The sequence below is a fragment of the Podarcis gaigeae genome, assembly GCF_964106915.1.
Source record: "Podarcis gaigeae genome assembly, chromosome: 11".
Classification (NCBI taxonomy): Eukaryota; Metazoa; Chordata; class Lepidosauria; order Squamata; family Lacertidae; genus Podarcis; species Podarcis gaigeae.
Genome location: NC_139687.1, coordinates 14413339 through 14485427, shown reverse-complemented (window position 1 = coordinate 14485427; position 72089 = coordinate 14413339). Strand labels below are relative to the sequence as shown.

General features: G+C 43.2%; 2 protein-coding genes and 1 long non-coding RNA gene across 3 annotated transcripts; 2 read left to right on the top strand and 1 right to left on the bottom strand.

Moving 5' to 3' along the window:
- Window positions 1–33766: 33766 nt before the first annotated feature.
- Window positions 33767–39974, bottom strand: HINT1 (histidine triad nucleotide binding protein 1). The gene is made up of 3 exons (XM_083702500.1): window positions 39784–39974; window positions 36733–36837; window positions 33767–34099 (listed from the first exon to the last, which is right to left on the bottom strand). The coding sequence occupies exons 1-3, from the start codon at window positions 39892–39894 to the stop codon at window positions 33935–33937; spliced, it is 381 nt and encodes a 126-aa protein (XP_083558626.1). The 5' UTR covers window positions 39895–39974; the 3' UTR covers window positions 33767–33934.
- A 1117-nt stretch (window positions 39975–41091) lies between these two features.
- On the top strand, window positions 41092–55353 carry LYRM7 (LYR motif containing 7). The gene is made up of 5 exons (XM_083702502.1): window positions 41092–41229; window positions 44395–44467; window positions 46535–46605; window positions 49607–49688; window positions 55248–55353. Exons 1-5 carry the CDS (start codon window positions 41215–41217, stop codon window positions 55316–55318), a joined length of 312 nt encoding a protein of 103 aa, XP_083558628.1. The 5' UTR covers window positions 41092–41214; the 3' UTR covers window positions 55319–55353.
- Window positions 55354–65601: 10248 nt separating this feature from the next.
- Window positions 65602–71775, top strand: LOC310827032. Its single transcript, XR_014556152.1, has 2 exons — window positions 65602–67610; window positions 71540–71775. It is a non-coding gene; the product is annotated as an uncharacterized lncRNA (long non-coding RNA).
- The last annotated feature ends 314 nt before the right edge of the window (window positions 71776–72089 follow it).

Here is a 72089-nt window from a genome sequence, read left to right as displayed (position 1 = left end):
GTGCTGAATGTCACATCCACTGCCAGGTGTGTCCTGCTGGAAACAGAAAAGGTCTTTCCCCTTGGCCTGTCTTTATATCCCCTCAGTTGCCAAGCGCTTTTGTGACATCATAAGAAACCCACAGCCAATGGCAACAGCTGGGGAGGCATCATCTTCATTGCTTTGAGCCTCACAATGGCAAGATGATCTATCAGTGATTGTGTGCTTGTTTATTTGGGACATGGGTGGTGCTATGGTCTAAACCACTGAGCCTCTTGGGCTTGCCAGTCAGAAGGTCAGCAGTTCGAATCCCTGTGACGGGGTGAGCTCCTGTTGCTCTGTCCCAGCTCCTGCCAACCTAGCAGTTTGAAAGCACGCCAGTGCAAGTAGATAAATAGGTATTGCTGTGGTGGGAAGGTAAACAGCGTTTCCATGCGCTCTGGCTTCTGTCATGGTGTCCTGTTGTGCCAGAAGTGGTTTAGTCTTGCTGACCACATGACCTGGAAAGCTGCCTGTGGATAAACGCTGGCTCCCTTAGCCTGAAAGCAAGATGAGCGCCGCAACCCCATAATCCCCTTTGACTGAACTTAACCATCCATGGGTCCTTTTTACCTTTACCTATAAGTATAGTGGTACCTCGGATTAAGAACTTAATTCGTTCTAGAGGTCTGTTCTTAACCTGAAACTGTTCATAACCTGAAGCACCACTTTAGTGCTAATGGCGCCTCCCGCTGCCACCGTGCTGCTGCTGTGCGATTTCTGTTCTCATCCTGAAGCAAAGTTCTTATCCCAAGGTAATATTTATGGGTTAGCAGAGTCTGTAACTTGAAGTGCCTGTAACCCGAGGTACCACTGTAGCACTATGTGCCAGAAGATGGGTCCTGGGGATCAGAAATGTCCATTATTGCTGGGTGCTGCATGCATGTACGTTAGCACCAGAGTGAATGCAGTCTGCAGTCACATGCATGAATAAATTTCTATACAGTTTGAGGAATTCTGTCCCTATGATTCTCAAAAGGAAAACTAATGGGTTTTTTACAAACGTCATTTTAAACATCTTTTTCCCCCATTCATTATATATTATTTCTCGGTAAGCTTTAACCTTACTACAAGACCACCACTGCTGTCAGTGGTCTTGTGCTTGTGGTCTCCATGCTTATGGCTTTTTATCTTTAAAGGATTGCCCTCTGTAAAGTAGGACACATGGCATTATTATTATTATTATTATTATTATTATTATTATTATTTGAATTTATATACTGCCCTATACCCAAAGGTCTCATGGTGGTTCACAGAAAAGATCAAAATAAAAACCATATATATATATACATACATATCAGCCCAATAACTTCCCCCCTCAAAAAAGAGCCACATTTTAAAGGGGCATAGGATGCCAATCAGATTAACCAAAGGCCTGGTTAAAAAGGAACATTTTTGCCTGGTGCCTAAAGGTATAGAATGAAGGCACCACGCAGACTTCCCTGGGGAGAGCATTCCACAGACCAGTAGCCACTGCAGAGAAGGCCCCGTTCTCATGTTGCTACCTTCCTGACCTCTCAAGGAGGAGGCACACGAAGAAGAGTCTCAGAAGATGATCTCAGGGTCCAGGTAGGTTCATAAGGAAAGAGGCGGTTCTTGAGGTACTGCGGTCCTGAGCCATTTAAGGCTTTATAGGTCAAAACCAGCACTTTGAATCAGGCCCGGAAACTAATCGGTAGCCAGTGCAATTGGACCAGGATCTGTGTAATATGCTTAAACTGTCTTGCACCAGTGAGCAACCTGGCAGCTGAATTCTGCACTAGCTGAAGTTTCCGAACCATCTTCAGAGGCAGCCCTACGTATAGCGCAATACAGTAATCTGACCTACTCGGAAGAGGTGAGGCTTCCTTAAATAGCCAACCCCACCGCCTCTTGCCATGTGCTGTGACATACGAGGTCCAACGATGTCAACAAGCCCAAGTCCCCGGCAGGGATGCCAAGAAGATTTCCTGGGCTCAGTACACGACATATTCCACCTGCAGAAGCCTTACCATCAGCTAAGCAGCACTGCTGGATACAACCCAGGAATGATGTTTATTTGTGCTTATCAGACCCTGGGCTTTGCCTCTGTTGAGATTATTTTTAACCTTATTCCTTCAAAATTGCAGAGGTAACCTCTCAACACATTCAGTAAGCAGGAGAGTGATGAGCGAATCTAAAATCCTAGCACGGTTTGCCGGTCAGATATTACAGGCTCCCTATAGCCGCGGGAATGGAGAAAAGAAATTCAGCGTTAGGTGATATAACGGAAACATTTCCCCTTGCTTCCTATCTAGTATCGCCTGCACACAGAGATGCCCCAGTGTTTGGATACTGCTTTTAGCCATTTTCCAACTGAAGAGCAGAATATGCCTGACATGACAGGACTTTCTAATAGAAATAAGGTGATTTCAAGTCAGTCTGGGAGGCAGAGTGCCTTCCCAGACAAGGGATTCATATGTAGAGCTCCTGGCCTAGCTGGAGAAAATGACCTTCACTGTTGCAACAGGAGGTGGGCCCACTGCATTAGTTCTCGCAGTCTCCCCCAACCTGGTGCCCTCCAGGCTAGATTACAATTCCCATTAAAACTGGGTAAATGTGTAAAAAGTTACAAGGAAATGTGTAAAAGGTTACAGGGATTCCTTTCTTTCATTGTGTTATTATTTTTATTACAGTTGTACCTTGGATCCCAAACACATTGCTACTCGGACGTTTTGGCTCCCAAACGCCATAAACCCGTAAGTGAGTGCAGTGGCGTAGCGTGGGGGGTGCAGGGGGGGCCGGCCGCACCGGGCGCAACATCTGGGGGTTAGGGTTAGAGTGCGCAAATCCACGGGTTATGGGGCGCAAATCCATGGGTTAGGGGGCGCAAATTACTTGCCTTGCCCCGGGTGCTGACAACCCATGCTACGCCACTGAGTGAGTGTTTCAGTTTGTGTATGTTGTTTGGAATCCAAACGTCTGACAGGGCTTCCATGGCTTCCGATTGGCTGCAGGAGCTTCCTGCAGCCAATCGGAAGCCGTGCTTTGGTATCCGAACGTTTTGAAAGTCTAGTTTCCTTCTGGTTTGGTGTTCTGTGCATAGCATGCTTAGTGTTTTTGACTTATTATAAGTTATTGTAAGTTTAAGTTAAGTCTGCTGCAACTGGATTTCTTATGGACAGTGCCAATCTTGAATGTATGGGATTTGTGACTATTATGCTCATTTGCCTTCAGTAGCAGTAAAGCTCTGCTGGTTGAAATATAATTGCCTCTGGTCTATTTTTTGGGAACCCTGCAACATGTTTAAGTTTTTACTCTGCTAACCATACGCTGGAATCTGCTGTAGATCAATACTGAGTAGAATTTCAATGACACAAGCCCACCCAAGGCAGAATTCCTGAATTGCAGAAGGTTGGACTAGGTCAGGCGTAGGCAAACAGCCCTCCAGATGTTTTGGGACTACAGTTCCCATCATCCCTGACCACTGGTCCTGTTAGCTAGGGATCATGGGAGTTGTAGTCTCAAAACATCTGGAGGGCCAGGTTTTTGGTCCTGAGTTCTCACAGGAGCCAGCTGACTCATGCCAAAGCACTGGACCAAAAAACCCAGGATATTCCAGGATCCAATCAGATGCTGGGATGGCTTCTGTAATTCTGGAATGTTCTGCTTCAAGCAGAACTGTTGAGCGGTATATTTCAGCTACTTTTGATTCAGGCACCATTTCTGCTAAGTGCAGCTGTTACCAGTTAATCGAGACCAAAGCAGACCCGGCTTGCCTTTTCTGCGCAGCTGCAGCGAAATGGCATTTTGCTGCTCCTGACAAAACACCACTTTCATTGCCCACTTATATGCTATCATGCCGTAGCAAAAGTGCAAGTTCGAAAGCGCCAGATGGCTTCGCCGCTTCATATCAGGAGGTCACTAAAAAGTCATGCAGAGTCAGTCGTCATGAGCGACCGTTCTGTGCCAGACTGGAACTGTGCACTGGGGTATCTTCAGTATCGGTGTCGAAATAATGTCAGGTTTTCTTTTCTGGCTAGTGTGCAGTGTGAACCTAGGAAGCAAAAACAAAAGCCTCCTTCGCAGCGTAAAACTCATCCGTCATCTCAGAGGCATATACTCTTGACCACAACAATAAACACATATCCTGTCTGGGGTTTTTTAAGACTGTGCCTAAAAAACTACGGCCTTGTAACCCTTTTTGCAGCATAGCTGAATAGCAATGAAGCAGGAGTTTCCATGCAGCATCCGTGGGTGACAGCTGTAAGTCCACCCATTCTGGGTAATAGCCACACTTGTCTGACAGCCTGGCATCACTGCTCGGCTTGCCACCAAAATGGGTGGGTTTCAACAGGGGAGGGGGCTCTGAAAGTTATCTAGCATCCCAGTTTATTGGATCTTTCAAGCCCATCGGGCTGGAAAATCTCCCGCCAAAAGACAAAACGAGATCCTCCCCAATTTCGCAGATTAATGGCACTGTCAGTTCTAATTAGACCCCACACATGTTATTCAGTATCTATTGACTGCTTTCTTATGCAATATGAAATGAGGCAAAATTTACCACTGGTGGCAAACAGCAAGAAGAGAAGAACAGGTCTGGTCTCCTGCTACTGGCTAAAGTTGGAAGGAGTTGGTTGACAGGCTAATATACCTGATGGCAAGACTGCCCAGGAGAATCAGAAATCAAGAAGACCAAAATTTTAATAAAGAGTGGGATCAGGGCCGTCTTTACCCAGGGGTGCAAGGGATGCGGGGCACCCGGGTGCCAAATTCTGGAGGGAGCCAGGGGCTCACTGCTAAAGCCACCTAAGCTCTTAACTATATACCTGTTATGAAATAATAAAATTTTTTGATCAAGCTAGAAAAACAAAATGCATATATACCTAGGTATTACCGAAATGTATACCTACTGTTTCACTAAAGGTCTTTAGACTTTGTGCACTCATTTAACAAAGACGCGCCGCACCAGCAGCGGTGTTTGTCATTCTCAATGGCACCGTACACGCAAAATTAACTCTTACATCATAATAAAAGTTAATTTGGGGGCTAAACTAAATTTGGGGACGCTGGGCGGATCTTTGCACCGCGGCAGCACATATTCTAAAGACTGCACTGAGTGGGATAAATATACAGCGTATTTACAAGAACACTGTAAACGCTTGAACTCTTTGGCAGGCTTTCAATAACTCTCACAATGTTACAAAAACTTTTAAAACAATGGAGAACTGAAATTTGGATGAATTATAATATGCAGGTGAAATGGATTTTTAAAGAATCCATGGAGGGGAGTCTTAAGATTTGACAGAAGCTTGTTTTATTTGCAATGTTTTTTAAGAATGCAAATTGTGTGATTGATTTTGTAAAATTAAATAAAAATCACTTTAAAAAAAAAGTAATTTTGGCACCACCACCCATTTCTGCTGCAGAATTCATGTGTACAAGTGCAGCTTCTAGCACTTCTCAAACCTGCTATATTCCAGTGAGATTGCCGTACATGCAGCGGGACTGGGATTCCAAATCACACTTCATCATTTCATTTGAATGCGGGTCCGTGGAATAGCTTTCAGTTATGAAACCAAAATGTTATTTCCATTTGCAGAACAAGCAAATCCCTATCCCTGTCCTTTCAAAATCTCACAGCTCTATAAGGAGTGAAAGAACAAGGAGGTTTGAAGAGCCAAGTGCTGTCTGTATAGCATACTTGTAAAGCAAATTCCCTTTCCTCCTACTATTTATGAATCCTGGGAACCAGAGATTGTTAAGGGCACTGGGAATTATAGCTATAGTACCCAGGATGTGTTTTAAATGTATGGTGTACACAGCCATACCCACCTGCCAAGGTTGCGAGTAAATACAGTTCTCATAGATTTGGGTTGGGTAAGGAGGTGATCAGAGGGTGATCAGAGCACAGCATGTGTGCATTAAGCTAAGCCTTGTCCATCTTTACTGAAAATGAGGCTTAAAGCAAGGTCCAGTGTGGTCTGTTCAGTCTACATTACTCCTGGCAATGACACGGGTGGCGCTGTGGTCCAAACCACTGAGCCTCTTGGGCTTCCCAATCAGAAGGTCGGCGGTTCCAATCCCCACAACTAGGTGAGCTCCCGTTGCTCTGTCCCAGCTCCAGCCAACCTAGCAGTTCAAAAGCATACCAGTGCAAGTAGTTAAATAGGTACTGCTGTGGTGGGAAGGTAAATGGCGTTTCCGTGCGCTCTGGCACTCGTCACGGTGTCCCATTGAGACAGAAGCAGTTTAGTCCTGCTGGCCTGGAAAGCTGTCTGTGGACAAACACTAGCTTCTTTGGCCTGAAAGCAAGATGAGCGCTGCAACCCCATAGTCGCCTTTGACTGGAGTTAACCGTCCAGGGGTCCTTTAAAAGGTAAAGGGACCCCTGACCATTAGATCCAGTCACGAACGACTCTGGGGTTGCAGCGCTCATCTTGCTTTATTGGCCAAGGGAGGCGGCATACAGCTTCCAGGTCATGTGGCCAGCATGATTAAGCTGCTTCTGGCGAACCAGAGCAGCGCACAGAAACACCATTTACCTTCCTGCCAGAGTGGTACCTATTTATCTATTTGCACTGTGATATGCTTTCGAACTGCTAGGTTGGCAGGAGCAGGGATCAAGCAATGGGACCTCACCCCGTCGCGGGGATTCGAACCGCCGACCTTCTGATCAGCAAGTCCTAGGCTCTGTGGTTTAACCCACAGCACCACCTGCGTCCTTTACCTTTACCTTTTACTCCTGGCAAGGCTGGTCCATGGCATGTTAAACACTTCAAATTGCAACATTATCCAATGGGCCTCCACATTTTCAAACTGATGCGGGAGGTTAAGTAGAGCTTTATATACTTTTCAAAAGGAAAAAATTCTATCCTGTTGTTGTGAAATTCTAAACCAGTCTCCAAAACTACATTTGCTGGCTCATCAAAATATGCTGGAAAAGAGTCAGGGTATGAAAATCAAGGAGGAGGTTGGCCTGTCAAACTAATTGTCCACCCCATTGTTGGAAAGTCCACGTTACTCTTTCAGAAGCACCGCCCTAAGTTCGGAGATAATTTCACAGAAACAAACAACCTGAAGTCTGTGGAGGGAAAACTGGACGCTGAAGGTCAAGGATCCATCCTGTTTATATCTAGACACAGCGGTGATGTGCAAATTAGAGTGAATAATCAGGGGGGAGGTGTGTTTTTGTGTGTGGAAAGACAAGGAGAAGGGAAGGACGAAAGCTGTTTCACGATACAAACAAGCACCTGTTCAGTAGCATAACCTCTTGCTAATGATGGGGTGTCCAAGCTGGTTGTTTGCCAATAGTACCTGACCAAATTACATCCCATTCAGAGCTCATTAAAAACTTGATTAATGGCAGGTCTCTATGTGGCAAAGCAGTGGCGTATCCGCAGCAGCAAAAAGGGTAGCACATTAATCAGAGAAGGGAAACCCTTTTACCTGATAAATGATGCATCGTTGTGTGTATCCGCAAGACTGGGGTGATGTTTCTTTTGGCTCATGGAGCCCAAATTGACAAAGAAGGTGGTCAGTGGCTCATCTTCCCTCTCCATCATGTCAATGGCTAGGCTAAGTGCATTAAGAACAATTGGGCTCTTGTGGTACTTATGGCTTGTGGGATGGCAGAAACATAACATGTACTCAAGCTGTTGTCAAATTACAGACCCTCCAAGTGTCCCTGTTTTCCAGAGACGTCCCTGATTTAGAGACACCATCTTTGTTTCTGATTTGATCCCAGAATGTCCCACTTTTCCTTGGGATGGTCCCAATTTTCATTGGAGAAATGTTGGAGGGTATGGAGTTATCTGACCCCCATCTGAAGGCAATCCTGTATAGTGAAGGTTTTTTTTTTTAAAAAAAAAAGTTTTGTGTTTTTATATATGTTGGAAGATGCCCAAAGTGGCTGGGACAACCCAGCAAGATGTGTGTGGTATAAATAGTAAAAACATCCTATGCCCTTTTAAAAATGTGGCTCTCTCTTTTTTTCGAGGGGTGTGTTATTGGGTTGTTGTTTTTATTTTGATTATTTTATGTTGATCTTTTCTGTGAAACGCCCCGAGACCTCCGGGTATAGGGCGGTACAGTGGTACCTCGGGTTAAGAACTTTATTCATTCCATTTTTAACCTGAAACCGTTCTTAACCTGAGGTACCACTTTAGCTAATGGGGCCTCCCACGCGCGATTTCTGTTCTCATCCTGAAGTAAAGTTCTTAACCCAAGGTACTATTTCTGGGTTAGCGGAGTCTATAGCCTGAAGTGTCTGTAACCCAAAGTACCACTGTATATAAATTCAATAAATCATCATCATCATCATTATGGAATGGGACGTACCTAATTTCATCAGAATGCTGGAGGGTATGAAATTATAGGGAAGAAAGGCTATCTAACTAAACTCACAGTTGACAGGATGTCTGAAACAACTCTCAGCGCCCCTAACAAACTGCAGATCCCAGAATTCCTTGGGGGAAAGGCCTGGCTGATCAAAGTGATGTCATAGTGCTTTAAATGTATGGGGTGAACATGGCCTGAGTTGTGGTGCCTCATAGAGCTCCCCTCGGTTCTATTTGATGCAGCTCTGTGTGTCAAGCATTTATTTATTAGTTGTTTGGGCTCAGCATCTGGCATTTGTGCCTTTTAGTTATAATACCTATTGGATCCTACCACTATTTATAGCCTGCTGTCATTTTGCTGCTGATTTTTATTGTCCCGCACAGCCATTTAAAACAGAGCCTCCTGCTGCTCAGTGGGGAATGAAGTGTCAGGCATTTCAGTCTTGCAATTAATATAGTTTGAGATGATGGCAGCAGGGCAGTAATTCTGCTGGGGTTTGGGGAAATGGGCATATGTTTGTCTTTCTTTATTGAGGCAATGCTCTCATTATATGCTTTAGCTTGAATAATTGACTCACCTGAGAAAATAAAGACTTACAAACACCGGGAACTACTCTTCTGTGGAGTCAGACCACTGGTTTGTCTAGACCAGTGATGGCCAAACTCAGCCCTCCAGCTGTTTTGGAACTACAATTCCCATAAGCCCTGACCGCTGGTCCTGTTAGCTAGGGATGATGGGAGTTGCAGTCCCAAAAAAGCTGGAGGACCAAGTTTGGCCATCACTGGTTTAGACCAAGGTTTCCCAAACTTGGGTCTCCAGCTGACTACAATTCCCATCATCCCTGACCACTGGTCCTGCTAGCTAGGGATTATGGGACTTGTAGTCCAAAACAGCTGGAAGCCCAAGTTTGGGAAACACTGATTTAGACTATTGTTGCCTTCATTGACGGGCATTGGCTCTCTGGAGTATCCCATCCCCTTCTGGTGATGCCAGGGATTGGTTTGTTCAGCCAGCAGAACTTAACTCATTACTAGTAGCCCTTACTTAAAATTTCCCACCGTCAGTTTGACATGTGGAAGTCCAAGTACTGGAAAAAATCTGTCCATACTTGACAATATTCCTGCTGCAGGTTCCTTCACACAGTTGTTTTCATGAACTTTGGTTTATAGCTCTGTTCCAGGAGAATGGTTTGCCACCATAACTACCCATCTGGCGCCTATTGTGCTTGGACTAGCTATAACACTACAGTATATAGCTATAATGTTTAACAAGCATTGTTCCTTTAGATGTGTCTTTCTCCTGCTCCTTTGGAATCTCATGCAGTCTGAATGTCAGGGTAGGGAAATAAATGCCTAGTAAGCAGAGTTTAATTTCAAGCTGCACTTTTTTGCCATCTCATTGGAATAAGCGAGGATCCTATACGTTCTGACACAGTGCCAAAACACAACCAAAAATATTGGCACTGAAAAAGGTCAAATGTCCAAAACTGCATATACGTAGCTGTCTCAATATCAGATTCCATTTTGTTTGTTCTCTTGCCACAAACAACACATATGTAAGCCTGGAGGAGGAAGAGAGAGAGAGCCTGAAACAGGCAGCAAATACATGCAGAAAGAGTGGTGTCATTGCAAAATAGACATGGGCGCATGCTTGGAACAAACAGCGCAAGTCGACATGTGGGATAGACATTTATTTGTTCCAGCAAAGCAAGAGGACAGTGTGGTGGGTGGGTGTGCGTGTGTGTGTGTGATATTTATTAAATTTTCTGTTTTACAATTTAAAACTTTCATTTAAAAAGGTAAAGGTAAAGGGACCCCTGACCATTAGGTCCAGTTGTGATCAACTCTGGGGTTGCGGTGCCCATCTCGCTTTATTGGCCGAGGGAGCTGGCGTACAGCTTCCAGGTCATGTGGCCAGCATGACTAAGCCGCTTCTGGAGAACCAGAGCAGCGCACAGAAACGCCTTTACCTTCCTGCTGGAGCAGTACCTATTTATCTACTTGCACTTTGACGTGTGTTTGAACTGCTAGGTTGGCAGGAGCAGGGACTGAACAATGGGAGCTCACCCCGTCATGGGGATTTGAACCGCCGACCTTCTGATCGGCAAGTCCTAGGCTCTATTGTTTAACCCACAGCGCCACCCGCGGCTTTCATTTAAACAACCTTAAAATGTTGATGACTTCCCTTCTTTTCTTTCCATCTTTCATTTTACATATCATAAATCCCTGCATATTTTACATAAACTAAACCATTCAGTATTCGATTATTATTTCCATCAAAACTTGTTTACTCTGTTGAATTTATCTTAATGCTGCCAGCGTTTTCAGCTGTACACAATTATTTCCCATATATTCAATAAACAATCTTCTTTAAACAAATGTTCTTCTTATTCTCTTAATTCTGTATGTTAAGTCTACACGTTGTTCATATTCTGTCAACTTAAGTTGCCGTTCTTCTTTGGTTGGGACCTGGCTCGTTTTTCATTTTGGGGCTAACAAAACACAGCCGCAGTAATGGCATACAAAAATAATCTTTTTTGACACCTGGGAATTTCCATCTGAATTATCCCCAACAAAAATGACTCTGATTTTTTTGGGGGGAAAGTTCTTTTAAAACATTTTTTTTCAATTCATTATGAATTATTTCCCAATACTCTTTTTACTCTTTTACAGGTCCACCACATATGAAAGAACTTACCCTCAACTTCATTGCACCTGCAGCACTTACTGACCCAGTCTTGTACTTCTTAGCAAGCCTAACTGGAGTTAAATACCATCCATAAATCATTTTCAAGTAGTTCTCTATTAAGTAGTGGGTTGACAAAGCAGACGACACAGAGATTTCTCCAAGTGGTTCTTTATAGTAAGCTGGAACTGAACTGAAGAGCAAACAGCTCAGCTGGCCTGCTTTTATAGGCAGCCAGCTGTCAACATTATAACAACAACAACCCAGGGTTTCCCACCTAAAGTAACTGACATGGACCTGAGTGAAAACTACGGTATATACACAATACTCCTGGTGGCCAGGGTGAGAACTTCAATACATAACATTCTCCTTCAAAGAATAGCATGCTGTAAACTTCAGATCGCTCTTCCAAAGAGGAAGAGGACAGAATGATGGGGCTGGCTGAGCTGCCATCTGAAAGGACAATGGCAGCAGATCCATGACTGAATTGCATGGTAAGACATGCTTGCTAAGTTGCCTTGAAAATGAGGACACAACCCCATGCCCTCATAAGGCTTGGGAGGGGTGGGAGAAGTTATGCCAGTGGCTGTGGTTCTTGAGGCCACAAGACCGAGGCAGGAAAAGCAAGGGAGCCTGGCAGCTGCACTGAAGGGTTGGGAGACAACAGGCTAAGGAAGATCCCTTTGTGGCTTAGCAGAGCATCAGCAGCACCAGTTCCAGTATTATGGGTTAGTGGGGGAGCAGGGATCTCCCTGAGTGCCAGATTTCTTCCTCTAGATTCTTGGGTATTGGGGTTTAATCAGTGGGGGGGCCCAAAACACTAGAAATTAATAAATGGTAGGTTTTTGATTATTTGGGATGTGAAGGGAGAAATACAAGCTGCAGAGGAATTCCTGGGCTAGCCTGTGCAGAACAATCCGGCCGAACTAGGGCCATTAAGAAACAATACAAGGACATTGAGGGTCATTGGCAAGAGAGCTGTCTTTCCCCCTTGCTCTGAGGTGTGAACAGGGGTTTGGAAGGTTGCCAAAGTGTGAGGTGATAGGAAGAGTGTCCTAAGCAAGAGAGCCAGTGTGGTGTAGTGGTTAAGAGCAGTAGACTCGTAATCTGGTGAACCGGGTTCGCGTCTCCGCTCCTCCATATGCAGCTGCTGGGTTAGTCACACTTCTCTGAAGTCTCTCAGCCCCACTCACCTCAGAGAGTGTTTGTTGTAGGGGAGAAAGGGAAAAGGAGAATGTTAGCCGCTTTGAGACTCCTTCAGGTAGTAATAAAGCGGGATATTAAACCCAAACTCTTCTTCTTCATCGTCTTCTTCTTCTTCTTCTTCTTGCTGGGAAGAAGAAGCAAGAAGATGGACTGGGAGCCATCTTGGGTAGGCCGGCTGCTGCGGAGTACAAGCCCCTCTTGCTGTAAGATCTGGACTCCCTCCATGCAGGCTGAAGGTGCAAATAGGTAAATAAACCATATTTATTAAAGCTACGACAATCTCCACCGTGTGTCAGCTCTTAAAAGGACCACAGACCCTGGGTGAGTGTCTGGAACCCCCTGGGCTCTTGCCACTGCTCGGCAGGGAGAAGGGGAGGCACCCAACTTTTGTAACACTAACAGCCAGAGCTTATTTTTCTGCAGAGGAAGATGATGGGCCATCGCAAAAGCCAAAAACCCTACCGGTAACCCAGGGAGAGGTTGCCAGGGCAATGTGGGAGTGATATCACACGGGAAAAAAGGTTGTTGTCAGGGAACTGCCATTGGAGCCAGAGGCAGAGGGAAGGCTCCGGAGGAATGCCGGAGAGGGTCCCAGTAGGGAGAGAAGCAGCCCATCTGCTGGGGAAGGAAATCAGCGTAACACCAGTGGAGAAGGGGGGCAGATGGGGGAATCGGAGAGGAGGCTCCAGGACTCCTCGCCGGAGACCAGCGGGGAGAGCATGGGTACTCCGCTGTCCACACCCTACCTGCGCAGAAGACTTCCGCGCAGGGCGAGTAGGAGGAGACTTGGCGTCAAAGAACTTCTTTGCTGGAAGAAGTTCAAGAAACACCCACTGACGGATTCTGCCAGCGATTGAGACAGCCACGGGTGAAAGGCTGTCCAGACAGAAAGGGTTCAACCAGGCAACCTAGCCAGGAGTGGCGGCAACTTACGCACGAGCAACCCCTAGAACCATTACAGTTGTGTACAGAGGTTTTCTGTCAAGGTGTTCTGGGAAGAATGAGGAAATTAAGGCAGAACTGCATGGGGCGCTGGCTGGAGGAGGCTGCGTCGAGAGACCAGGGGCCATGACTGACAACTGCTTTAGGCCCAAGCTTGCCGAAGCTGTCAGGGGAGCAATGAGGGACACTCTTAAGGTGTAATGTTTCTAACAACAGTTAGGAAGAGTAGCACAGGAGTGACTGCTAAGCTGCCTTCTGCCTGAGGCCATTCCTGGTGACCCCTGGCCTTCAGTCAAATGACCCCTCTTGTGTGGTCCACGGAAGCGCGGCTACTGAAAGTTCGCCCTGCTGCCGATAACTTCTGCCAATTTATTTACGAGGGGTTATGCAAGGTTGTATACGCACTCTGGCAGGAAATTTGCTCAGCATTTGCCAATCAATGGGAAGGCATTGTTATTTTCAAACATCTGACATCTTGCACAACAGGAGGCTTCGAAAAGGCTCATCCCTAGCAGCGAGGGTAAAGTGTGAGCTGAAATCTAGCATCCTGTTTGCTTACACTGTCCCCCCCCCCCCCTTCTCTCTTTGTTTCCTTTGGCTAATTGCATATTCCTTTTACACAAAGGTTTGAGAATAATCGTGTGTACCCTTTTCGGCACAGATTTTGAGATTGTCACGCTTTCTTTACTGTTGCTATGGAGAACAAGGAAGAGTGAGAAAAAGAACTAAGTATAATTATCATTCATAGAGCCTCCTTGTGCTATTTAATAAGGAAAGCTGCAACACTTTGTTTGATAGGTGAACTGTTGTTGCATCTGTTTTCAGGTAAGGGGCTCTTCATCTCTTTCTCTTCCCTTCCCCTCCCTCTCTCCATTACACACTGTCATAGCCAGGATGAATCATGCAGTGATTCTTACGATGGGATATTGAAATCTAACTGAAGCAGAAAGCGATATTTGTTCAGTCCCCAATATTCTACGCCACGGAAGGGTGCAGATTTTATTCAGCCTGCATTTTTACATGAGAGTGTCTGATTCACGCTTTCCAAGCTGAAAGGATATAGATCAGAAGTGACCCTTCCATTTTTATAGGTTTCCACATTTTACAACCCAGCTCAAAAAAATACCAGAACGTGTGCATGTTTCAGGTTCTGCTGTGTACAAAAATGTGGATTTTAAGGTTCAATGTATACAAGAATGCACAAGGGAAAAGGTTATGAATACAGGTCTCTCTGACAATTATTGCCATCTATTTCTTACGGGTAAAGAGGTAGGTGAAAAACAAGTGTTTCCTCTCTAAGACAAGAATGCATCAATTGTGTTGCAGAAAAGGGAACTGACAGGAAATGACACCCGTGTTGAACAGTTAACCTAGGGTTTTTTAATCAAAACATACAGTTTGGGTTAAAAATGTCAAACTTACCATGGACATGAAGCCATCATTCATAAACATCTCCTGATATGGATCCATGATATGGAGCCATTGGATGGTTTTCTACACCATCCAATATTCTCTGCGTCGAGACAACATTCTCAACGGTGAAGTAGATTCAGATAACAAATAGAAAATGTATGTACGTAGGCAATAAACATAAAACAAATGGTGTGCATCCTGTAACATCACCTAAATGCATCAAAAATCGTTAACTATAAAATGGTAAGCAATGCAAAATAGTCTCTGGAAAATGTTACATTTATAAGCGGCCTAATATTAACATTGAGCATTCGTAGCCCGAAAATAAACTTGCAGATGTCTTGGTTGCATGTACACATTGATACTTTATTATCAAGGTATAAATATGATCTGACACGTACCTAATTTATTGATCAACTGGGACTCTAAAAAATTGTTCTATTCGTCACATATGTTTTGTGATTACCTTTTTTTTTTTGCTGTCTCATTCTCTTTTTTAAAAAAATATTTAGTAAAGATTTTCTTAATACAATAAAGAAGAAAAAACAAAAGAACAACAAAAAAGAAAAAAAGAAAAAGCACTTACACCTTATACAAAAAGCATACCACAACCGAATCAATTAGATAATAACCATATTTTCTTCGCTTTTTGGACTTCCTCACATCTCTCGTTCCTGCGTTCCTGGTTTATAAAACTTTAACCAGCAATTTATCACCTTGTTTCAATTCTTATTTTATAATTTTCCAATATTGTGTCCCTAACTTTAGATACTTTTATCCAAACCTTAAATACTTAATTTAGACATAATATTTGTCCAAAATTTATCTTTTCTTAAATTTCACTTGTCTTCATATTCTTTTCAACTAGCTTAGTGGTGCCATGTTATTTACAATCTTACATCTTTATTAACACTCATACAATTTGCAATGTTTTTGTAAATAGTCCTTAAATTTCTTCCAGTCCTCTTCCACTGCTTCCTCTCCCAGGTCTCGGATTCTGCCAGTCATTTCTGCTAGTTCCATATAGTCTATCAGTTGCATCTGCCATTCTTCCAGTGTGGGCAAATCTTGGGTTTTCCAATGTTTGGCGACAAGTATCCTTGCTGCTGTTGTTGCATACATAAAGAATGTTCGGTCCTTCTTTAACACCCTCTGGCCAACAATGCCTAAAAGAAAGGCCTCTGGTTTCTTAGGGAAGGTATACTTAAATACCTTTTTCAACTCATTATATATCATTTCCCAGAAAGCCTTAACTCTAGGGCAAGTCCACCAGAGGTGAAAGAACGTTCCTTCAGTTTCTTTACATTTCCAACATTTATTGTCAGACAGATGATATATTTTTGCAAGCTTGACTGGAGTCATGTACCACCTATATATCATTTTCATAATATTTTCTTTCAAGGCATTACATGCCGTGAACTTCATACCGGTGGTCCATAACCTTTCCCAGTCAGCAAACATGATATTATACCCAATGTCCTGTGCCCATTTTATCATAGCTGATTTAACCGTTTCATCTTGTGTATTCCATTTTAACAGCAAGTTGTACATTCTTGAGAGTACCTTAGTCTTAGGTTCTAACAATTCTGTTTCCAACTTCGATTTTTCCACCGGGAATCCTATCTTTTTATCCAAATTAAAAACCTCTTTAATCTGAGCATAATGTAGCCAATCTCGCACTTTATCTTTTAATTTCTCCAAACTCTGCAGCCTCCAATTATCTCCATCTTTTTCTAATATTTCCCAATATTTCGGCCATTTGGCCTCCATATTGAGTCTTTTCCGAGCCTTGGCTTCCATTGGTGATAACCACCTTGGGGTCTTGTTTTCCAATAAGTCTTTATATTTTGTCCAGACATTAAACACTGCTTTCCTAACAATATGGTTCTTGAAAGCCTTATGACTTTTAACCTTGTCATACCACAAATATCCATAAGCATTGTTAAAACCTTCCAGATCTAAAACATCAGTGTTTTCAAGAAGCAGCCAATCTTTCAACCAACAAAAAGCTGCTGATTCATAATACAACCTTAAGTCTGGCAGGGCAAAGCCCCCTCTTTCTTTAGCATCAGTTAATATCTTAAACTTAATTCTGGGCTTTTTGCCCTGCCAGACAAATTTGGAGATATCTCTTTGCCACCTCCCGAAACACTCCACTTTATCCACAATCTGTAAAGTCTGGAACAGAAACAGCATTTTTGGCAATACATTCATCTTTATAGCAGCAATTTGGCCCAACAAGGAAAGTTTCAATCTTGACCAACCTTCTAAATCCCTTTTAATTTCTGACCAACACTTTTCATAGTTATCCTTAAATAAGTTCAGATTCTTGGCTGTTATGTTTACCCCTAGGTATCTTACTTTTTTAACCACATTTAACTCTGTCTCTTTCTGAAACCTTTCTGATTCTGAAGATGTGATTACCATTTTCAAGTTGAATGATTTCCGAAAGCAATGTCCTTCAAGTTAGAGATGAGTGAAATCCAGTTTTCAACATTGCAATTTATCACCAGCTAAACATTGCAATATACTAATATATGTCTGAAATAAGGATTGAGCTATGTAGAGGCACTGGCTGGCTTCATGGTTTTCCCCACATTGTGATTTTTTTGCATAGCACACACAAACACACACACTTCATGATTCCTGATATATTGCCAGCTCAAAAATTATGAAACCGATATCATGATATGGACTTCAAACTGGCAAGGAGCAATGCAGTCAAGGCTGGCTTGATGAGAAGTCCCAGCAAAGGAAGAATGGATACAAAAACTTACAGAATATGCAGAAATTGTGAGATTTACCGGAAGAATAAAAAATCAAGGTAACAAACTTTTTTATAAGAGAGTGGAAATGGTTTATTGAATATTTACAGAAAAATTATAAATAGATAAAAACACTGGCAGGATTATTGTAATAACCTGCAGTTACACAAAAGTATATATTTAAAGAAGAAATAAATGAGTAAATTAAGTGAATTAAAAATAAATTTAAGGAACCGCTGAAAGAGGGGGAAGTCAAGCTTTAAAATGTCAAAATGATTGTAAAATCAGTGAAATGTACATATCTGAAAAGTATAAATACTTTTATTTTTATTTTAAAATAGGCTGACTTGTTGCACTTGCATAGACTTTTTATGTATATTTTCTTGCAGATACAGTGTGTCTGGTCATAAACCTTTTCATTAGCTTGGCGAAGAGCTGTTCCCTTTGGTTGTCCCCGATACCCAGTTTTCCTGTCCCAAAGCCATTCTGCAGGTCTTTGAAATCTCTTCCCCCATAAATGTCTTTCCTGATAGACACTGTGTACTCTTTGCAAGCCACCTGTGTTTTTGGAGCATTCTCCAAGGACCATGACTTTAAAAACAGATGTTGCCTTGCCTCACACGCTTTGCACAACTCACCAGTTCTATCATATAGAATACGAGAAACATTCCAAATAGCCTAATACTATTTCAAGAGATATGTGCTGGGTCTTCTGCCAGCGTCGCAAATGCATCTGTAACATCTGGAAATATGTTCCATGTGTCTCAGGTTGACGTCTTCCCCCTCCTAGCAAAGAACGAGGGTACATTGCACCCAGTGAATGCACATAGTTAACAATTGTGCTTTCCCTAAGTCCAAAATGACTGAAATTTCATGTCCTGTGCTATAGCTGTGGTGTTTGCCTACACCAAAGTATACCCAGGGTGGATCCACACACAAGGGGATGATGACGCTGTAAATGTCAGAAATTAAATTATTATTTTTTAAAAAAAACGCTATGGAAAATTGCAAAGATTTATTTTGCTCTCCAGCGCCATCTGCCATTGGATGCTTATAATGCATTCAAAATGCTGTTTTTGGACCAATGTAGCTGAGTCCATACGTCAGTCACTGGAATGTCTTGTGAGTTGGATGTAATGATAACAAGCACATGTGATTTTTCTGCTCCCCTCTACATGCTCCATTTGACTGATCAGACACATATCAACTTCCTTATTCAAGCACAGCTCAATGTACCTTTGTCCTCTGTGCCAGGTGAGCATAATAATTGGACTATGCTGTGCCATAGCTGTCAGCTGACAGATTTGAAAAGAAGGGACCAGCAGCCTCGAAAATAAGGGATCAGCAGCCCAAATAAGGGATTTCCCCAGCACAGGTATGTTCAACTTCTGAGCCCCTCTGAGCCAAAGGCAGAAAGCCCAGCCAGCAGCCAAACGAAGCCTCAAGCGGTGGTTCCCACAGCGTAGCAACCCGGCAAAGGGGATGCAGCAAGGAAAACCACCGTCACCTCTCCGCTGGGAAGCGCTGAGCAAAGGCGAGTCCCCAGGCAACGCGGCCAATTTGATCGGCACAAGGCATGCAAGCTCCCAGTCCTTCTTAGACTTCTTATTGGGTGAGCAACACAGCCCAGCAACACAGTTGGAGCCTCCCTCCTCCCTGGCCGGCAGGGAGGGAGGGAGGGAGGGAGGGAGAGGAACTGCTTCCTTTGAAACCCAGGAAATTTAAGGGACATCATCAATAAGGGACAGCGGAACACGGCGCTGGGATAAGGGAGTTTCCCGCCAAATAAGGGATGGCTGACAGCTATGTGCTGTGCTTGTTTTCCTTTTTCTTCTCAATGGAGACAACATGTTCCACCAGCACACTGAACAGATCAATTTTATTACATTGACTTGACGGAAGATGTGCCAGTTGCCTCCCAATATTGCTGGACTGCAACACCCATCTGCCTTGCTGGCTGGGACTGTTGAGAGTTGGCTTTCAACAGCATCTGGAGGGCCACCTCCCTGAGCTAAAGGGTTGCAGTTATTCATTCATTCATTTGTTTTTATTAAATTTGTATATTGCCCTATACCCATAGGTCTCAGGGCTGTTCACAACACCAAGTTACAACATACGAAGCACAAAATACAACCTAAAGACAATCAAAATGCAAAATACAGAATAAATTGAAAGATAATCAAAACAAGCAACAATACTAATGTATACACACAAATCAACAGTACACCCCAACAAAAGCCCCTAAACAACGCCCCAGCCCACAAGTACAAAAATCCAATTATCATCATCATCATTTATTCAGTTTATACACTGCCTTATACCCGGAGGTCTCAGGGCGGTTCACAAACAAGGCTGCAACATATAAAATCAAACCAAAAACAATAACCCAATTTTTAAAAACCCCAAAAGAACCACATTCTAAAAGGGTGTTGGGTGTCCATAAGGCCTGGTTAAAAGGTCCAAGTAGAAAGAAGACAGTCACGGAACCAAGAAATTACAGAAAACAAATGAAATACCATGAAAATCCCTGAAATGAGAAGGAATCGACTAGAAACATTATCTTATATAAATAAAATAAATAATAAAAATCAAAAAGTTTAAGGGAAAATATTAGAAAAACTTAGAACTGTACAAAGCCTTAAAAGGATGCCAGCTACAAACCTCGTTTCACTGAACTATTCAGTTTCCTCAGAAGGAAATAGAAAAATCATAAACCTGAAATGACCAAAATTCAAAAAAGGGGGTTAAAACTCCCCAAAATTCTGAAGTATTATAATTCTAGCTCAACCTAGGTGAAGCAAAGTGCAGTGATAAACGATTGAGAACTCAAAGGTACAGTTTATAATACTAAGTTTACAAAAAAGGTGTGAAAACCTATATGGCAAGTTTTAGATCCAGCCCAACCTAAAGAAAGCCAAACACAGTAATAAAGAGTTGAGGACTCAGCTGTGAAAGTTCTAGTATTGCCTTTACACAAAGGTTTAAAAAAACCTAGCTGGCACAAATTCAAAGAAAGGAATACAAGATAGGCTGTTTTAGATTTTAAACAAACTCAAGAGCAGGGCTGAACCGCTCTCATGGTCTAGATGTTACTGCTGATGTTAAAGGTTAAAAGAAGAAGAGTTTGGATTTGATATCCCGCCTTTCACTCCCCTTCAGGCATCTCAAAGCAGCTAACATTCTCCTTTCCCTTCCTCCCCCACAACAAACACTCTGTGAGGTGAGTGGGGCTGAGAGACTTCAGAGAAGTGTGACTGGCCCAAGGTCACCCAGCAGCTGCATGTGGAGGAGCGGGGAAGCGAACCCGGTTCACCAGATTACGTGACTACTGCTCTTAAGCACTACACCACACTGGCTCTCCAAAAGGTCCCAGCTCCTGCCAACCTAGCAGTTCGAAAGCACACCAGGGCAAGTAGATAAATAGATACCGCTGCAGCGGGAAGGTAAACACTGTTTCAGTGCACTCTGGTTTCCATCACGGTGTCCCATTGCGCCAGAAGCAGTTTAGTCCTGCTGGCCACATGACCCAGAAACCTGTCTGCGGACAAACGCTGGCTCCCTTGGTCTGAAAGCGAGATGAATGCCGCAATCCCATAGTTGCCTTTGACTGGACTTAATCATCCTTTACCTTTTACTGCAGGGCTGCATGTCCGGGAAGCTATCTGTAGCAGGAAAGCAGATACCTCTTTGTTATCCTCACAAAACAGCATTTTAGGACGTATCCACACTGTACATTTAAAGCAAGTGGTTTTCCCTAAAAAAAATCACGAGAGCTTCACAGAGCTACAGTTCCTAGCACCCTTAACAGATTACAGTTCCAAGGAGTCTTTGGGGGGAGCCATGCACTATTAATGTGTTGTGACCTTAAGTAAAGGATTGTGACATTATGTGAAGTCCTAAAAGACCAATGAAAAGCCTGCTGGGATTAGTCTTTAAATACTACACCTAACTTCACCCTTGGATTGCTTGAGCTTGCATTTGGCCTGGGCATTGCAGTGGTTCAGAAATCAATACAGCACAGTGCCAGCTTTTATTTGCTGGCACAGCAAGTCTTGGCATTGGCTGGTAAGCCAATAATTAAATACGAATAATTTCCTTTGGATGAAAATCCTTCACAGAAATTTCCCCCAGGATGCTGTTATTGTGTTTGATAGAGAATTTTAATTTTCCTTCCCATTCGAAAACTGGCTTGTTATACAGAAAATAAATCAATATTTTAGAAGTTCAGTCACTGAATGCTCTGAAAGCAATAATACAATGCCAATATTGCACCTGGGGCTTTCATTTTATGTCCCAGAAAGAGCAAGGAAAGAAATAGCATGACTCTGCTGAAACAAAGAAAAGGTCTAAGCAGACTGAGTGAGCAATAATAATAATAATAATAATAATAATAATAATAATAATAATGAGGTCTGAGTTTTTAAATCTATGATTATTGTACGATAAATGAAAATGTGATGCTTGTGATGGATAACCCACAATGATTTATTACCTTGGCAAGATGGAGCTCACTTGCCCTAATAAAAATGTGTTGCTTTTCACTATGTCAGACCACCAGCAACCTGCATTTTCTAAATATTGAGATCTTGGTAGCTCAGCGTTATTATGTTAGGTATACCATAGTACTTTTGCAAATTCTGAGGTGTCAGATATTTCCTTTTTAATAGCTGTGTTTTGAGAGGCATGTACAACTCCAACATTAATCTTCCCATAATCAATAGTAGCTCAGTACAGGAATCTGAATTTCTTAGCTACCCAAACTGCACAACTGATGTGGAGGCTTCTGATGCACCAGCACTGAAATTGATAGTTGTCTAAATATGTGTGTGTTGGGGTGGGGAGGCGAGGTCTCAAAAAACAAACCCTAACAAGATCCATCTAATTCCAAGTGCATGGAATAAAACCTGATGTGCCGTCTGATCCGTTGTGCTCTTGTTGTTGTTGTTTAGTCGTGTCCGACTCTTTGTGACCCCATGGACAAGAGCATGCCAAGTACTCCTGTCTTCCACTGCCTCCCACAGTTTTGTCAAATTCATGCTGGTAGCTTTGAGAACACTGTCCCACCATCTCGTCCTCTGTCGTCCCCTTCTCCTTCTGCCCTCAATCTTTCCCATCATCAGGGTCTTTTCCAGGGAGTCTTTTTTCCTCATGAGGTGGCCAAAGTATTGGAGCCTCAGCTTCAGGATCTGTCCTTCCAGTGAGCACTCAGGGCTGATTTCCTTCAGAATGGATAGGTGTGATCTTCTTGTAGTCCATGGGACTCTCATGAGTCTCCTCCAGCACCACAATGCAAAAGCATCAATTCTTCAGCGATCAGCCTTCTTTATGGTCTAGCTCTCACTTCCATACATCACTACTGGGAAAACCATTGCTTTAACTATAACGGACATTTGTTGGCAAGGTGATGTCTCTGCTTTTTAAGATGCTATCTAGGTTGTCATTGCTTTTCTCCCAAGAAGCAGGCATCTTTTAATTTTGTGACCGCTGTCACTATCTGCAGTGATCATGGAGCCCAAGAAGTAGAAATAATCCTCATATTTCAGTTGGGCTTACTTCCTCATGGGTGTACTACCAACCTTACTGTATGCTTGTGAAACGTGGACCACTTATAAATGCCATCTCCAACTCCTTAAAAGATTCCATCAATGGTGTCTCCGAAAAAATTTACACAGCACCTGGGAAGACAGGCAAACTAATGCCTGTGTACTGGAAGAAGCAAAAATCACCTGTGTCGAAGCGACAATTCTTCAACATTAACTTTGTTGGACTGGTCATGTTGTCCTCTATTCCAAACTTAAAAATGGAAAGCATAATGCTGGTGGTCAACAAAAGAGGTTCAAAGAGTCTCTAAAGGCAAATCTTTAAAAAATGTAGTATAAACACCGACAACTGGGAAACACTGGCCTGCGAGCGCTCCAGTTGAAGAACAGCCTTGACCAAAAGTGTCATGGACTTTGAAGACGCTCAAACTCAGGACGAAAGGGAGTAACATGCTAAGAGGAAGGCACGCTTGGCAAACCTTCCCCATGATCAACTCCCACCTGGACACCTATGTCCCCACTGTGGAAGGATGTGTGGATCCAGAACTGGCCTCCACAGTCACTTACAGACTCAGTGTTAAAACCATGTTCATGGAAAACAATCTTACTCGGCTAAGAGTGGCTGCAGAAGAAGAAGAAGAAGAAGAAGAAGAAGAAGAAGAAGAAGAAGAAGAAGAAGAAGAAGAAGCAAGCTGATCAAGTTAGAGCCCTATCTGCACATGTACCCTTCGCTGGATTGGGAAGAGCACTCATAACAGTGCTATAACTTTGTCTAAATAAAGAAAAATAATGAGAGAGAAAAATGAGAAACTTGTTCCAAAGATTTTTCCTGGTGTGATATTTTGCCCAGCATGCACAGAAGCTATAAACAAGCTGTTTCATTAACGCTCTGAGGCAAACATTTCTACTATTTACAGTATATGATAGCTCTGGTTTCGGAGGGGGGGGGTGTGTAAGAATCAATACAAGTTTTCAGTGTGGCCTTGATTTACTGATGTCCTGTAAATGGAATACTCTCTTAAACCATGCTTGGCCAAATCCAACTCGGATTCCGTTTTTCATCCAATTAGATTGCTCTTCTGTATCCTGAAGATTTAACTGTTCAGCCTCATCTGAATGCACTTGAGGAGAAGCTGTTTCTCAATATGGAAAAGGCTCCACCTTTCACTGTGCTTGTTGGAGAAACCGGCAAAGGAAGGTGAGTCCCTGTGCCTTTAATGTCGGCTATGTAGCAGAGGCAAGTTCAGCTTGTGTCACACAGGAAGGGAAAGGTAAAATAAGACAACATTAAAGCAGTATTTGTCAACTGTTTTTCAAAAGGGAGCAACGATAGGATAAGAGAAAAGAACTGACAGCGGTTCTTCAAAAAAGCATCTAGGGCTTTATTTATTTAGTTAGTTGCCAGGTGCTTTTTCAAAGGTGAAGGAGGCAGAACCCCAGACACAGGCATGTGAAGGAAGGAGAATTTCACACAGATGCCTTCCACACTAAAATCCCAACTATCCATCATTTTAAGGCATAATTATGGGTTCCCCAAAGAGCAGGTAGTCCTTCAGGATTAGCATCCTCGGTGCTCTTCTGAATTTAATCCACCTCTTGACTCTCCATTTCAGATTTCAGGGTTTATGGAGGAAGATTCCCGGCAACATTTCTACGTCTGCTCTTTGCTGTACTGAAGAGTAAATTGGGAGGGATGGAGGGAGGGAAATGGGTGTATTTTAAGAGCATTTGCTAGGCTTACTCTTTTTATATCACACAGTAACTATAGCAATGCGAGCAACACAAGTTAAATCATCACCTTTTCTTGAGGAAAGGGATTTGGCATGCAGGCCTAGCACAAATTCTCAGCGCACGGGCATATCGTTCAGAGCACAACCTTATACTCAAAATCTGTCAGCAGAAGCTCCACTGCAAAATTGTGTCTCAGTGGGGAGATTGTTTCCTGACTGACACAACGGCCATCCAATTAGTACCGTGCAATGCCCTGTTCCAAGAAATGGCAAGAGGTTCTTTATAACTGAGATAAGGGCCAGGTAATCGGTGCTATGCAAATCAAATCCGGTTGGAGAATATGTGCACACTGAAATTGCAGAGCGCACACTTCCAAAGTCAGATCACTTGTCTCCAACCCTGTTCAGCTTTTTGGAAGGAGGCTAACAGATTCCAGACTCCTCATTATGTTAGTAATGACTAGGGCAGGGCAATATATCGTCCCAGACTAGGTAGAAGTCTACATCATGATACCAGTTTCATAGTTTGTGACCTGGCAATGTATCATGAATCATGATGTGTGCTAAGGTTGTGCAATATATTGTTCAAAACTGGTTTCAAGTCCATATTGTGATATTGGTTTCATAATTTTTGATCTGGCAATGTATTGCAAATCATGGTGTGTGAGAGACAGCTATTCAAAAATAACAACGAGAGAAAAACCATGAAGCCAGCCAATGCCTCTACATAGCTCCATCTTTGGACCCAGCTACATTAGTAAAGAAACAGTGATTTGAATGCACTATAAACATGCAACACCAGATGGTGCCAAAGAGCAGGAAATTTTAAAACACAATTTTCCATAGAGATTTTTCCCCCTTTTGTTATAATGATCTAATTTCTGATTTATTAATAGCGGGGTTTTCCTGTGTCTAGATCCACACATTATTTCAGACCTTGTGATATATTAGTGTATCACAATGTTTAGCTGGTGTTGAAAACCGGACATCGCCCAGCCCTAGTAACGACCCAACTTTCCATGATGTCAGAGAAGATCACAGTGTGCAGAAAGTGGCAAAATCTCCAACTCCTTTCCTCACAAATTGTCCCGTTTACTGTAGCCTGACTACTACGGAGTACGCAGACTAAGGAATGTAGCCTTCATGTGTAAAACCCTCCGCTTTGCATCTGAACAAAAGAGACTCATTTGCAACATCAACCTGATATTTTCTTGGAATATGCAACAAAAACTGTAGAACTAAAAGTGATGGTAGCCTTTCAACAATGCTCTTTTCAGCAAGTGCTTTAACTCCTACTTTAGAAACAGTGCAGATACATCTAACTCCGAGATAATTACCTGTCTCCTTTCTGGATCTCAGAAGGTGTTTCTTTCTGTTCATTTCACTGTCAGGGAAAGAAGCACTGTCAGTAAAGTTCTAGTCAGTTCCACTTATTAAAAGGAGCTCTATTTTCTCACACCTGATCTTAAGCTGTGGAGTGCTTCAAATAATACTGACACCATCCATACATTCTTATTCGCTAGATTAGCGGTCTCTATGCACATCATACACAAAAACAATGCGAGTCAAGAACTGAACCCTGATGAAGATGTCAATGGCGCATCACATAAGATAACTGAATTCTCTTCCCGGTATCATTTAACCACCTTGAACCTGTACGCAAAAAAAGAAAAGCAAAAGAAGCTGGCAATCATTCCCCCCGCCCCGGATCTGTCTTTAAAACTCAGCAGTCTTTGCTTCTTTTGTACTAGAACAAAGGATGTAAACGTGACGAGAAAGAAGATAAAACCTGAATTGAGAAGAGTCAGAACGCATTGCTGCCGAATGATCCCAAAGATGAGTTCTTCGTCCTGTTCAGGCATTTCCTCACATGTTCACTGAACATGTTAGAGTTTGAGGCAGGGGGCAGGACTCCATTCCTGGCCACACCTCTGACCAACATGTTGTTGTTGTAGTTTAGTCGTCTAGTCGTGTCTGACTCTTCGTGACCCATGGACCAGAGCACACCAGGCACTCCTGTCTTCCACTGCCTCCTGCAGTTTGGTCAAACTCATGCTGGTAGCTTTGAGAACACTATCCAACCATCTCGTCCTCTGTCGTCCCCTTCTCCTTGTGCCAGTGAGAGCTGGACCATAAAGAAGGGTAATCGCCGAAGAATTGATGCTTTTGAATTCTGGTGCTGGAGGAGACTCTTGAGAGTCCCATGGACTGCAAGAAGATCAAACCTAGCCATTCTGAAGGAAATCAGCCCTGAGTGCTCACTGGAAGGACAGATCCTGAAGCTGAGGCTCCAATACTTTGGCCACCTCATGAGAAGAGAAGACTCCCTGGAAAAGACCCTGATATTGAGAAAGATGGAGGGTGCAAGGAGAAGGGGACGACAGAGGACGAGATGCTTGGACAGTGTTCTCGAAGCTACCAGCATGAGTTTGACCAAGCTGTGGGAGGCAGTGGAAGACAAGAGTGCCTGGCATGCTCTGGTCCATGGGGTCACGAAGAGTCGGACACAACTAAACGACTAAACAACAACAACAAAGTTCTGGCTGGGGTCATGTAGCATCCAGTTAACTCTCCCCCTTTACTACAGTCCTATTTAGCCCCCTATACTGATTCTACATGTATATGCCACGAAAGACACTAAATTGTGTACTGGCCTTCACCCAATATTATCAACATCAAACTGATGGTTGGTGGGAAAAGTCCTTCTGAATGATCCAATTAAATAAATGCATCTGGAAGGGTTTCGTGCCAGATCCCTCAAGGACAGGACAAGGTCCTCTAGAAAGCTACAACAGATCTTGAGATTACTGGGCACTAACTTGGAAAGTCCCAGCAAGCAAATTACGAAGCAGTCCACACAATGCATCTTAAACACAGGCAATCCCTGGTTGCATGCTAACAGGGGCAAATATCATGCTAGCCAGATGATATGGATATAGTAAACACCGATTCCCACAAGTGCATGCTTTTTGCAATGTCACAGAAACTGAGGAGGGAGGGTCCTGGACTGGCTGAGCCTTTGGAGGCTGGATTGTAAGGTCTGTTTCATACCATACGAGGAGAGGAAATGCCCATGGGCAGCAGGAAACAACAGAGCATGCCCTTCTTCATTGCCAGTATTTATATAGACATTCGAGCCAGGTTTATCAAGCCCATCCTATATAAATTTCCAGGGTGTTCAGAACAACACAACATCTCCCTATTACTACAGGACAACTGCCCAGAAGTTACATATTCAGTCGCCAGATTCTGAACTGCCATGACATATAGGCCCATATTGTTAGATCTGTATCAGTGAAGCCCCACCTCATATAGCTGTTTTAAGTGATCTTTTTAAATTCTTCTTATTAGTTTTTATTCACCCATTATTTATGCTTAATCAAGTATTCTATGTAAATGTTTTAATCTATGGTTGGTTTTTGCTCCCATTTATTTAATAATTATTCGCTTAGATTCATACTGTTATTTATGCTGGTCTGTGTCCGAATAAAGTAAATTCATTCATTCAAGGTCTCTTCCATTAGTTTTTCAGCCACGGCTCAGAAGCTGTTGTGAAAACCGCTGAAACAGTGGGGAAGAATTGATGCCCGTCGAAGTGGCATAACCAGAAACCTCACATAGATAATTATATTTGTTGGGATTTGTGTAACCAAGATCTGCTTGCTTTTCCGAAGAAGCAAACCAAGTGGTATAAATTGCTTTTAACTTGCCGTGCTTTTGACTTGATATTTTCTGTACCAGTGAGATCTTTGGGCTGCCCTTTACAGAGCTAGCACAAGCTCCTGTTCACATGTTTCATACTTTTGTCGGACATGAATTTGAGGTGACTGGGACTGTTCATATGGATCTCCTCCCAGAGAAGACACAGTGATCTGCCTTTTCGTGTAACGTGCCCTGTTTCCTTCAGTGAGAAGACTTATTCCTGCCCTACCTTTAGTTATAATCCCTTTTCAAGCCTCCCGCCAGTCAGGTGAATATTTCCATGCTGCTTTTGAGAGGCAAGGAAATCTAAACCATCCCAGAATTACTAGGAATAGTCTTGCTCTGCCCTCGTGTGGTCAATTCAACAAATGCAACAGTCACATAACAAGTCTGTAATAACATCCAAATAAATTAGGGCAAGCCAATGATAAGGCAAAACAATAAACTTTACCCTGTATAGAAATGAAATATAAGGGGCGCTTTCTAATACAGTGGTACCTTGGTTTACGAACTAAATCCGTTCCAGAAGTCCATTCTTAAACCAAAGCGTTCTTAAACAAAGGTGTGCTTTCCCATAGCAGCGGGGGACTCGATATACAAATGAAACACACTCAACAGGACGCAGAACATGTTCTGCTTCCAAGACAAAGTTCACAAACCAAAACACCTACTTCCTGGTTTGCAGTGTTCTTAATCCAAGTTGTTTATAAACTAAGCTGTTCTTAAACCAAGGTACAACTGTATACCATTTGTCACACTGTAGTAGTGTGGCGCTGTGGTCTAAACCCCTGAGCCTTGGGCTTGCTGATCAGAAGGTCGGCGGTTCAAATCCCCGCGAAGGGGTGAGCTCCCATTGCTTGGTCCCTGCTCCTGCCAACCTAGCAGTTCAAAAGCATACCAAAAAGTGCAAGTAGATAAATAGGCGGAAAGGTAAATCTGGCGGAAAGGTAAACAGCATTTCTGTGCGCTGCTCTGGTTCACCAGAAGCGGCTTAGTCATGCTGGCCAGATGACCCAGAAGCTGTCTGCGGACAAATGCTGGCTCCCTCAGCCAGTAAAGTGAGATGAGCGCCGCAACCCTCTAGTCATCCATGAGTGGACTTAACAGTCAGGGGTCTCTTTACCTTAGTTGCTGTTTGCCCTGATGTTTTCTGTCGCAAATCTTGGAGTGGGTCATCTATACTACAGTGGTACCTCAGGTTACATAAGCTTCAGGTTACATATGCTTCAGGTTACAGACTCCACTAACCCAGAAATAGTACCTCGGGTTAAGAACTTTACTTCAGGATGAGAACAGAAATTGTGCTCCGGCGGCGAGGCGGCAGCGGGAGGCCCCATTAGCTAAAGTGGTGCTTCAGGTTAAGAACAGTTTCAGGTTAAGAACGGACCTCCAGAACGAATTAAGTACCGGTACTTAACCTGAGGTACCACTGTACTGTATGTTTCTGTTCTTTAGAGTATCATTGCAGTTTCCTGTGTCCACAGCAATGATGGAATGTGTTCAGACTGAGAAAAGTTCTGTGGTTGTCATCATACTCGGTTCCAATCCCTGCTTCCTGCAACCAGCAAATGCCAGTGTTAAGAGCCTGTGCACTGGATACCAACAGTCCTTTCACAGGGTTGCTAGTTGCTCTTCTTGTTGTTTGGTATTTAACTAGCTGCTATCCCGAAATTCTGTCTGTGACAGAAATTAGAAAGCAGGACATTGACTCTTTTGACCAAAGCTATGACCAGCTCCCATTGTTCTAGGCACATTTTGTGACTGGGAATTTCATCAGCGAGAGCGGTTTCTGGGAGCAGTACTGTGCCTAAAATTTCAGATTAAAACTGCAGTGGAAGGAAAGTAAGAGCTTTTTCCGCCTCCCCACTTCCATCTACTCTCTGAAGGCAGAAGAGACCCTCTTAAGAATATTAGGGGGGTGCCTACTTATTGCCACGTACAGGAAGAACAAGGATATAGTTTGAGTGCCTCACTTGTAGTTCTATAAATCATTTAATGTGTCAACACAAATAGAAGTTATTAATATTGCAGTTGTTGTATAAGTGATTATTTTGACCAGAATGTAATTGAAATTAATAAGATTTTGGAACGCAGAAATAAAGAAAATAATCAAATCATCAATTCTAGCATGTGGGGGGGGGCACTTAAATTATATAATTCGGTATTTGAATGATTGGCATTAGTAACTGTATTAAAATTTGGTATTGTTATAATGAGGCTACTATTGGATGGTAATTGAAAATTAATAAGAAGTATTATCAAAGAATATTAGGGGAGTGGGCAATGGAAGGACAAGACCATGTGAAAAATGAACACAATATTTTAGCTGTAGTTCATTCATTTTTGGCTTTGTATTCTTGATATTAAAAAAAAGTGTGCCTTTCGTTGTTGCGCCCATAAGCTAGATTTAAGGTGTCATTTAGCTCCTAGCTTTCATGTCTCAGTTTCTAACACTGGCTATGACTAACCTCCTGTCAAAGAAAAGCTGGTGGAGGGGTGTCGTGAAATGGAAGTTACTCAAGGCCCACACTCTGAATACCACGCAAAATGCATAGTTTTGTGCAAAACACCTTTCATGCCTTGAAAATATCGCAGAACCAGTCCAGACCTTTCAAAAATGCGTGGTGGTTTCATGACTGTGATATCCAGGCATAGCAATGGAATGATAACAGCATCTTGTGGAAACATATAGAATAAGAAATAAATAAAAAAACACTGAAATAAGTGCTAAAAACAGTATGTCTGGCAAGGCCAAAAGTTAGGTAAGCGCTAAGGATTATCAGAGTTCGCCGGTACAACAGACTAGTAAGGGTGTTTGCATTAGTATTAAAAAGTCAAACTGCATTTAGAAACAACAACTATCAAGCAGTATATAAATTTTGTAGAATTGGCTACAGCTGAAACATTGCTCCACTATCTGGTGGTATCTTGCCAGGGGAATTTTGAGGGGGCCTAGCCCTTCTTGAAAATTCCCCACCACCATGGCAAGTCTTGATTTTAATGCATCTATGTGGTTTAGGTGTGTCTATTTGTTTGGCTGCAAGTTGCTTTGGGATGCCCTGGGCCAGATAAAACAACTGATAAATTTAATAAATAATAATTGATCTTTGCAGAAGCTATGTAGATTCTTATTCAACAAGTTTTGAAATGCTTAATAATTTCAACTTTATGATTTGTACTGAGGTAATTTACCTACCAAGTCGTATCTCTGGGTTCTTTTCCACATGCAGGCAAATTATTACACTGGCTGGTTTGCAGTTATCCAGTAAGCTATTTTTGTAAATGCATATTTTCATTAGAACATTAAGAACTCAGGTGTGTGATCTTAAGACACGAAGTGCATTTTTCATTTGTTAATTAACCCCAGAACTTCACCTCCTTCTGAAGAAAGCATTTCAGGCGTCATTATTGATCCAGCATTTTCTGCACTGGCGCAGAACATTCAATCAACTTCTGGACAATCTCCATACTCCCTTCCAACCCTTGTCATATAACGGATGGTCCAACTCCCACCCTACCCATGATGCCCATGAACACACTTTCTTTAAGGCTGTTAGCATCACGATCTTCAAACTCTTATTGGCTTCCCTGAATCTCCGTTTGGAGGAAAGGTGGCATATGAATGTTGTTAAGTCGTTTAGTCGTGTCCGACTCTTCGTGACCCCATGGGCCAGAGCACGCCAGGCACTCCTGTCTTCCACTGCCTCCCGCAGTTTGGTCAAACTCATGTTGGTAGCTTCGAGAACACTGTCCAACCATCTCGCCCTCTGCCGTCCCCTTCTCCTTGTGCCCTCAATCTTTCCCAACATCAGGGGCTTTTCCAGGGAGTCTTCTCTTCTCATGAGGTGGCCAAAGTATTGGAGCCTCAGCTTCAGGATCTGTCCTTCCAGTGAGCACTCAGGGCTGATTTCCTTCAGAATGGAGAGGTTTGATCTTCTTGCAGTCCATGGGACTCTCAAGAGTCTCCTCCAGCACCATGAGTCAAAAGCATCAATGAAGGGGGCATATAAATACATTATATAAAATACTTTCCCACCTGCTTGTTGGCAGATTACGCAAAGGCCTTTAGGTGATATGGGAGATATATATATGGGATATATATATATATATATATATATATATATATATATATGAACTCCACAACACTCCAACCATTAACAAAGTAATATTCAGTCGCTTTTTTTCTCTGGATGTGGGCAAGTAGAATTTTTTCCTTAATCAGGGAAAACAATAACCTTATACTCAATGAGTACCTAACTTGCACATGTTTTTTCTTCTTCTTAATGATACTCCAAAGGTTTCAGGAAAGCCTACAGCTTCAGTTCAGGGGCAGAGTTCAAATCCCTGACCACTGCATTTAGGGAATGACCGGGAGCAAGGCACAACCCCCCTGAGATTTCGTAACTCGTTTGTAAAATAGCAACAACTCATTACAGAAGGTTGCTGCGAGGAAAGACATTGTGGCACATGGTAAAGGTGGAAAGGCTAAGGGCTTCAGCTGCAGTAATGCTATACTAAAAGCATAGTCAGTACCTAGATGGGAGATGATCCAGGAATCTCCTTATGCCACCTTGACTTCAATAGGATATTAACGTATTGAAGGGATAGAACCATCAGAGCATCCTTCACAAAATGTCATGCCTTTCAGATGATGGTTTGGACTACAACTCCCATCAGCCTCAGTAAGCATGGCCAATGGTTCAAAACTGTTGGAGGGCACAAAGTTGGGGAAGCCTGTGTTAGACAATGTAGTACCGAGTTATAAACAGAAGAGGAATGTAAATGGGTAAAATTGATGGTAATTGCAGCCAGACATGTTATAGCGAGTACAGTGGTACCTCGGGTTAAGAACTTAATTCGTTCCGAGGTCCGTTCTTAACTTGAAACTGTTCTTAACCTGAGGTACCACTTTAGCTAATGGGGCCTCCCGCTGCTGCTGCGCCGTCGGAGCACAATTTCTGTACTCATCCTGAAGCAAAGGTCTTAACCCGAGGTACTATTTCTGGGTTAGCAGAGTCTATAACCTGAAACATATGTAACCTGAAGCGTATGTAACCCGAGGTACCACCGTAATTGGAAAAATGCAGAAGTGCTAGGGGTGAACCAATGGAGGGGGAAATTGAAAAATATTGGAATCTTAGAATATTTAACTGTGAAGATACATAAAATGAAAGGGTTTAAGGTCAGTGAGGAGGAGGATTGGTTTGAGAAGATATTGAATTATTTGGGCAGGTTTGAACAATTTGGGGCAATTAAAATGTTAAAAGTTAAATGAACCTTGTGGAGGGAGGAGTGTTAAGGTATATAGAATTGTACATATGGTTGATCTGAATATGTTATTATTGGTTATGTATACCCAATGTATCAGCCACCTGGGGGGGTTTCACTGTTTGTTTTCAATGTTTGTGTTTTGGTTGTTTGGGGGAAAAAATTAAAAAGACAATGTGGAAGAAGAACACAAAAAAGATGAGCCGACATGCTTGCAACTTTATTGAACAATGATTGCGCAAACTTTTACTGTACTTCACAGGAAAGGTTAAGCGGCTGAAGGTATTGATCACAGTTGGATTTTGAGAATATTTGTTGAGGGTGTTCAAGAGATAGTTTGGGGGCAAGATCCTTTCTTCCCATCTTCTTAACCCGGAGGCCAACCCATCTGGCGGCCACCGAGGACATGGAGATGCACATGGTAGACAGACTGACCGCCATCCGGCCCTTCATTCACCACCATTCGGTATCCCCTCGTCAAGCCTAATTCAGCTGCACATTTCTTGCCCACAATCATTAAGTGTCCGAGAAGCTGGGAAAAGAAAAAGAAAAACACACCAATAATGCAAACATTCAGATTTTATGGAACAGCTAAAAGTAAGAGTTCAGTTGGAAAAGTGCACACATACACTGCCACCAGAAGTTTCAGATATTCAACATCCCTCAGATGGACGTCAATTCACTCCTTCTCAAGCGCTGCCTAAAGTGGGACTCACAGATCTTGCCTCTAGCTAGAAACATAATCTTTAACGTTCACACACAGGTTGATCTAGCAGCCCCTAATGTTTTGTGTTTTTCCACACCCTTCTTGAGAAGTTCCTGAATCACTCCTGGGGTTCATTCATTGTTCAAAATAATGAAAAAAGAACTTGAGCCAAGACTTTATGTATACATATATCAATAAATACACATTCCAGGAGCAAATATTTCAGAGACATCTAGTTGAGTTTTCAAAGATTTAAGGGTAGCTATCTAACTGCCATGTGTCCTCCTAGTCAAGCTAATAATCTAAGATACTGTGGATGCAAAAGCAAAGTTACACCAACACTTATTTTCCTTTTTCAAGTATCACATTCTTTGCTGTTAGTTTATGATGCAAAGGAGCCAGAGAGGAGGATGTGCTTCAAAATGTTAACCTAAGCACTGAAGAAATGTGTAGTACCCGTTTCCCTATTTTATTATTCTTGCTGGAATGTTGGCATTAGTTGCCCAACCCTTTCTTGTCATTGCCAGGGAGATTTTAATATCAACCTATTCATTTCCCATCCCATGTTAACTTTGCAAAAGGGCAATAAAACATTGTGCATTCCACCATTCTGAGCCACATAATACAGTGGTGCCCCGCAAGACGAACGCCTCGCAAGACGAAAAACCCGCTAGACGAAAGGGTTTTTCGTTTTGGAGGTGCTTCACAAAACGAATTTCTCTATGGGCTTGCTTCGCAAGACGAAATGTCTTGCGAGTTTTTTCGACTTTCCCCCTTTTTTCTAAGCCGCTAAGCCGCTTATCTGCTTATCTGCTAAGCTGGTAAGCCGCTAAAAGCTGCTAATAGCGCTAATCCGCTAAGCCGTCAATGGGCTTGCTTCGCAAGACGAAAAAACCGCTAGACGAAGAGAATCGCGGAACGGATTCTTTTCGTCTTGCGAGGCACCACTGTACACATTTTAATACCATTTTGTTTTCTATTAACCATTTCAAATCAATTTCACAACTGCATCAATTCATGACTTGGGTTGCAGAGATGAGTTCTCACATTTCAGCATACAAAAGTGAGTTTTATTTAACTCTCCTCTTTCCTGGCATGCACTGAATAGTTGTATAGTGCCAACCAACTATACTTGGAAAACAGGAAAACTATTTACATTATAGTGCCTCATATCAGAACAATCGACATTTCATGTCTTCTGACTTTTGTTTATTAAAGTAGTGATGCAAGCTTGCCCAATATAAATGGATTGTACACTTTTAAGCTTGACCACGAGGACATAATCAGATTTTTTTAAAAAATCATAATTATATAACTCAAAACAGACAGTAAGATTTTATTTCTTGCATTTATTTTTGCATTTATATTCCATCTTTCCTTCATGAAGCTCAAGATGGCATACACATGCCTTCTTCCACCATAATAGCCTCACAACAGGCTGTGAAGTAGGTTAGGCCGAGAATTGGCGACTGGCCTAGTGAGCTTCATGTCTGAATGAAGATTTGAACCCAGACACCCCCAAGCACTACACTACACTTCCTCAGAATGGGTTCAAGGCAGAGAGAGGGAACTTCTTTCAGCATGAACAATTGTCAGGAATGATGGGAGGTGTAAGTCCAACATTTCAAGGGGCACAGGCTCCATATCTATCTATTCCTAATTTTCAGGAATTTCAAGATACATCCGAGGATAATTTCTGATGCAATCAAGTTGTCCCATGAGCAAACATACATGGTAATTCTGATGGTAACATCAGAAATTAATCCACTACCTAATTTCTGCAATGGAAGCATTGCAGGATAGAAATGCAAATATGATGGGATAATGAGCTGCTTGTGCTTAAAAGCTTGGTCCCTCAGAGTTTGCTCAGCGTAGCAAAGCTCTGCCTTGAACGGAGCCCTTTGGCATGGCTCCGTCAGTCGCTGGTAGAATCCGACAGTGGGCGTCTGCGGAAGCGTTTCCAACATAAAAGCTGCTTAACGGAAACGCGTCTCCTGGATTCTCTGCGTGACAGTTTCCGGCGAGGGGTGGGGGTCCCTAAAGGGAGCCTTGATACCTCCTCACTGTTCTCACTGGAAGTATCCCAGAGCCTCCCCTCCGACTCCCTTTCCCTTGGAGCTCCTGCTCCCCCCCTACTGGTTCCCTCTTCTGCTGCAGAGTCTCTCCTATTCTCCTGGAGCCTTTCCACCGCCTGTTCTTCCGATGGCATTTCCCTGACAGCAAGCAAATAAAAATATAGAGCAAACTATATTCCACAGAGCACCAGGAAGACGCAACCTCTGTTGTGGTTCTTATACGCAACACAAGAGCAAAAAAGGTTTGAGGCATGCAACAGAATGGTTTTAGGATTTGTTTGGAAAGCTTGTAATAGGAACCGAGATAAGAGCAGCATTTATTCTTAGCTTTACTGAAAAGTCAAAAAGCAGACCACCACTTAAAAGCCTTTGTGCAATACTTACAGCTTCATCAGAATCTTGCGCTTGAGATATCTGAGCAATAGGCTTCTTCGGAACTACTAGGAAATGGGTTGGAGCTTGTGGGGAAACATCATGGAATGCAAGGCACTGCAGGGGAGAGGGAAGAGAAAGAGAGAGAATCAATTTTTTTAGACACCATTCTTTTAAAAGCCAAGGTCAAGACACATGCAATAATTTTTTTCAAGCAATTTTAATTCTTCCCATAACTAGAAACTACTTTTTTTACTAGAACACAGTTTTACAGAGTCTCTAGAGCTCATTACAGTGGTACCTTGGTTTGCCTACGTCTTGGTTTGCATACGTTTTGGATTACAAACACGTCAAACCCGGAAGTGCATGTCCCTGTTTACAATCTTTTTTTGGATTGCAACCCATTTTTTTGGATTACGAACAAATTTTTTTTGGAGGCCCCATTGGCAAAAGCACGCCTTGGGTTACAACCTGTTTTGGTTTACAAACGGACCTCCAGAGCAGATTATGGTTGTAAACCAAGGTACCACTGTGTATGGGACTGGAGTCTCTTTGCAAGGCAGCAGAACAGACTTAGCATCTTAAATGATGACATAAGCAGTTGATCTCAAGAAATACTGTAGGCTAAATGCAGCTCTGGTTTCTAGTTTCACATCATTATTTATTACTATTACAGCTGGCAATGATGGACATCCTAACTCTCAGTGCTTTTTTCTGGGGGTACCCAAGGGTACTCAGAACTGGCACTTGTTAAAAGTGTGGCACTTTCTGTAATAACTTCATGGTGCGTATCAGCGAGGGCTGGGCAATATCTGCCCAAGACTGACACACATTTCTGGGACAGATTTTTTCAGACTCATCTAGCTGAGTTTTCAAAGATTTCTGGGTAGCTATCTAACTGTCATGTGTCCTCCTAGTCAAGCTAATAATATAAGATACTGTGGATTCAAAAACAGTTACACCAACACTTATTTTCCTTTTTCAAGTATCACATTCTTTGCTGTTAGTTTATGATGCAAAGGAGCCAGAGAGGAGGATGTGCTTCAAAATGTTAACCTAAGCACTGAAGAAATGTGTAGTACCCATTTCCCTATTTTATTATTGTTGCTGCAACGTTGGCATTAGTTGTCCAAACCTTTCATGCCATTGCCAGGGAGATTTTAATATCAACGTATTCATCTCCCATACCATGTTAACTTTGCACAAGGGTAATAAAACAACTGGGCTGCTCCAGCCACTCTGGGTCAACTCCATCAGTTTTAAGATTCACGACTCAGGTTACAGAGATTAGTTCTCACATTTCAGCAGATGAAGGTGAGTTTCATTTAATTCTCCTCTTTCCTTGTATGCAATTATTATTGTTGTTTAAAGTGAGTTTTATCTAACTCTCCTCTTTTCTGGCATGCAGTTATTATTGTTGCTGTGGTTTATTCAGTGCCGGATTTACATATAAGGTAAACAAGCTATAGCTTAGGGCCCCCCAAAAAAATTAAAGGGGAAAAACTCGCTGCACATTTTCAAAATATAAGATAAAAAACAAATAAAGCCTACATACAGCAACAGTGTTTTGTGTTGTGGAGGCTCCTATTTTGTTATGTGCAAATACATTTAGATACCTATTAGGTCCATAAATTACCACATTGCATATATTCAACACACAAAAAACAGCAACAACTTGTTGTTGACAAAGAACAGCTGGACATATAAAGGGCCCCATTACCTTCAGTAGCTTAGGGCCTCATCAAACCTAAAACTGTCCCAGGATTTATTTGTACCTTGCCCATCGGACTGCGTTGCTCCAGCCACTCTGGGCGGCTCCCAGCATATATAAAGGTAAATGTAAAGGGACCCCTGACCAGTAGGTCCAGTCCTGACCGACTCTGGGGTTGCAGCACTCATCTCGCTTTACTGGCCAAGGGAGCCGGAGTACTGCTTCCGGGTCATGTGGCCAGCATGACTAAGCCGCTTCAGGCGAACCAGAGCAGCGCACGAAAACGCCGTTTACCTTCTCGCCGGAACAGTACCTATTTATCTACTTGCACTTTGACGTGCTTTTGAACTGCTAGGTTGGCAGGAGCAGGGACCGAACAACGGGAACTAACCCAATCGCAGGGATTCGAACTGCCAACCTTCTGATCGGCAAGTCCACAGAGCCACCCGTGTCCCTCCCCAGCATATATAAAAACACAGTAAAGCACTTTTTTAAACTGCACATTTTACCAGCAAATATAAAAACATAAAGGGATATGGGTCGCGCTGTGGGTTAAACCACAGAGCCTAGGACTTGCTGATCAGAAGCTTGGCGGTTCAAATCCCTGTGACGGGGTGAGCTCCTGTTGCTCAGTCCCTGCTCCTGCCAACCTAGCAGTTCAAAAGCACGTCAAAGTGCAAGTAGATAAATAGGTATCGCTCCGGAGGAAGGTGAACGGCCTTTCCGTGTGCTGCTCTGGTTCGCCAGAAGCGGCTTAGTCATGTACGCCGGCTCCCTCGGCCAATAAAGCGAGATGAGCGCCGCAACCCCAGAGTCGGCCACGACTGGACCTAATGGTCAGGGGTCCCTTTACCTTTATAAAAACATAGAAAAACACTTTTTTAATTGCACATTTTAATACAGTGGTACCTCGGGTTAAGTACTTAATTCGTTCCGGAGGTCCGTTCTTAATCTGAAACTGTTCTTAACCTGAGGTACCACTTTAGCTAATGGGGCCTCCCGCTGCTGCCATGCACGATTTCTGTTCTCATCCTGAAGCAAAGTTCTTAACCCAAGGTACTATTTCTGGGTTAGTGGAGTCTGTAACCTGAAGCGTATGTAACCCAAGGTACCACTGTACCATCTCATTTTTCTGCTAGCCATTCCATTAAACCTGAGACCTTGGTTGAAGGAGCCTTTTGGCGCCCAGCTTATATAGTTGAGTTTCGAACACTGCGGCGGGAGCCGCCTTCCACCAGCTTCGAGGGCGGACTTTGGCCAGGCCCAGCGCAGGTCTCCCTCAGCCGCTGGCCGTTCGCGGTGGTGACAGGCCCCGCCGGGGTCAGTGCTCAGCCCGCCGCCCTCCTCCTCACCTTCTCGTCCTCGAAGATGATCTTCGCCGGGATCTCTTTGCGGATGATCTTCCCGAAGATGGTGTCCCCTCCCGGCTGCGCCACCTGCGCTTTGCTGATCTCCTCAGCCATCGCGAACCACCGCCTCACGCGACCCTCTCGCTCGCTCGCCCCGCCTTCCGCACCTCGGCCCCACCCCCTCCGGTTCCATCCAACCAATGATAGACCTTCACGAGGCTAGCCGACCAATCGCCAAGAGTGACGCCGGGACCTTATTGGCTCACCTTCCCGCCCGTCAACTTTCTCCCCGCCTTTCCCGCCGTTTTCTAACTATGCGTCAATCAGGACGCGCGCTCGCGGGGAAAGGTGCGGGGATAAGGGAGCAACGGGGTCCGCATTGGTCGCTCTAGCCCTTTTCTTCTCCGTGGTTCGTTCTCCCACCCTTCTAGCGCGCAGCTCTATGGCTTTAACCCTTCGCTGTCCAAGTAGGACTGTGGCTAAATACATGTCGCCACTTTGCAAAGGCGCCTCGGTCGAAACTGAGACGACAGCTAATGAGAGGCAAATGTACGTCGTGGTCCCCATGAAACATCAGATTTTGGGACTGGGGAAAGGGGCCTGGCTATTCCTCCAACAGGGAGTAATGCTTATCTAGAGAAAAGAGACCCCACTACTTTCTGCTTCATTCAAATCAGCTTCAAGGCAAGTTGAGAAAATAGAACGAGCTCCTCCTGGCTGCATTTTAAAGCTAATAATGTGCGCACAAGCCAGAAGCAGTTAGCTAAAAACCGGGTTTATCTTTGGTTGCAGGCTGCGTCTCCCTTGGGGTGAACATCGCAAAAAAGGAAGACAGTAAAGTCTGCATATGCTAGCACGTATGTAAGTGTAGAAATTATTATTTTTGAATGCAACCCATCTCCTTTGGGTGACTGTGTGACTCGCTCTCGGGCTGCTGTCCTGGTGCTGACCGGCAACTCCGAGCCCCCTGCTCTCCCTTCTGACGGTTCTTTAACTTTAGGCTACTGTGGGAGAGCTCTGCAAATAGAAGTCACCTTAAAACAGAGGACCGATGCCCTCTGGAAAGCAGGACCTAGAGCAATGCTGCTGTTTCCGGAGATCTGATCCTTCTAAGCACCACAAGGCAACAACCTCTACCTTATACAGTACATTAACCAAACGCGGTTTCAAAAAAAAAAAAAAAAAGCAAACCAACCCCACCCTAAGTCTCCAGGGATTACCGCATCCGAGGCAGCGCATGCCGGTCTATATTTCTAGCTCTATGGCTCGCGCGCAGCCGCTTGGAAGAGGATCGGAGGGTAGGGGCCGTCCTCAAGAGGAGGCGCTTCCTATTGGCTCGCGGGGAAGCGGCAGCGTGCGTGAGTGGGCGTGGCTTCGTCTCTGCCTTTAAAGCGTTGGCTGCTGCGCCTGTTTGCTGCTGCTGCTGCTCTTGCGATGAGAAGCCGGGAGGTAAATATGCCCCCTCTGCGATCACGTGACCTGTCACATGACCCCCCAACTTAGTACCCCACTCACCCAAATGAGGTGGGGGGCTGGTTTGAGAGCAGAGCTGGGCTTGCGAGTGGGGGTCCCATTGGGGAGCTGGGGGGCAAAGGTCTCTCCACCCTCTATATGTGTGTGTGTGTGTGTGTAGTTGTTGTTGTTGTTGTTGTTTAGTCGTGTCCGACTCTTCGTGACCCCATGGACCAGAGCATGCCAGGCACTCCTGTCTTCCACTGCCTCCCACAGTTTGGTCAAACTCATGCTGGTAGCTTTGAGAACACTATCCAACCACCTCGTCCTCTGTCGTCCCCTTCTCCTTGTGCCCTCCATCTTTCCCAACATCAGGGTCTTTTCCAGGGAATCTTCCCTTCTCATGAGGTGGCCAAAGTATTGGAGCCTCAGCTTCACGATCTGTCCTTCCAGTGAGCCCTCAGGGCTGATTTCCTTCAGAATTGATAGGTTTGATCTTCCTGCAGTCCATGGGACTCTCAAGAGTCTCCTCCAGCACCATAATTCAAAAGCATCAATTCTTCGGCGATCAGCCTTCTTTATGGTCCAGCTCTCACTTCCATACATCACTACTGGGAAAACCAAAGCTTTTACTATACAGACCTTTGTTGGCAAGGTGCTGTCTCTACATATATATATATATATATATATATATTTGAGGGGGCTACCCCCCCCAAAAAAGTTGATGGGAATTCCCAACTGTTGTGTTGTGTCATGTCATATGATTGATTATGTGGGGCGGGGCTTACCTCCCCCCCAAAAAAAAACCCAACCCATTTTATTCAAGTTGGCATCCCTAGCGGTGGACATGGGCGTAGCCAGGATTTCTGTTGGGGACCCCCACCTCTATCTGCCCATCTCCAGCAGATTCGGAATGAAATGTCTCAACAACCGGTGGTTTTAAATTACAGTCGTACCTCTGGTTACAGACCCTTCAGGTTGTGCGGTTACTTCCAGGTTTCGGTGCTCACGCATGTGCAGAAGCACTAAATCGCGACCCGCCCATGCACAAACACAGTGCTTTGGGTTGCGAATGTGCATCCCGCATGGATCGCGTTCGTAACCCAAACATCCACTGTACTTTCTTTTTATCATTGCAATAACCCACAGCTTCATAAGCGTATATATTTAAAGAAGATGAATGAACGAGTAAATAAAGTTAATTTGGATATGCAGAAGATATTAAAACCAAATTTAAGGAATCGCAGAAAGAGGGGGAAGGAATTCGAGCTTTGAAATGTCAGAATGATTGTAAAATTAGTGAAATGTATAAACTTGAAAGGTGTGTGTGTATATATATATATATATATATTACTTTCTTTTGACCCCAAGGCTTAGAAAAATCTGTCAAAATCTTTCCACAATTTCTACCATTAGTTAAGAATTTGTATTTGATTTGCTTGATGGGGGGGCACCTCACCCCATGGCCAGGGATGTCAGTTCCTGGGAATCGCAGGTAGGAAGAGTGTTTTTGCTGCACTCAGCATTTTGCTTGCAGGCTTCCTGCAGGTGCCTGGTTGGCCACCGTCGGAACAGAGTGCCGGGCTAGTAAGCGATCTTCATATCCTTTGGGGGAGGGGTGTTGTTGTTTGTGTTTGTGTCAACCAAGTACAGTGGTACCTCGGGTTACATACGCTTCAGGTTACATACGCTTCAGGTTACAAACCCCGCTAACCCAGAAATATTACCTCGGGTTAAGAACTTTGCTTCAGGATGAGAACAGAAATCGTGCTCCTGCGGTGCGGCGGCAGCGGGAGGCCCCATTAGCTAAACTGGTGCTTCCGGTTAAGAAAAGTTTCAGGTTAAGAACGGACGTTCGGAACAAATTAAGCACTTACCCCAAGATACCACTGTAACTAGGGTTGCTACCTGTCCTGTATAATACAGGATTGCCCAGTATTTCAATGTAAAATGTTACATCCTGTATTGATACAGGTTGTCCTATTTCAGATCTTCTCTCTCTCTCTTCTCTCTCTCTCTCTGCCAAGTTAGGGATCCCTCCAAACACATGTGTTTGAAAGGGTGTGTGAAAGGTCATGTATTTAAGCTCTGAGTAGCCAAGCACAGACAAATTTACATTTTCGTGGGTATGTGTGTGCATGCACATGCATGTGTGACAAGTTCAGGAGGGTTACGCTGCAATAGATTGTAATGGATTGCTTTTAAGTTACTTCAGCACCAGATTTGGGGGGGGGGGTGGAAATCGCCCCCAACCACCTCGCCCCATCCTGTCCTGTATTTTGCCAAAATAAAGGTGGCAACCCTACCAGTGAGAATCATGGATGGGAAGAGCAATACTGCACTCAGCTTTTTTGCTTGCGGGCTTCCTGCAGGTGTCTGGTTCGCTGCCATCAGAACAGAGTGCTAGGCCCTGCTTAGGCCCTTGATCTGATCCAAAAGGGCTCTTCATTTGTGTGGGGTTTTTTTATATTACTTATACTAATAATTTATTATTTATACCTCACCCTTCTGGCTGGGTTTCCCCAGCCACTCTGGGCAGCTTCCAACTGCATATTAAAAACAATACAGCATCAGACATTAAAAACTTCCCTAAACAGGGCCGCCTTCAGTTGTCTTTTAAAAGTAAAATAGTTGTTTATTGCCTTGACATCTCCTGGGAGGGCGTTCCACAGGGCAGGTGCCACTACCAAGAAGGCCCTCAGCCTGGTTCCCTGTAACCTCACTTCTCGCAGCGAGGGAACCGCCAGAAGGCCCTTGGTACTGGACCTCAGTGTCCGGGCTGAATGATGGGGGTGGAGACGCTCCTTCAGGTATACAGGACCAAGGCCGTTTAGGGCTTTAAAGGTCAGCACCAACACTTTGAATTGTGCTCTGAAACGTACTTTCTGCTGATGGCCTCTTAGATGGAAATGCATTTTTACTGTGCAGAAGTGGAGAGGTACACACTCTTGTGGTGCCTGTGGGCATTTATCAACCATGTAGCGCCTATTGTACTGCACTGTTAGGTGTCCGTGTTGTTACTGTGAGGAAGAGCGGCAAGAAACAGCACCATCACTGAGTTTGCATGTTTGAAAAAAGTGGAAGTTGTTAAAGTGAATAGTCTCCTGCTGATGACAATGCAAAAGCAAACAAAAAACCCACAATATTCTGTTGCATTTTCAGGTCTTGAAGCTTTTCAAAACTTTGCACAGAACGAGACAACACGTTTTCAAAAATGATACTAGAGCCCTAGAAGGTAAATAAAATCTTTGTTGTCTTGGCACTAAGAGCTGTCTTTGGGCACCTTATTGACTTCATTGTGTTATATGCTTTTGCAGGGTTTACTACATGACTACTCTCTAGAAGTTTCCTTTCTTGGGGTGTTTGCCAGACTAATAGATTTGTAAATAACCCTGCAAATGTCATTGGCCTGTCAAAATTTATAATAGCTTGTTAGAGGCTGGAGGAGGGGACTTCCATTCTCGGGCACCTTTCTTGATTAATAATAATAATAATAATAATAATAATAATAATAATAATAATAATAATTTATATATACCCCGCCCATCTGGCTGGGTTTCCACAGCCACTCTGGGCGGCTCCCAATATAATATTAAAAACACGATAAATACATCAATCTTTAAAAACTTCCCTAAACAGGGCTGCCTTCAGATGTATTCAAGTCAGATAGTTGCTTATTTCCTTGACATCTGATGGGAGGGCGTTCCACAGGTCGAGTGCCACTACCGAGAAGCCCTCTGCCTGCTTCCATGCTGGATTCAGGGTAGAGACTGAGTGCTGTGTCACTCTCCTCAACAACCCACTTGTCAACATGCAATTTATTGCCGCCATTGGCAAGTAAAAATACAAGATTGGTGTTAAGGCAATTTCTTCTGTGACAAACTGTCTGATGCAGCTTGAGGTAGCATCATACCATGTAGCTGATACATGGTGTGAATAACAGGAGGGAAGCTTATTTGAATGAAATACATTTAAATACACAGGAATGTAAGTTGCTACAGTATTAATGGAATAACTTAGGCCAGCTATACATACACCAAACTATTTACCTGGCTGATGAACTCAGGGCATGTGAGACACAAACTTTCTTACACTGGGCTAGAGCTCAGGGGTAGACCGTCTGCTTTGCATGCAGAAGGGTTCAAGTTCAATCCCTAACATATCCTGGTAGGACTGGAAATGTCCCTTCTGAAACCCTAGGGAGCCCCTTCCAGTTAATGAAGAAAACACTGAACTAGAATAACTGATGGTCAAGTTATTACTATAGCATGATTTTAATATAGCTTATAAAAAGGTAAAGGTAAAGGGACCCCTGACCATTAGGTCCCGTCGTGACCAACTCTGGGGTTGCTGCGCTCATCTCGCTTTATTGGCTGAGGGAGCCGGTGTACAGCTTTTGGGTCATGTGGCCAGCATGACTAAGCCGCTTCTGGTGAACCAGAGCAGCGCACGGAAACGCCGTTTACCTTCCCGCAGGAGTGGTACCTATTTATCTACTTGCACTTTGACGTGCTTTCAAACTGCTAGGTCGGCAGGAGGGCGAGCTCACCCCGTTACGGGGATTCGAACCGCCAACCTTCTGATCAGCAAGTCCTAGGCTCTGTGGTTTAACCCACAGCGCCACCCACGTCCATATAATATAGCTTATACTGGTATGTAATGAAGCAATGTGAGTGACTCTTCCATATATGCAGAACTGTCTTCTTCTGAAGCCTTGCCTACCAAAAGCATCTTGCGGTATTGTTGCAAAACATTCTTTTTTTTTCAGCTGACGACAATACCATAAGAGATAGTGGTACGTTAGCATACTGCTGTATATTTGCATGATGATGTCTGACTGACAATTAATACACAGTTCTTGTCACTAGCAATTTTATTACACATTTAAAATGATGCAAGATAGAACCAAAATAGCATATTCTTCTTAAACCGGTGCATTCTATAAAGGGTGATTAAATCTGGTTGGTTATAGTTGTGTGAATTGCGTCATGTAGTGGGATTTGTAGCTAGATTTAAACCTGTACACTGAAGAGCAGCATTTGAGTTTCTTGAAACACATCATGGTATCCCGTATTATCATTAGCCTGTCGGGGAAATGAACTAGATTTTTACCCCAGTCCTACTGCATGCAAATATGACTCTGGTAACAGAATTATGGATTTTTGCATGAGGTTTTTATGGAATCAAGTCTGCAACTGCAATGGTATATTACAGGTTTGCATATTGTTAGCATATAAAAGTAGAATCCGTAAAAGACAAAATGTCGTGAAATTAACATTTCCCTTTTTTCCCCTTTATCCAGCTGCAAGACTTAAGATAAATGAAGAATTCAAAAATAATAAAGATGAGACTTCTTCTGAAAAAATAGCTGAGGTACTGTAATAGAAATCCTTAACTGTCACAGGTACCACCTCTCCATTTCCAAGCTCTTTAATGCACAAATTATAATTTGGGGGATTTCTAGCAGATAATTCTCAGCGACTTCATAAAACTTTATTTTTGCCACCACTAGGGGGTACACTAGTATGTTGGAACTCTTCCTCCCCTCCCCCTCGCCACTGTTGATGCCTGTGTGTCTTGCTCCTTGCTACGGGAGCAAGGGACAGCTGAACCAAAAAACAGAGCTAAATCACTTACAAACTCTCCTTTGGGTCACAAAACACATTTCTATATAACTTACTACTTCAATTATGAGCTGAATTATATTGAAACATCAACCATAGGCAGTGGCGTAGCGTGGGTTGTCAGCACCCGGGGCAAGGCCAGTAATTTGCGCACCCTAACCCGTGGATTTTAGCAGGGGGCAGAGAGCTGCGAGTGTGAGCGCCCCCCCCCCCAGATGTTGCGCCCGGTGCGGCTGCCCCCCCTGCACCTCCCACGCTACACCACTGACCATAGGTGTTCTGTTTTGCCACCTGCAGAGGGCGAGTGAATAAGTCTTTGTGGTTCCCTTTCAGGAAAGTTTTTCCATTCACTGAATTATTTATTTACAAAGGCTTCCATTTATACCGTATTTTTCGTCCCATAGGACGCTCCGTCCCATAGGATGCACCTAGTTTTTTGAGGGGGATATAAAGGAAATTCCCCCCCCTTTATTTCCCCCCCAAAACCAGGTCAGGGAAACTGAACCCGGTCGAGAAACAGCGGGATGGCGGCGCTGCACCTCCCTGCTGTCCCCTGAGCTTGTGGGGCTGGCCGATGTCTACCTGGCGCGAGGGGCGCTCTGCTTCAGGGTGCCTTGTGTGCCGGGCGGCAGGCTGCTATCTGCAGCATGGGGAGCCCTGCGGGGAACTCCTGCAGGGCTCCCCACGCTGCGGATGTCTGTCCGACACGCGGGGCGTTCTGCTTCAGGGCGCCCCACACGCCGAGTGGCAGGCTGCTATCCGCAGCGTGGGGAGCCCTGCGGTGAACTCCTACAGGGCTCCCCACGCTGCGGATGTCTGCCCGGCGCGAGGGGCGCTCTGCTTCAGGGCGACCCTCGCGCCGGGAGGCAGGCTGCTATCCGCAGCCTAGACAGCCCTGTGGGACCTCCCACAGGGCTGCCTAGGCTGCGGATGTCTTCCTGAAGCCTAGAGAGCGAGAGGGGTCGGTGCGCACCGACCCCTCTCGCTCTCCAGGCTTCAGCGAATGCCTGCATTCGCCCCATAGGACGCACCCAGATTTCCCCTTCATTTTTGGAGGGGAAAAAGTGCGTCCTTTAGGGCGAAAAATACGGTAAATGTACACCAATTATGGGAATTCAGAAAGAAGAGCTCTTAAGAGTGGCATTCCTGAAGGTTCTTTTTTTCGGGGGTGGTAAAATAAACCTAAATCAGCCTCTATAGTAATTTGCATTCAAAACTAGGACAGGTACTCATACAAACACAAGATGGGTAAAATGATACCTTGCACTGAACAAATGTTCATGAGTCCACTTGCAGAATCTGGAGCAATGGAAGAGATCACTTTTTGTAAGTTCCCCTCCCCACCCAGTAACAGCTGTGTTTGAACCAATTCCTAACCAGAGGTGACCAAGGCAGCTCAAAACCAGCCCTTGAGGATGCATTTGTTAGTCTTTAAATCCCAGGATTTTGTATTTTTTAATCTGATAACATTGAGACCATATCAGGGGTGGTTTTTTTGGCAGGGGGGGGGATGTGATCACTAAAATGTTAAGGTTGGGATTAGAAGAGCAAGGAGAACCCTTGCTTGGATTTTCTAGCGCAATTCTTTCAGTCAATATATAAAGGTGCTTTTAGGGATCCACTTAATTTTCTTTCTTTTCTTTTTAATAAAATTATCTGTTTGATTTTTCAAATTAGAGTTTTACAGAGGTATATCAAACGTAAATCATAAAAACAAGATTCCAAGGAATCTCCTGGACTTCCGTCCTCCCCTTTGTGGGTCTTATGATTAATCAATTCCACCCGCATCTTTTATGATGATCCAAATCTTGATTTTCATCTTGCTCTGCAACCTCCCACCCCAGCTCCGTATTTGCAGGTAGCTCTTTGGATTTGAAGCACAACATGTCTACCACTCCAGTATAATTTTCATGAGCTTGATAAAATTACAATTCTGGCTGCTTGGAAGTAAAGTAAGCTAATTTTTGTGCCCAGATATTAAACAGTATAATTCACCTGCAGGCGTCAGAGTTGATCATGTTGCCCACAAATGTATGATAGGGGTTTTTTTGCCTAGCAGTAGGGGGGACTGCTTTGTAACTGCATCTTACACACATTGTGAGGTGGTTGGCTTGTTTTTCTATTAGTAAGTGAGGGCTGTACAGTTGTAATGCGCACGACAAACCCGGAAGTATTTTACCGGTTATCGCCGTGCACGCATGCGCAGAAGCGGTCCTCAGGTTTCAGAAACTTTGGGATCTGACCAGACCTCCAGAACGGATCCCCTCCACAATCAGAGGTACCACTGTACTGCTTTACAAGTTCCTGTACATGGATAACTTGATAAAATTTAAGTTATATGCACTCTTTAAAAAATATGCCTCTGTGTGTATTATATATTGCATGACCGTTACAGAGAGCTGCTATTATTATTATTTTTAATGTGGAAATCCTAGCAGATTATGAAGGGCATTAATTGGAAGTGGGCCTTTTTGTCTAATCTGAAATGGATGTTATGATTTATTGTTCCCAAATATGGAGCTGCCTGAAAGTCTGTTGCCAATTCTGGAAAATCAGTATTCCTTTTATTGACATTTGAAATCTAACAATAGTCCTTTCGTTAGTCCTCTTTTGAAAGTTTAAGAGATGAAAGGTGCTGTAGAATTGTAAGTGATTTGGTACTTTGTTCTCAACAAGCATAGCTGATGTCTTCCAAAAAGAATGCTGAGGTATTCAAACAATTCTCTTTTTCCCTCCCCTTTTATGAACAGCTTGTGAAAATAGGTTCAGATGTAGAATTTATACTCAGAACATCTGTCCTTCAAGGTGTTCATGTGGATTCCAACCAAGTATGTAAGTAAATAATCTTTGAAGTTAGAAAGTTGTAAATGCTTCATGTCTGCTTTAACACCGAACATTGCTGCTTCCTTAAGGGTACATAGCATTAAATGCATTCAGAATTTTGCTAACCTTTCAAATGATGAAACCAGGTTTCAGGTTTAACTGTTGTTTACTTCCGTTATAAGATTATCTTCAGCATTTGTGCCAGGTTTGTTTGGAATGAGCATGCGGTACCATTAATTGCTCAGAAAAACAATGCTGGTTATGAAATTTAGTGAGTTTCTGAATAATGTTTAAAAGAAGCAGTAGATCTTGGGAGAACTACCAAAATTACTTTGAAATTATCTTCTACTTCCACAGGAAGAGTGCTTGGGTTTTCTTGGTTCTGTCTGTAATTGCTCTTCTTTACGTAGTTTGTACAGTGGTATCTTGGTTCTCAAACTTAATCCGTTTTGGAAGTCCGTTCCAAAACCAAAGTGTTCTAAAATCAAGGCGCACTTTCCCATAGAAAGTAATGCAAAATGGATTAATCTGTTCCAGACTTTTAAAAACAACCCTAAAACAGCAATTTAGCATGAATTTTATTATCTAACTAGACCATTGATCCATAAAATTAAAGCAGTAAATAATGTACTACATTCAATCAGTCAATCAATCAATCAATCAGTCAGTCAGTCAGTAGCTGAACTGGGTTCCACACAGTCATAAAACAAAAACAATGAACCGCAAAAACAAAAACAGATCTCAAAATAAATAGCAAAAACAGACAGATCTCAGCGTAATGCTCAAAACAGAAGTGTGGCACTCAAAACGAAGCACTTTCGACTTCTGAAAAAAGTTCACAAACTGGAACACTTACTTCTGGGTTGGCAGTGTTTGGGTTCCAAGTTGTTTGAGTACCAAGGCATTTGAGAACCAAGGTACCACTGTATATATGTATTTTTCAATTTATCTATTTTGTTTTCTGGGTTAGTTAGGGCATTGCTGCTTTTCTTGATATTGACAGCTGTTATACTTTCCCCACTATTATCTTAATCTAACAGTGGATCAGATCCTTGGTAGCTCAAGAAGGTGTTCACTCACACAACAAGGTTTGTCCTCCTTGCCCTATTTTACTCCAAAATCTGCTCTAGAGGATTGGGAGACCCTCTGGAACAGATCTGAGGAGTGTGCAGGGCACTCGGGGATGAAGAAAAGCTGGTGTTCCGATTGCACAAGTGGGTGGACATCATGGGATGTTACCTAATATGTTGCATTCATTTGAAAGACATATCAAAAACTGGTATATGAAAGAAGAATGCATGTATTTGCTGTAGATTTCCAGCCTCTGCTTTACAGGGAACGTGAGATATATAAATACACAATGCATTTTAAAACAGAAATTATCATGTTTACAAGGAAACAGCCCTATCAAATTAAAGCCAAATCGAAACAAATTCGGTTTGTAGTTCTTTACCTGCAGACTTTCAACAACACCTTTGCACCAGCAGGTAATAGCGTTTCAAACTAATAGAGACCAAGAGAGCAAAACTGAGCCTCTCATCATGCTTCAAATTCCCACTTTGTAATTGCAAGTCTTACTGAGTAGATGCCAGTCAGCTTATTGTCGCACCAGTATAAAGATAAAAGGGAAAGGACCCCTGGATGGTTAAGTCCAGTCAACAGCAACTATGAGGTTGCAGCACTCATCTCGCTTCAGGCCGAGGGAGTCGGCATTTGTCCACAGACAGCTTTCTGGGTCATGTGGACAGCATGACTAAACCGCTTCTGGAGCAATGGGACACCGTGACGTAAACCAGGGTGCAAGGAAACATTGTTTACCTTCCCGCCGCAGTGGTGCCTATTTATCTACTTGCACTGGCGTGCTTTCGAACTGCTAGGTTGGCAGGAGGTGGGACAGAGCGACGGGAGCTCACCCCGTCGCGGGGATTCGAACCGCCTACCTTCTGGTCAGCAAGCCCAAGAGGCTCAGTGGTTTAGACTGCAGTGCCCTGGTTTGGGAGAGAGAAAGAGAAATTATATATTATCAATTTGTGTTGCCCTAGGGCATGCTGCTATCCAGATTAACTCAAAATTAGTCATACTTTTCTGTATTTGGGGAAATGTGCTAGTTTCAAGCCTCTCAGCTTTGACCATCATCCCTATCCTTTTAGAACCAGAATGATAGTGAAGAAGAGTTTCCCACCAGGCACTTTTAAGCTAAATATTGGACATACTGTAAATACAGTGGTACCTTGGTTCTCAAATGCCTTGGTACTCAAACAACTTGGAACCCAAACATGGCAAACCCAGAAGTAAGTGTTCCAGTTGCAAACCTTTTTTGGAAACCTAACGTGCTCCATTTCGAGTGTTAAGCTTCCAATTTGAGTGCCACACTACCATTTTGAGTGCCACACTTCTTTTTTGAGTGTTACACTTCCGTTTTGAGTGTTATGCTGAGGTCTGTCTTTTTGCTGTTTTGCTGTCTGTTTTTGCTATTTTGTGTTTTTGTTTTTGCGGCTCTTTTTTTTTTTGTTTTTGTTACTGTGTGGAACCCAGCTCAGCTACTGATTGATTGATTGTGTGACTGCAGTACATTATTTATTGCTTTCATTTTATGGATCTGTGGTCTCGTTAGATAGTAAAATTCATGTTAAATTCCTGCTTTAGGGGTTGTTTTTAAAAATCTGGAACGGATTAATCCATTTTGCATTACTTTCTATGGGAAAGCGTTTTGGAATGCTTTGGTTTTGGAATGCTTTGTTTTTGGAACAGACTTCTGGAACGGATTAAGATTGAGAACCAAGGTACCACTGTACGGAGAAACATAAGTCCAGATCTCTGTTCAGTCCTGAAACTCCCTGAAAGGTTTTAGAAGCCTCTGCTGCTGAGCATAACCTGGGTTTAACTCACTGGGCAGTGGCAAGGATAAAACAGTGTTCTGAGATCCTGGAAGAGAGAGTGGGATTCAGATCAACAAACGCCCTAAAAAATTTAAAAAAAAAAAAGTATGCAAACTGGCCTTTTCTCAAAAACAGGAATAGGATTTCCTTAGCTGAAAATGGGATCAGAGTATTTTGGATCAGCAAGGGGGTGAAGAAAAGAGCCCTGTATAACAAGAGTAAGCAAAAATCACTCGCGTAATAGTTCCCATTTCTCCAAACCTCTCATTGCTTCCCACCCGCCTTTCATAGCTCCCTGCTCTGACATTTTTCCCTCTTCCCTGCCTTCTCTCCCATCTCCTTGGCAACCGGCGACGTTCGCTTCATTTCTACACCCCTCCCAACTGCCTACTCCCATATAAGGCTCGCTACGACCCATTATTCCTCTTGTCCATCTTGGGCTTCCCCCACATCCCTTTAAAAAGCAAGACAAAAACCTGGACTGAAGATGCAGGGAGGCTGCAACTCAGCTTGGCAAACAGGTCATGCCACGCTGCACGAACGCAAAGAGTCTTCCATATAGAACCAGAATCTTTAATATCAGAGCATAGCCACATATGGGATACATTGGTTTGTTGTGTAAAAAAGCAATGCTGCACCTCTAGGCCCACAACCATAGCAAATCTTCCTTCTCGTATCGTGACATCTATACCTTTAAAAGTGTTCTTGCCGATGGCCCTATTTGGGCGACCGAATATACAGTGGTGGTGCTGGATTACAATGCTGAAACGATTAAGTATCCTGAAATCCATCTGATTCACCATTTGGCTGCATGCAGTTTCCTTTCTGAACATGTTCTCTCCTCCATGTAAGCTGGACTTCAGAAAGGGCTCTTGCATTCCTACAAAAGCGGGAATCCATTGTGACCAGTCCAGCTATGGATGTTTGTCTGTCATGGCCCACAAAATTTCAGAAACTGTCCTCTGCAGAGTCACGTCCACGTAGCCTCATAGTGTCTGCTCCAGGAGCTACTAGGATGCAGGTGGCGCTGTGGTCTAAACCATGGAGCCTCTTGGGCTCGTCGATCAGAAGGTGGGATTGAATCCCTGCAACGGGGTGAGCTCCCTTTGCTCGGTCTCTGCTCCTGCCGACCTAGCAGTTTGAAAGCATACCAACGCAAGTAGATAAATAGGTGCTGCTGTGGCGGGAAGGTAAACCATGTGTCTGTGTGCTCTGGTTTCCATCATGGTGTCCCGTTGCACCAGAAGTGGTATAGTCATGCTAGACACATGACCCAGAAAGCTGTCTGTGGACAAACGCTGGCTCCCTCAGCCTGAAAGCACTGCAACCCCATAGTTGCCTTTGACTGGACTTAACTGTCCAGGGGTCTTTTACCTTTTTTAACTCCAGGAGCTATCAGCATGGACCACATAGGACCACATGCACCCACATAGGCCTTTCCTGGCACTCAGATCCCCTCCCTATGTTGAAATTAGGTTTGAAAGAAGCACTATACTGTACTGCAGTTAACGTAATAGACTATGTTGTGTGCTTGGTTGCAGGGTGTGTGGGCATCTACAGTGGCGTAGCGTGGGGGGTGCAGGGGGGCCGGCCGCAACATCTGGGGGTTAGGGTCGGGGCGCAAATCCACGGGTTAGGGGGCGCAAATTACTTGCCTTGCCCCGGGTGCTGACAACCCACGCTATGCCACTGGGCATCTAGAACAGTTTCTTCAGTTTGCAAGTGTGCCCACAGGTTCAAAAAAGTTGGCAACCCCTAGAGTAGACAATACTGATCAAGGTGGATCAGTGGACTGACAGACAGCAGCTCACCAGGATTTCAGGCAGGCTTCTCCCATCACCTGATAACAGACCCTTTTCTTTTGCTGGTGATTCCAAAAAACAAAGCTGGGATCTTGTGTGTGCCAGTGGTGGACTTTGCTACTGAACTGTAGCCCCTTCCCTATTCCCTTGGTCCTAACAGAGATATCTGGGCCTTTTGATTTGGGCATGCTACCCTTAGACTAAATTCTGGTACAAAAGAGATGTATGTTAGGGTAGCAGCCTTTGTCAGATTAGGTTAAATTGCCTAGAGACCAGCTCTTGAGCGGGTGCTTAAGGTGCCAGATGGTCAGAACTACAGTAGAGACAAGGGCAGATAAAGGACAAGGCAGTCAAGCAAAGTAAACTGGCTGCCTTTCTCTCTTGCCCTCCTCCTACCCTCCCACCTTTAATAAAACTGCAGATAAGTTGGCAGCAAACCTCCCTATATAATAGAGCACTTGATTTAAATAAGGCATAGGCAAATTCCGGCCCTCCAGATGTTTGGGACTACAATTCCTATCATCCCTGACTGCTGGTCTTGTTAGCTAGGGATGATGGGAATTGTCATCCCCAACACCTGGAGGGCCGGAGTTTGCCTATGCCTGATTTAAATGCAAGGTACTTGTTCAGTAACGCTAAAATTTGTTTTTCTTTGGGCACAGTTAATTGGCACGCTACCAGAGTAACAAGTTGGTCAAGTCCTTACTAATTACTAATTATTACTAATTCTTGCTGTGGCACAAACGTACGGATGCTTCTAATGCTTCTAGGTATATATCCACTCTGCAAAATGCCATTAAGAAAAAGAAAGTTGCTGTAGTTCGACAAACAGTTCGAATTTTGTAAAGAACATATGAACTCTTACAGGTAGCCCTTTTCTCTTCTAGTGCTTGTACCAAGAAAAGAACTGCTGCTGGACAACGTGCCTTTTAGCGACACACCGAAGCAAAAGTCATGAATTGGGGAGAATAAAGTTTTTTTGGTCATCATTAACTGCAGTGTGACTTCTTTCCTTGCATATAGGTTACAAATTTATTGTAATGTATGATGGTGGTTTTTGCTTTTGTTTTGCTTTGGTTACTGTTTGTCTTTTGTAAGTTTTGGCGATTTTAAATTTGGAGGTTTAAGTATAATATGTTGGTATGGGAAACTGTCATGTAACGGGCCAATGGCCGTAATAAAGATCAATCCAATCCTTGCATATTGAGATTTCTTTCCTGGGGAACCTTCAGCCCATGGGCCTAATCAGGTCCAGCCTGTGTCCCCATAGGTGACATCATCTGTGACATTAGGTGAGAGGCAGAGGTGACAAAACTGGCAGGAGAGGCTTGCTCTCTCGTGATTAGCTGTGAGAACAAGCCAGCTAAGATTCTCTATGCAGGGGAACTGCGCAGCCAGCCAATCACTGAAGAAAGGGGCTTACAAAGAACTCTCCCTAACTCTGTACCCCCTCCAAATGACATTTCAATTTAATTTTTAGTATTTGTGTGAACAGATGGTTGAGAAAGACTTGTTCTAAAATCTTCTCAGTGTCTACAGCAGGTGGTGCTCTTCCATATTTATATTCAGGGAATGAATTGTGAAATGAATTCAGAACTGTTTCCTCTGCATATTTACACCTGGTAGTAAGCAGCTGCCTTTAATTCAAAAGGTGAGTTTGGAAATATTTTATTAAACAAGCTGGTCCATCTGTGTTCACGGAAGCTTACTTCCAAGAAAGGGTAAATAAGATTGCAGGCTTAAATTTCATTTCATTTCACTTTTAATTTGTAGACACGAGGCAGTTTGCAAGTTGAAGAAACAACAAAATAAACAGGTCAAACACATAACAACAATCTGATCCAATGCAAAAAAGTTGCAGTAACTTTAAAATAAACAACTTATATGAAATAAAGCAATATAATAGTAAAAAGTAAAATCAACTATCAGCAAAAAATAATTGAACTGTTTACAGTTATCAGTTACAATAAAGAGTTACTAAACTGTCATCAGTAAAAACAACGGCACAAAATATCACAGAACATACAAAACCATGTGAAAGGATCAAATTGAGAAACAAGGACACACAATTTATCAAATTGCTTTTAAGCCCTCTTCATTCCTTTGCAGGCACATTGTGCCCTTTTTGTTTTTAGCTCTTTAATCTCTCTCTATACTTAACAGCGTAACTGAAGCCCCATAGACTATTATTTTTGTTGCTTGTGTCTTTGAGCGTTGAGAGGTATTTTCTTGGAAAGTGATAGAGGATTCTGTCCCCATGAATGGGGGTTGGTGTAGTGGTTAAGAGTGGTAGACTCGTAATCTGGGGAACCGGGTTCGCGTCTCCGCTCCTCCACCTGCAGCTGCTGGGTGACCTTGGGCCAGTCACACTTCTCTGAAGTCTCTCAGCCTCATTCACCTCACAGAGTGTTTGTTGTGGGGGAGGAAGGGAAAGGAGAATGTTAGCCGCTTTGAGACTCCTTCGGGTAGTGATAAAGAGGGATATCAAATCCAAATCTGTGGCTCTCCAGAGGTTGCAGTCCCAGGCATCCTGACCAATGGCCAGGAATGGTGGGAGTTCTAGTCCAGCAACATCCCAGAGGGCCACAGGTTCTCCATGCTTAATTTTGAAGGATCCCAGCAACATACACTCTTTTTTCCTCAACCCTATATAGAATATATAACGTGGGTTGACTTGCTCAGCCTTTTTGCCCAGTGCTTCCCAGATGCCCAACAACTAGCTGATTGTTGGCCATTTGAGAAGATGTGTGCAATAGGTTTTGCAGTCCCTACGCAACTCCTTTGAGCCAAGCCCCACTTTTCCGTGGCCCAGAGGTGGTCATGGCTCCCCCAAAACAACTTATGGGCACAATGGGGAGGCCTGGGAAGCCAAATTTGGCCCTTGGGCTGGAGGTTCCTCACCCCTAGCCTAACTCTTGTTTGCAAAAGAAGCTTGGGCATGATACCTTAATTTGAAAGATACTTTGTGGCAATAAGAAGAGAAAATATCCCAAAGAAGCTTCAGCATATAAGTTCATTATGTTCCATATTTTTCATATGTCAAGGCCTGAATTTCCGTAAGTATCTTTTATATCTGGGTTTCTTGCGTGGGTTTTTTGTACTGACACCTGTCAGCAATTCAGTTTGCTGAAATATGTGCTATAGGAGAAGAGCTCTGTGCAGTAGCTTGCAGTGGACTAATCGAAAATAAGATTAAGATATTTTAGCCTGTGGCTTTGTTACTGCATTTAACTATTCTGTCATCACCTCATCTTAAAAACGGTGTATAATTTAATAGCCCTGTGGAGGCAAAAGAGAAAAAAAGGCTGATATGTCGATATGTGCTTGCTACACACACAAACACACACTCACTTGTGGTTAATGTGATTTGCCTTGAAGAATGTGCATAAAACCAACCATTGTGCTGAATCATTGGACTGGAGAATGTGCACAAAAGAACAGCATAAATTTTGATCTCCCATATTAGCCAAGCTTAAAATGTTGGGCATTTCATGTGGGGCATTTCATACATTGCTTGATCTTTCAGTCAATTATTTTCTTGGGCAATGTATACCTTTACTTACTGAGGTGTGAAACTCTCCCGTCTTTCAATATTAATTGGAAGTTATGCGTGTGGATGTGTCCAGTTCCCTATTTTTGCTTCTTATACATGCTCATTATTCTTCCTTTCTGGTGAATGTGCACAATAATAGGGCATCGTGCACATTCTTCAGTCAACTTGTATTAACCCCAACCATTGTTTTTAGCTTTGTACTGGGGCAACGGGGACAGCCACTGTTGCATATGCTTATAAACCTGATCCCCAGACTTTAAAGATACCATATCTGGAAAAAAGAACAATCTGGGACGCAAGTAAGGCAGTCATGAGAGGGTTTCTAATACAACAAAACACGATTAAGAAAAGGCTCTGGAATGAAAAGAAGGAGAAGATATTGGAGAGAATAAGAGAAGGAGAGAAAAAATTAAGATCTAGGCCTAAGTCGAAGGACGTGTTAAGAGAAGTGAAATTCTTCCAGGCGCAATATTCAAAACTGATAAACCAAGAGGTGGAATGGAAAATTAAACAAATGAAACAAAGATCCTTCGAATCGGCGAATAAGTGTGGGAAACTGCTAGCTTGGCAGTTGAAAAAGAGACAAAAGCTTAATACGGTTACAAATCTAGAGATCGAAGGGAGAATGGTTCAGAAACCCGAGGAAATCAGAAAGTGCTTCCAGAGGTGATTCAAAGAACTTTATACACAAGGGCCGCAAAAAGCCTCAGAGGTGGATCAATTTCTAAAAACTAATGGATTACAAAAAATACCCCTGGAAATGAGAACAAACCTGAACTGTAATATTACACAGCAAGAAATTGAAAGTGCCATTCAAAATCTTCAACTTGGCAAGTCCCCAGGCCCGGACGGCCTAACCTCCAAATATTATAAAGTTTTAAAGGACTATTTGATACAACCTTTGATGGAGGTTTGCAACCAGATAATGGAGGGAGGGAGGGCACCGGAAACGTGGAAAGAAGCTTTCATCACATTGGTACCTAAATCAGAGACTGAAAAGACCCAACTTAAGAACTACCGCCCCATCTCACTCCTAAATGTGGATTATAAAATTTTTGCAGATATTTTGGCAAATAGACTTAAAAAAGTACTAAATGAAGTGATTCACAAAGACCAGGCTGGCTTTCTCCCTGGTAGGCATTTGTTTGACAACACAAGAAACATTATTGACATTTTGGAACTTCTACAAACAAATCTGAATACCAGAGCGGTTTTGATTTTTGTTGATGCAGAGAAGGCCTTTGATAATATTTCTTGGATGTTTATGAAGAAAAATTTGGAAGGGATGGGAGTGGGGCGGGGGTTCGAAAATGGTATAGAAGCAATCTACACAGAACAAAAAGCTAAATTGATAGTAAACAATGTGGTGACAGAGGAGTTTAAAATTGAAAAAGGGACACGCCAGGGGTGCCCTCTATCCCCCCTATTGTTTATTTCAGTCCTGGAGGTGTTGCTAAATATGATTAGAAAGGACCGGTTGGTCCAGGGAATTGAGGTCGGAGTGAAACAATATAAATTGAAAGCATTTGCAGATGACTTGGTATTAACACTTCAGGAACCAGTCTCCAGCACTAAAAGAGTGTTAGAATTAATTTCTGATTTTGGTCGGGTGGCGGGGTTTAAGTTAAATAAGCAAAAAACCAAGGTTTTAGCAAAAAATTTGACAGCTACAGAAACAGATGAGTTCTCCAAAGAAACGGAGCTGAATGTGGTTAAAAAAGTAAAATACCTAGGGGTGTACTTGACCTCCAAAAATTTGAATTTGTTTAAAGATAATTATGAGAAATGCTGGTCAGAAATCAAAAGAGACTTGGTTATATGGTCAAGACTGAAACTTTCCTTGTTAGGCCGAATAGCTGCTGTAAAGATGAATGTATTGCCGAAAATGTTATTTTTGTTTCAGGCCCTACAGATCGTGGACAAGGTGGAATGTTTTGGAAAGTGGCAGAAGGATATTTCTAAGTTTGTTTGGCAGGGCAAAAAGCCCCGAATAAAGTTTAAAATATTAACTGATGCGAAAGAAAGAGGGGGATTTGCCCTGCCAGACTTGAGGCTATATTATGAATCTGCAGCCTTCTGCTGGTTGAAAGATTGGATTTTATTGGAGAACACTGATGTCCTAGATCTGGAAGGGTTTGACAATGCGTTTGGGTGGCATGCATATCTGTGGTATGACAAGGCCAAAGTGCACAAATTGTTTAAAAACCATATTGTCAGAAGAGCAATTTGGAGGGTCTGGATAAAATACAAAGACTTATTGGAGAGTAAAACTCCGAGGTGGCTCTCACCGGTGGAGGCCAAGGCACGTAAGAGACCCAACATGGAGGCCCACTGGCCTAAATATTGGGAAATAATTGAAAAAACTGGAGACAATTGGAGGTTGCTAAGTTTGGAGAAATTGAAAACTAAGGTACGAGATTGGTTGCACTATGCGCAAATTCAAGAGGTATTTAAAATAGATAAAAAAGTTGGATTCCAGGTGGAAAAATCGAAACTAGAGACTGAATTGTTAGAGCCAAAAAGTAAACTACTTTCGAGAATGTATAACTTGCTGCTTAAGTGGAATACACAGGATGAGACAGTCAAATCCGCTATGATAAAATGGGCTCAGGATGTGGGGCATAACATTATGTTTGCAGACTGGGAAAGGTTATGGAACACCGGTTTGAAATTCACGGCATGTACTGCCTTGAAGGAAAATATTATGAAAATGGTATACCGGTGGTACATGACCCCAGTCAAGTTAGCCAAGATATATCATCTGTCTGACAACAAATGTTGGAAATGTGGAGAGGCGGAAGGGACATTCTTTCATCTCTGGTGGACCTGCCCGAAAGTGAAGGCCTTCTGGGAAATGATCCATAATGAACTAAAAAAGGTATTGAGATTTACCTTACCTAAAAAACCAGAGGCCTTCCTTCTGGGCATGGTGGACCAGAGAGTGCTTAAGAAGGACAGAACCTTTTTTATGTATGCTACCACAGCAGCAAGGATCCTGATTGCAAAATACTGGAAGACACAAGATTTACCCACGCTGGAGGAATGGCAATCGCAGTTGATGGACTATATGGAACTGGCTGAAATGACTGGCAGAATCCGAGACGTGGGAGAAGAAACAACTGAGGAGGATTGGGAAAAGTTTAAGGACTATTTGAAAAAACACTATAAGCTGTATGAATGTTAAAAAAAAAGGCACCTTTCAGGAAATTCTAGCTTCAGCAAATGTAAGTTATTGGAATGAAAATTAAGACACAAGAACTCAGAGGTAAAATAATGAAATAACTTTATTGTGTTTAATATAAAACATATAAGAATTGAGCGACAGTAAAATTGAAAATAGGGAACATGATAAAATGGAAGTTACAATAAGTTTTGAAATAAGTTAACAAATTGCTGATGCTTTATAAGACAGAGAACGCAGGGTTCGGAGGATGTGGGGAAGTCCTATAGGTTAGATGGAAAAAGAATATAGAAATTTGTTATTTATATCTCACTTTCTTATAACCACTCTTTATTCTTTTTTCTGTATTTCTGTACTTTTAAAAAAGCAATAAAAAATGTTTTTTAAAAAAAATAAAACACACACAAAAAAATAAAGATACCATATCTGACCATTAGACCATCCTCTTTCAGAATTTTACCTCATAAATCTATATTTTCACCCCAAAAGATCAAGTATGAAACGTTATCAAACTCTCTCTCTGAAGAATTTCCCCTATTAAGGAGATGTGTCACATTTCAGCCAAAGTCTAAGTTTTGAAGTAAAAATGGAAGTGTCATAAAATCTAATTTAAAATGCTGGATTCTAAGTTATTAAAAGTGTGCCATCCTTATCAGTGAATCTTATTGGGCTCCTCTAATCATGTTAATTAGAACTTCAATTTCATGGTGTACAGTTTGCTCTTCTAGCTGGCCAAAACCGTGTGCATTATTATTAATAATATTCCCATGGATCTGACCCACAATGCACCTTTTTATGCTTTCTGACTTTGGTCTTGCTTGATTGTTTGCATATTATAGTTCTCTATATGGCACAGTCTATATCTATCCATATAAAATCACCAGTGTTGTCTAGGAAAGGAGCAGAGAGTGATTCAGTCATTGGAAAAGACTAGTTAATAGCATCATTTTTTTCGATGCACTCATTGGCGCTGTGGGTAAAAGCCTCAGCGCCTAGGGCTTGCCGATCGAAAGGTCAGCGGTTCGAATCCCCGCGGTGGGGTGCGCTCCCGCTGCTCGGTCCCAGTGCCTGCCAACCTAGCAGTTCGAAAGCACCCTCGGGTGCAAGTAGATAAATAGGGACCGCTTTCTAGCGGGAAGGTAAACGGCGTTTCCGTGTGCAGCTCTGGCTCGCCAGAGCAGCGATGTCACGCTGGCCACGTGACCCGGAAGTGTCTCCGGACAGTGCTGGCCCCTGGCCTCTTGAGTGAGATGGGCGCACAACCCCAGAGTCTGTCAAGACTGGCCCGTACGGGCAGGGGTACCTTTACTTTTACCTTTATATGGCACAGTCTATATCTATCCATATAAAATCACCAGTGTTGTCTAGGAAAGCAGCAGAGAGTGATTCAGTCATTGGAAAAGACTAGTTAATAGCATCATTTTTTTTGATGCACTCATTAAATGATTGGTTAGAACAATCTATGCGCTTGCTTATTTTTCAATCAAATTTGAGCAGTTTTATCTTTTAATAGCAACTGCCAAAAATACATAGTGTTCTTGCTCTTGGCGTATCTACTGAGAGACCAATGAAAATTCACAAGGGTTTTTTTTAAAAAAAATAATAAAACTATAAACTGTGAATTACCTAGTACTGATTTAATGAACCATTAAATTCAGCTTCCCTTGGTCTTGGCTCTGAGGACAAATACCACAGCACCTTTTAAAATATCACTTCAATATGCATGAGTTTTCAATCCTGCCACTCCCCCCCCCCCTTCTGAAAAATGCTGGATTGCTGTCAACTGTATGAAGCCGAAGTGCAATGGTTTGCATTGTATTAGAGTTGTAAATAAGGCAATTTAATTTCTAGTACTGGCAGTTCCTTACACTTCCTTTGTAAATAGGGGGAAGGTATTGGCACTGGAAAACTAAAACTTAAGGCCGACCAACCTTTGCAGGAAGAGCAGAAACTTTTATCTTTCACTACATGGGATGACTCTTTCCGAAAGATTTCCTATTTCTTAGCATAAAAGCAATTCACTCTGTTATGATGAATGGGAAATGCATAGTCATGAATGCAATTACGCATCTGTGTAACCTTACTGCAGATAAACAGAAATTAATGGGTGACATCCAATGATATCCACCCTTTTCTGCAATGGGACTCTTTGCAGCTTGACAACCTCAGGAGAGCCAACAAATCTTTTTGGGTATGCCACATTGTCACAATCTAGACATGACAGCTGAGAATGCATTAGATTCAACACATAATTACATCTGTAGGTTCTTCAGACATTTCTATATCATCCAGGTATTGAATATTGCCTGCTTGGCTCCATTGTGAAATATGTCTACCAGCTCCATCTGGTAGGCAGGCTGAGACCTTGCCTGCTTGCAGACTGTCTTGCCAGAGTGGTGCATGTTTCTAGTTATCTCCTGCTTGGACTACTGCAATGTGCTCTACGTGGGGCTACCTTTGAAGGTGACCCAGAAACTACAACTATTCCAGAATGCAGCAGCTAGACTGGTGACTGAGAGTGGCCACTGAGACCATATAACACCAGTCTTGAAAGACCTACACTGGTATGTTTCCAAGCACAATTCAAAGTGTTGGTGCTGATCTTTAAATCCCTAAACGGCCTTGGCCCAGTATACCTGAAAGAGCATCTGTACCCCCATCATTCAGCCCGAACACTGAGGTCCAGCTCTGAGGGCCTTCTGGTGGTTCCCTCACTGCGAGAAGAAAGGTTAGAGGGAAATAGGCAGAGGGCCTTCTTGGTAGTGGCGCCCGCCCTGTGGAACGCCCTCCCATCAGTTGTCAAGGAAATAAGCAACTATCTGACTTTTAGAAGACATCTGAAGGCAGCCCTATTTAGGGAAATTTTTAATGTTTGATGTTTTATTATTTTTAATATTCTGTTGGGAGACGCCCAGAGTGGCTGGGGAAACACAGCCAGATGGGTGGGGTATGTATAAATTGTTGTTGTTGTTATGTTCCATTTTTCATCCACTTCATTCCTCTATATGGAGTACACTTGTTCAATTTCTAACACTCATTTGGAACAGAACAGGGAAACGTCACTGTTTTCAGGTTTATTTCCACTGCCACATTCTTCAGTAAAAGCATCTAAGGCAGCAAATGCAGTCCTATGTAAAGGATCACTGTAGGCCCTGCTTGAAAAAATAGCCAGTTTAAGCTTTGTCTTCCAAAGCTCCTGAGATTTTCACTGCAAATCAGTCTTCGCTTGTTCACTTATCCAGGGAGTGGGTGGTGCTGTGGTCTAAACCACTGAGCCTCTTGGGCTTGCCAATCAGAAGGTTGGCGGCTTGAATCCCTGCGACGGGGTGATCTCTCGTTGCTCTGTCCAAGCTCCTGCCAACCTAGCAGTTCAAAAGCATGCCAGTGGGTTTGAGCCCCACATTTGGCAAAAGATTCCTGCATTGTAAAGGGTTGGTCTAGATGACCCTCAAGGTCCCTCCCAAACTCGATTCCCTGATTCTCTGATTCCATGAAACCTATATCCCTCCTTCCATGGGCTCCATCTATTCATGAATATCTACCTTTCACATATCACATTTGTGCACATGCAAACACCATTCTGTCTCAACCCCATTTGAAACCTCCCATGTACTCACACAAACATATACCAGCTGACATCCAAAAACATGACATCCATTCACGTTTGTGCCCTGGCTTCAATCCCCAAATATCCACTGGCTTCTGTTGACTGTAATCCAAATGTGAACTTCCATCAGCTGACATCCACAAACATCGGTCTGCTTTAGCCTTGTAGGCTCCACAAACTTCCAAATCCACAACCACTGGCTTCAATCCACCAACATTTGCCAGCTTCTCTCAGGTCCATCATCAGATGTCCGTCATCTTCCAATCACAGATACAAGCAGCTTTCAAGCAAGCAAACTTGCCTTATCGCTCCCTAGCATCCCACTGCCAGAGGATTGCTTCCTTCCATTCACCACTTTGCCTCCTCCAAGTGGAAGAAACCTGGGCAGTGCTGAATGTCACATCCATTGCCAGGTGTGTCCTGTTGGAAATAGAAAAGGGTTTTCCCCTTGGCCTGCCCTTATATCCATTCAGTTGCCAAGTGCTTTTGTGTCATCATAAGAAACCCACAGCCAATGGCAACAGCTGGGGAGGCATCATCTTCATTGCTCTGAGCCTCTCAATGGCGGCGGGACCTATCAGTGATTGTGTGCTTGTTTATTTGGGACATGGGTGGTGGTATGGCCTAAACCACCGAGCCTTTTGGGCTTCCCAATAAGAAGGTTGGTGGTTCAAATCCCAGCGATGGGGTGAGCTCCCATTGCTCTGTCCCAGCTCTTGCCAACCTAGCAGTTTGAAAGCACGCCAGTGCAAGTAGACAAATAGGCACCACTGATCACATATGATCTGATAATACAAAGCCATTCATCAGCAACTGTTTTCTGTTTCCCTAAATGCTTTTTCAAACCCTAAGTTGGGAAATAGAACATTGAACTTGGCCAGGAAGGAGCTGTAAGTAAATAGAAAGACTTCCCGAAAAGAGTGGAAGATGACGCTCAAAAGTAGTCTTTCTTGAGTGGCTTATCAACCTTCTCTTATGGATCCTTCATCTACATAACCTGCATTAGCGGGTAAGAGGTTTTTATTCATTTTAGCAGGCATAATAACAGGGTTATAAAATATACACGATAACCAAAGACGACATTCTTAAGTGAGACTGCAGTTTTTAACACCAAAAAGGAGAGAGATCAATTGCTTTTTAACTGGTGTATCTCCTAACACGACAGCACAGCTGGTTTGATTGTTGTCTACATGGATGGTGTCTATGTTATTGCCTTCATGGTTTCTCGGGCCCATATGAAGCCTGAGGTCAATTTTTGTGGTTCCGATGCAGTGCATGAAATTCAATGCATTAGGGAGGGTGAGAAAGAGGAGGAGCATCTTTCTGCATTTCAGAGGAGCCTGAGACAAACCAAAAAAGTCATCAGGATGCAGCTTCCCCCTGCTCCTTTCAAATTTTGGCGTGATTTGCTGCCAATAGCAACTGCCCTATCATCTGACCGAAAACAATGACAAAGTTATGTCCTGATAAAGATTAATATTGGGAGAAGAAAATTAGTTTTACTGTGCATCTGGAAAGGAAAGTTGCAATGGTTTCCTTTTTATTGGCATAAATAGTCAAGCCTTTAGTTGCAGTATGGAGTCTTCTCTACGGTTCTTCATGAGTATTTCAGACTTGGTTTTGGAGATGGGAAGAGGTGTTCTTCAGAAACTAGAGTTATGGTCCAGTGCAAGTCTGCAGCAATCTCCTGTTGAAAAGAGAATGGTAGTCATTCCTTCAAAACAGGCAGTTCACCAAAGAAAACAGAGCTGTGGCATGAACAGTAATGCAAAACAAATGAGAACATGAATGAGGATGAGGACATTAACATTCGGAGAACAGGAAAACAAGAACAGACCAAAGAACACAAAATAAAGCATTGTCATCGTGCTGCTTTTATTTTCAGAGGCTTTCTCATCTCTTTCCTTCCTAACAGTGTGGAAAGTGGATTCTGTGGAAGCTGAAAATCATCCTCTTATTTTCCTTTTTGGTGTCAAGAGTAGTTTATTGGGGTGTTTTCTTTGTTATGTGTCCCTGTACTTGTAGCAGCAGGGAATCCAGACATGGTAGATGACTCATAGGCCCTAAAGGATGGAATCTCAAGAGCAGCCATTCCAAACTGTGGCCCATGGCATATTAATATGCCCCAAGAGACCTGAAGTATGCCAAAGCTCAGTGGTAGAGCATCTGTTTTGCAGGTTCAATCCCTACCAAAGCCTTCTCTGAAATCCTGCCATGCCCCTGCTATGCACTATAGACAATTCTGAGCTAGATGAACCATTGGTATGAGATAGCAGAAGACAGGGTCTTGAGTTCCTGACTCTTGAAACGGGGGTTACCAAAATGGATACTAGGATAGCAGCTACTCATGATGGTTAAATGTGAATACCACTTCCTGGGGTAAAAATAAAAAAGAATAAAGGACCCCCTGGACGTTTAGTCTAGTCAAAGGTGACTATGGGGTTGCGGCGCTCATCTTGCTTCAGGCCAAGGTAGCCGGTGTTTGTTGGCAGACAGCTTTATTGGTCATGTGGCCAGCAGGACTAAACTGCTTCCAGCAAAACGGGACACCATGATGGAAGGCAGAGCACACGGAAATGCAGTTTACCTTCCCACTGCAGCAGTACCTATTTATCTCCTTGCAATGGCATGCTTTCAAACTGCTAGGTTGGCAAGAACTGGGATAGAGCAATGGGAACTCACCCCATTACGCAGATTTGAACCACCAACTGCCATTGAACCGCCGTCGGAGCACGTTTTCTGTTCTCATCCAGAAGCAAAGTTCTTAACCTGAGGTACTATTTCTGGGTTAGCGGAGTCTGTAACCTGAAGTGTCTGTAACCTGAAGCGTCTGTAACCCGAGGTACCACTGTACTATTAACAAGCGGCCCCACAGCTGCAAAGAAAAGGACTGCTTGTATCTTGTAAAGGTGAGGTTTCCTTCTACCTTTGATTTGAGGTGCGGGGGGCTGTTCTTTGGGTACCAAAAGTCTGGGAATCTATCTTAGAATAAGGTCTGGGACCCTTCCCAAGAAAGGATAATAGACTTTGCATAAGCTAAACTAGAATGTCCAATGTATCTTATCAGGAGCAATGTAGCTACCAGGACCAGGATAAAAAAAGGAGTAAATGGGTCATTGGTTACAAACAATGTTGAATAGGTTTAGTCTTGAGGTTTTGATCCAGAAAACAGCCATTGTAATTTGCATGAGAGAGGTCAAAGAGATGCTGTGGTTACAATAGTTAATGGCTTTGCTATAGCTAAGCAGAGCTACAAATATCCAATGGCCACATTCTATCAAGTACCTTGTTCACGCTGCTATAAAAATGTTTATTGTTAGTAGCACGAAATGGCTGAACTCAAACTACTTCATTAGCTAAGAGGGGAAATGGAAAGGATTTTGGAGGCTACATGATGCAGCAAGACAAAAATCAGAATAAAGATGACTTATGTGCTTTTAGCCTTTAGTAGACCATTAGGTGATGAATGTTCATCTGTAGTCTCTGACGAGCTTCAAAATCACACAGCCAGGAGCAAATTCCTTCCTGAGTCATTTAAGCAATATTTGATAGCACTACAACAAATCATAAGATTGACTCCTGGATAGTACTTATATCGCCTTCAGCAAGTGATAAATGCATGCCTTCCTGGCCCAATAATGATAAAGAATTTTTATTTAGAATTGCCTGCCAACTGGCGATCAAAAGCTGGTAAAAAAATAAGAATTGTTCAGATTCTGATTTAATGGTTCTTAAAAGAAGCAGATTGGGACGTGGGTGGCACTGTGGGTTAAACCACAGAGCCTAGGACTTGCCGATCCGAAGTTCAGCGGTTCGAATCCCTGTGACGGGGTGAGCTCCCGTTGCTCGGTCCCAGCTCCTGCCCACCTAGCAGTTCGAAAGCATGTCAAAGTGCAAGTAGATAAATAGATACCGCTCTGGCGGGAAGGTAAACGGTGTTTCCGTGCACTGCTCTGGTTCACCAGAAGCAGCTTAGTCATGCTGGCCACATGACCCAAAAGCTGTACGCCAGCTCCCTCAGCCAATAAAGCGAGATGAGTGCCGCAACCCCCGAGTCGGTCACGACTGGACCTAATGGTCAGGGGTCCCTTTACCTTTCTAAAAGAAGCAGATATATATCAAACATTATTGGTAGGTAAGGACCCACAGAGCTGGGAGTTGATAAGCAAATGTGATTATATTTATCAAGTATTAGACAGTGAGTATGGGTGGGTCTCGTTACAAAACATTAATGGTTTCCCATTTGCTTACAGACTGTACTCATGATAAATTCAGTCTGGGAGTATTCTGTATTCCAGTTATCTCTACTTCACACCCAGTTAACAGGGCATATACTCCAATGTGTATAAAATATGCACACTTAGGTGTGTATACATGCATCTTACAATTAATCCTGAATGCGGCAGCTAGACTGGTGACTGGGAGTGGCCACTGAAACCATATAACAGCGGTCCTGAAAGACCTCCATTTGCTCCCAGTACATTTCCGAGCACAATTCAAAGTGTTGGTGCTGACCTTTAAAACCCTAAACGGCCTCGGCCCAGTGTACCTGAAGGAGCGTCTCCACCCCCATTGTTCAGCCCGGACACTGAGGTCCAGCTCCAAGGGCCTTCTGGTGGTTCCCTCGCTGCGAGAAGTGAGATTACAGGGAACCAGGCAGAGGGCCTTCTCGGTAGTGGCCCCCGCCCTGTGGAACGCCCTCCCACCAGATGTCAAGGAAATAAACACTATCTGACTTTTAGAAGACATCTGAAGGCAGCCGTGTTTAGGGAAGTTTTTAGTGTTTGATGTTTTGTCGCTTTAAAAAAAGTTATTATTAATATTCTGTTGGGAGCTGCTCAGAGTGGCTGGGGAAACCCAGCTGGATGGGTGGGGTATGTATGTATGTATGTATGTATGTATGTATGTATGTATGTATAAATAAATAAATATAATCATCATCATCATCTTACATTCTTAGGCGACTTCATGCATCTGGGGGAGCAGGATGCCGCAATAGTGTAATTTCACTTTATTGGTAGCATTTTAGGCAGTAAGAAGCGTTTTACAACCAGATTGCAGTGAAAATGGTTCTCCTGTTACTCCCTGGAGATCTCTACAGTTTGCAACATAAATCAGCATGTGTTTCCAGGGACTACTCCGTTTTTTCAGATAATGATCTAAAGGTTGCAAGCGTGTTTTGCCACACAAACACTCCCTTTCATGGATGGTCAGGTAGCGATAGCACCACCAAGTAGTAATAGGGTAAAGTCATTTTCCCCAAAGTATTACACATTCCCCTGGGTTTCAAAGGGTGCGTGACATATTTTTTAATCGTGATGTTTTTTAAGGTGCAGAAAACAATTCAAACATAAAGTATTATTATTAAAACTACCCCCAAATAATCTTTGCCCAAGACTAAGCTCTCAAAATAGGTGCACAATATGTAAGTTTGGAAGCACCGGGGTAAGGGATTCACAGTTATGTAGCACATGCCTCCAGATATTACTGTGGTATTTGAAAACCATCAACAAACTTGCGTTGCACATTCTTAAAATGTGGCAGGCTTGCCAAAGCCCGCATATACCACACTTCAGAGACTGATCTAGCCACCATGTCATTTGAACCTTTCCTATGTGCTAGAAATAATAATAATAATAATAATAATAATAATAATAATAATAATAATTTATTTATACCCTGCCCACTCTGGGCGGCTTCCAACAGAATATTAAAATACAATAGTCTATTAAACATTAAAAACTTCCCTAAACAGGGCTGCCTTCAGATGTCTTCTAAAAGTCTGGGAGTTGTTTTTCTCTTTGACATCTGGTGGGAGGGTGTTCCACAGGGCGGGTGCCACTACCGAGAAGGCCCTCCACCTGATTCCCTGCAGCTTTGCTTCTCACAGTGAGGGAACCACCAGAAGGCCCTTGGCGCTGGACCTCAGTGTCCGGGCAGAACGGCAGGAAATATTCCAACACTCCCCATATTTATCCTGCAAGTTTTTTTGTACTTGGCTTTTTAATAAGTAGAAGTGATACGGGTGGAATTGATTTCTTTCAATATTCTGAAGAGTGACAGCAGAGCATTTCCTAGCCACAGAAGCAAACATGTGAGACCTGCAAAAAAATGTTGGAACAATGAGCTCTCCTGGTTGGCGCTCCAGCCAAGCCCACCCTCATCCAGCATAATCCATCAGAGTTCTTTGCCCATTTTTCTAACAGTCAATATTTAATGCCCCTCCATTTCAGAGGGGGGAGTCTTTTTAAAAATTGTACTTCTACAAACTTCCTTTTTTTAACTGTACCTCTGCAAGCCTCCAAGCCTGCTTCTGTTTCCCTCTTGAGTTTCTGACTGTGCTATTGGCTACGTAAGGATCTGCACTGACAGAACTAGTTCACTATTAACCTATAGGCCTAGGAGACTGCCTGATGTGCCATAATCCCAGGAGCTCCCACTTCAGGAAAACATCCTTACATATTTACTTTCTGGTGCTCCCTGCACCTCTAGAGGAGACACACCGAGGGGCTCCTCACTACGAGGTTTAAGAGTGATCTCTGCTCCCTGTTTTCTAAAGGTAAAACCTCACACATATATTCCTTTTTGCAAGTGTGACTAGGTTTTCTATATGCACTCCTCGGAGCTGGACCTCAGTGTCCGGGCAGAACGATGGGGGAGGAGACGCTCCTTCAGATATACTGGACCGAGGCCATTTAGGGCTTTAAAGGTCAGCACCAACACTTTGAATTGTGCTCGGAAACGTACTGGTTTTCTATATGCACTCAGAGTGCATGTAGCCCCTTTCCTTGTCTGTCCCCTTCTCCCCCAGCAATTTCCTTTTCCATACTTTTCCCAGGGTCTGTCTGAGGTAAAGTTGGTTTCCAGCCTATTTGGCTGCTGCTTAGCCTGGATAAGACTGACGCAAGATCAGCTGAGAGAGAAAAACAACTAGAGGAAATGGAGGAGGTTATAATTGCTTCCTGGACCAAGAGAATGCACCCACCTTTTGTTTCTCAGTGAATCAGCTTTGCTGAATATTTAGCTTGGTGTTCTTGGCTTTTTTTCAACAATAAACTAAAACTGCCGGAGCTACATTCCCTACCACAAGTGTCTTGGGAAAGAATAATAGTGTCTAAAAGCAGCAGCCCCCCAAATCCAGTTCATCAGTGTGCAGACTTAAACTCTTCCTGCCCCATACCTCCTCAAAACTAATGTGTGCATTTGGTAGGGATGCGGGTGGCACTGTGGTCTAAGCCACTGAGCCTCTCGGGCTTACTGAACAGAAGGTTGGCAGTTCGAATCCCCGCAACGGGGTGAGCTCCCGTTGCTCTGGCCCACCTCCTGCCAACCTAGCAGTTCAAAAGCACACCAGAGCAAGTAGATAAACAGGTGCTTTTGTGACATCA

Excerpts from the sequence above, each read along its gene's own strand:
- HINT1 (XM_083702500.1), bottom strand. The coding sequence starts at position 39,894 with ATGGCTGAGGAGATCAGCAAAGCGCAGGTGGCGCAGCCGGGAGGGGAC. Across the intron at positions 36,838-39,783 it reads TCATCTTCGAGGACGAGAAG|TGCCTTGCATTCCATGATGT; the intron begins GTGAGGAGGAGG and ends TCTCCCCTGCAG. Across the intron at positions 34,100-36,732 it reads CGCAAGATTCTGATGAAGCT|CTTCTCGGACACTTAATGAT; the intron begins GTAAGTATTGCA and ends TTCTTTTCCCAG.
- LYRM7 (XM_083702502.1), top strand. Across the intron at positions 44,468-46,534 it reads TGATACTAGAGCCCTAGAAG|CTGCAAGACTTAAGATAAAT; the intron begins GTAAATAAAATC and ends CCCTTTATCCAG. Across the intron at positions 49,689-55,247 it reads TGTGGATTCCAACCAAGTAT|TGCTTGTACCAAGAAAAGAA; the intron begins GTAAGTAAATAA and ends TTTCTCTTCTAG.